The sequence below is a fragment of the Vigna unguiculata genome, unplaced genomic scaffold (genome assembly GCF_004118075.2).
Source record: "Vigna unguiculata cultivar IT97K-499-35 unplaced genomic scaffold, ASM411807v1 contig_633, whole genome shotgun sequence".
Lineage (NCBI taxonomy): Eukaryota > Viridiplantae > Streptophyta > Magnoliopsida > Fabales > Fabaceae > Vigna > Vigna unguiculata.
Window position 1 is genome coordinate 1 of NW_021011355.1, and position 56,559 is coordinate 56,559.

The window sequence follows — 56,559 nt, forward strand, 5'->3', positions numbered from 1 at the left end:
TTTTGTTCCAGCCCTAAAGGTTAGTGGGCTGCTCCTAAGTGGGCCTAAGGGTTGGCCCAGTGTATATAAGCCTTAGGTCTGCCCTAAACCTAGGGTACCCTACACTTTCAGAGGCACCTTGCCCTTGCTTGGAGCTGCAGCCGTCACCCCTTCCGCTAGGGTTGCCCTAAGGTCCGCCTCCCGTTTAGCCGTTCCTAGCTCACGTAAGTGCCCTCGGACTAGTAGTCTCCTTTCCTTGGTATGTTTTCGTGAGCTGTTGTTGGGGTTCCGAACTGACCCATTCTAGCACTGTTTTCCAGCTTCGAGTTCGCTCCTAGACGCCGTTCGTCCTCCACAGTTGGGTGTCGAGGTTCTCTGCTAACTTGATTTCCAGGTACGGGAAGTTAGGGTTCTAGTTTCGAGTCCCTTTTGAACTGTTTATGAGTTATTTGTTGTTTGTACGGTTGGATCTGTCGTTTGTATGTGTGGGAGTGCTTTGCATGTATGGTTTGGCCGGAAAACATGGCGGTACAGCGAAGAACAGTGGCGAGACCTGCTAATCTCGCCCAAGCGAGTCCATCTCGCCTAGGCGAGATGAAACAGGGAGCTCGCCTAAGTTTTTTGCGCGAAAAGTCGCCCGGGCGGCTCGCTCAATTTTTGAGCGAGCAGGCAACTCGCCCAAGCGAGAGGGATCTCGCTTAAGCGAGATCCCGTGTTGCCATGCCCTTGTTTCTTTTGTACTCTCGCCTAGGCGAGGGGGAGGCTCGCCTGAGCGAGCACGTCTCGCCTGAGCGAGACCCCTCAGCCTGAGCGAGATGCTGGGCGAGACCGTGCTGTGTTTTAGATGTTTGATGTTTCCCGAGTGATCCATGTTGGTTGAATATGATTGTATGATGATGAACATGTATGTAATGGAGCATGAAGTATATGTTTGGCATGATTCATGAATTGTGGATGAATGGGTTGGTATGAGGCTTAGCATGTGAAATGAATGGGTATGCGGTTTGAAATTAAAGGAACATGGCATAAATATGAGACTAGGCCCCAGACTCATTGGGGTGGTGACGATCAGAGGTATGGGTTTGAGATGTAATCGAGATGAGGATTAAACTTCAAGGGTTGATATGGAATTGAAAAAGATATAATTAATTATTCCCTTATTGATATTTTATAAATGTTGGTCTGTGTCAGCGTGTAATTCCTTGGGGTCTCTAGGTGAGACCTCCGGGGTCGCGCTTCAGTGGTCGGGACGTAATTCCATGGCCCCTGCTAGTGGGTGTCCATGGTGGTGCCCCATCTGTATAACTAGGTAAGGATTCAAGGTAAGGTTGCATCCTGACGCTCCGAGGAGCCAGTTAGTCTCACTTAGAGCGGACTGACTCTTGTGGTGGGAGTAGCAGGAGGCCTGAAACTCATTAAGGGCTAACCTTGTGGTGGGAGAGATTTTGATTCATCATAACACTTGTATTACAAAGCTCAGGGATCGAGCAGCTCAGGTTCGAGCAGAGGTATCCACACAAGTGCAAGCATCCGCTGAATCCGACCGAGTTATACATATCCGGATGAGTCGAGTCGAGTCGTAGTGTATTGAATGAAGAGTCATAACATGTTTGGTTGCTATGTGGATGAGATGATGAAAATATATTTGATTGCATGTTGAATATGTTGATTGGCTCTAGCTTACCCGTTTTGTTGTAATGTTGTGATGTATGTGGCTGTTTTCTTTCTTGCGATGATCATCAACTTGGTTGATGGGAGCAGATGGGCGAGGTTCACGTGGCCAGCAAGGGAACGATGATCCAACAGCTTAGCCACCTGGGCTAGATCTCGCGCTTCTTTCTTTCATGTTCTCTTTAGGGCTATGGCCCCTGTATTCATGGTTGTCGGATTGTAATCTTTTAGTTAAACAGCTATCCTGCCTTTATCGGCATCGTGGTGTGCCTAGTTTTGTAGGGGTGATATTAAGGACCCCAGGACCGCGTTGTTATGCTTTTATCACGTGACGTTTCCTTTAATTTTACGTATTAAATTAAATGGGACGTTACATTTATGGTATCAGAGCAGTTCGTCCTTAGGATGACCTGAGGTTGTGAGTTTGTCGTTCCTTGCGAGCGTAAGTAGTCATGTCTAGTCGAGTTGTCAGTGAAACCAAAAGTTTAGGAACAGAAAACGCCTTGATAGAGTGATGAGGGTGCACACTCATGACTAGATTAAAGGTTGTTTTCCTTTCTTAATTCTGATGGTTCGGGGAAATAGGGGCAACAGACAAAAAAGGGTTCGTTGTCTGTAAGTGATAGATTGTTGCTTGGTATGATCTAGTTTGTCTTGCTGCGCCTCTGTGCTTTGTGTCTAGTGTTTACGGAAATGAGGGAATTGAGATTTAATGTCTTGGACTAATAAACTGGAGAATATGCTAGAGTTCCCAAAATAACGATTGGTCAGAGGGAGCTTTAAGGAGGGACTCTCCGAAAAATAGATACTACAAGCTTTCTAAAGGGAGTTGAATCAAAAGGGTAATAATACTAAGGGGTATCAGTGCATGCAAGTGCCACATCGTTTGAGGAAATCAAGCCGATTCTACACCCCAACGATAGTGAGGTTCTGAGTTATGAAAATGCATACGGTGTTGGATGGAGTGTCATTGAATATAGTCATATGGTCACATCTAGTGCTTCTTGGAGTGGTGTAAGAGGAACAATTGGCAAATCTGGGGTTGCTAAAAGTGGAGGAATTGCTTAGCGACAAGAAGGGTAAGAGAGGAGGAGACTGGGAAGTGCAAAAGATGGCAAACCTCTAATGAGAGGGTGGGATGGATGAGGGTTACTGGTCAGCCAGGAAAGATGACGTTCCAAAGTAAGGGAAGGAACAAATGATGGATAGGGAGGAAGTGGCATAAGGGATTCATACCAGGATTAATAGTCAGCAGGTAGTGAGGGGTATTTCCAAATTTGTGAGTGGGATGCTTCAAGGGGAAAGTAGTTCCCATGAGTAGGACATCTGACCTTGGGTATAAAGTGAAAGGTTTCACGTACTAGAAGAAAGGGCAAGCCTTTAAAGGATTATTCTCGTATGGAAGGACAACCCAACTGATGTCATAACACAATGACAAGGGAAATGAAAAGAGAAGTTTTGAGTTGTTGACACGATGTCTACGATAATTGATGCTAAAGAGGTTAGCACGAAAGAATCTCATACAGGGATGCACCTTACGGAGAGATGTTTGGACTAAGGACCAATCTTCTTGAGGTCGTGTACTCTTTGATGTCGTCGGTATGGTAAAGGAGTCATGGTTGTCTTTAAGAGAGGACTTAGGTGGAGACGATGGTTTTGCTAAAATTGCGACCAAGTGGAGACCCGCTCGAGGATATGGTGCCTTCGGGATGATCAAAGTATTTAAATCTAAATTCGACCTGAATTATGCGATGTTGGGACGTAGTCTCAAGGGTGAATCAGTTGTTTTCTAAATCTCATCCTGATGAGCTGGGACAACCCACAAGGTGGTGTTCTTGGATTAAAAAGAGATGATTCAATGGTGGCGTGTGAAGTATGGACCAAGCTACATAGTGGGGACAAAGCTTCACGTGAATCAAAGACATCTGACGAGGGAAAGTGGATGATAGACGAAGAGGATCTCAGTGGTAAAGGAGTTATAGACGTGCTATGGGACAACTACCAGAGTTTTGACCTTGGTGTGATAAAGTTTTCCTTTGCATTGGTGCCTGAAGAGGAAACTTGAGACAATAGTCCCTAATGGAATGGTTTCTACAGCGAGTCTGAAATAAATACGGAGGTGCAAGAGATGTCGGAGAAGTAGTGGCTTATACTGAGTATGACCACAAGGATGACAGCAAATTTGGTGAACATCAGAGGAAAGGTAGTGGTGGAATAGATTGTTCAAGGAAAGACGTGAGATAAGGGAGGATTGGCTTTTCGGACCTATGGTTGTATAGAGTGGAAAACATGATGAAGGTAAGGCAATCTCAAACATGTTAGCTGTGTCGACAAGGTTTAACGGCGAGTATCCAAGTGCGAACAAAGTCTTTAAAATGTGCAAGAAAGGGTATTGACAAAGGATGAAGTGCCTAACAGGACGCATAGTTAGGAAGGGTGGATGCAATGTTGCGAAAATGAGATGCTAAGACTATAAAAAGGTGAGTCCAAAGGATTTTACAAGTTGCATAGAAGTTTGAAAGAAGGTTTCTCGGTGATGATTGATTCCTTGTCACGGCAGACATGAAAGGGGCATCATTTCGAGTAAACAAATGAATGGCTTTTGTGGTGATCAGAGTAGCGCAGCGAGATGATGGCAAGTGATACTTATGAGGGGTAGAAGGTGTGTGGAAAGAACTATCTTACTTATGAACAACAAATGTGTCGTTCATATGAGTACCGGTTAAGGATGTTCAGTTACCAGTTAAAGTTGGAATTATGAAGTTGCTCAAAGAACGTTGTGCAAGAGAAGTAGGGGATGGTTTGCGTTATGATTTCAAGTTAGGGTGCCAACTTGGAAGTGAGGAAGTGAGAGTAGGTGTTTAGCCAGAGAAGGGAATTGAAGATCCTTGATTTGATGAAGTAAGACTGAGAGTTGGTTGAGAACCATAAGTGTTTGGGTTGGGAAGAGAATGTGTGAGGGATTTCAGTAGTCTCGTCACCTTATTAGCACTAGTGAACCTCTCAACAAGGTTAAAAAAAAAAAAAAAAAAAAAAAAAAAAACCAAATCGGAATATCTTAGTTTGAGGTGTATCGTGGAGTTGCGTGGTACGAACCAGACTAGAAATTTGAAGTCAATGGAAGTTATGGTTCTGAGGTTTTGTGGAATGTTGCCTATAAGTTAGGGGGGATTAAAGATGAAGGTAGGATGCCGACGCGATCTGGTGAAGAAAGCAGTTGAAGGTTTAAATGAGAAGAAGATGTAGGAGTCTCAATATACAAAAAGTGGTCAAAAGTGTTGAGGGTGTGGCAGTAGGCCAACACTCGAGAGTGATCAAGTCAGTGGAGTGATGCATAAAGGAGTGAACAAGGTGATGTGAAGTGATAACGAGCGTGCCTTGGTTGGAGACTTAAGGTCATCTGAGAAGTTGATAAAAACCTACAAGAGGTAGCGGAGAACACATAGAAAGTGAGTCAGTATGTTAGATACAAGTTTGTGGGGCATGCATGGAGGAGCATTCGGATATTAAGGTTGGAGGATTTGGAGTTCTTCGAGAGTAGTGACTAATTTAATCTACATAGTTGGACACATATCGCTTAGCACAGAGGCAAAGTTTCCAATGGTTATAGGTGTGGGAGTCGTTGGATATGTCGTGTTTGAGTAGTGGTTCCCAGAGGAGATAAGGAGAACATAGCTCCTTCCTATCTCATCGATGAATTTTCGAGGACGAAAATTTTTCTTGTTGGGGAGAATGTAAGGCCCCATTTTCTTTTGTTCCAGCCCTAAAGGTTAGTGGGCTGCTCCTAAGTGGGCCTAAGGGTTGGCCCAGTGTATATAAGCCTTAGGTCTGCCCTAAACCTAGGGTACCCTACACTTTCAGAGGCACCTTGCCCTTGCTTGGAGCTGCAGCCGTCACCCCTTCCGCTAGGGTTGCCCTAAGGTCCGCCTCCCGTTTAGCCGTTCCTAGCTCACGTAAGTGCCCTCGGACTAGTAGTCTCCTTTCCTTGGTATGTTTTCGTGAGCTGTTGTTGGGGTTCCGAACTGACCCATTCTAGCACTGTTTTCCAGCTTCGAGTTCGCTCCTAGACGCCGTTCGTCCTCCACAGTTGGGTGTCGAGGTTCTCTGCTAACTTGATTTCCAGGTACGGGAAGTTAGGGTTCTAGTTTCGAGTCCCTTTTGAACTGTTTATGAGTTATTTGTTGTTTGTACGGTTGGATCTGTCGTTTGTATGTGTGGGAGTGCTTTGCATGTATGGTTTGGCCGGAAAACATGGCGGTACAGCGAAGAACAGTGGCGAGACCTGCTAATCTCGCCCAAGCGAGTCCATCTCGCCTAGGCGAGATGAAACAGGGAGCTCGCCTAAGTTTTTTGCGCGAAAAGTCGCCCGGGCGGCTCGCTCAATTTTTGAGCGAGCAGGCAACTCGCCCAAGCGAGAGGGATCTCGCTTAAGCGAGATCCCGTGTTGCCATGCCCTTGTTTCTTTTGTACTCTCGCCTAGGCGAGGGGGAGGCTCGCCTGAGCGAGCACGTCTCGCCTGAGCGAGACCCCTCAGCCTGAGCGAGATGCTGGGCGAGACCGTGCTGTGTTTTAGATGTTTGATGTTTCCCGAGTGATCCATGTTGGTTGAATATGATTGTATGATGATGAACATGTATGTAATGGAGCATGAAGTATATGTTTGGCATGATTCATGAATTGTGGATGAATGGGTTGGTATGAGGCTTAGCATGTGAAATGAATGGGTATGCGGTTTGAAATTAAAGGAACATGGCATAAATATGAGACTAGGCCCCAGACTCATTGGGGTGGTGACGATCAGAGGTATGGGTTTGAGATGTAATCGAGATGAGGATTAAACTTCAAGGGTTGATATGGAATTGAAAAAGATATAATTAATTATTCCCTTATTGATATTTTATAAATGTTGGTCTGTGTCAGCGTGTAATTCCTTGGGGTCTCTAGGTGAGACCTCCGGGGTCGCGCTTCAGTGGTCGGGACGTAATTCCATGGCCCCTGCTAGTGGGTGTCCATGGTGGTGCCCCATCTGTATAACTAGGTAAGGATTCAAGGTAAGGTTGCATCCTGACGCTCCGAGGAGCCAGTTAGTCTCACTTAGAGCGGACTGACTCTTGTGGTGGGAGTAGCAGGAGGCCTGAAACTCATTAAGGGCTAACCTTGTGGTGGGAGAGATTTTGATTCATCATAACACTTGTATTACAAAGCTCAGGGATCGAGCAGCTCAGGTTCGAGCAGAGGTATCCACACAAGTGCAAGCATCCGCTGAATCCGACCGAGTTATACATATCCGGATGAGTCGAGTCGAGTCGTAGTGTATTGAATGAAGAGTCATAACATGTTTGGTTGCTATGTGGATGAGATGATGAAAATATATTTGATTGCATGTTGAATATGTTGATTGGCTCTAGCTTACCCGTTTTGTTGTAATGTTGTGATGTATGTGGCTGTTTTCTTTCTTGCGATGATCATCAACTTGGTTGATGGGAGCAGATGGGCGAGGTTCACGTGGCCAGCAAGGGAACGATGATCCAACAGCTTAGCCACCTGGGCTAGAACTCGCGCTTCTTTCTTTCATGTTCTCTTTAGGGCTATGGCCCCTGTATTCATGGTTGTCGGATTGTAATCTTTTAGTTAAACAGCTATCCTGCCTTTATCGGCATCGTGGTGTGCCTAGTTTTGTAGGGGTGATATTAAGGACCCCAGGACCGCGTTGTTATGCTTTTATCACGTGACGTTTCCTTTAATTTTACGTATTAAATTAAATGGGACGTTACATTTATGGTATCAGAGCAGTTCGTCCTTAGGATGACCTGAGGTTGTGAAAAAATCAAAGTCCTTCACAAGATCATAATAAACTTACGTTAAAACTAGTGTCTTAAGATTCGGGACAAATCTTCTCGAAGAAGGAGGGTATGATGTGAATTGCATATGGGTCAAATGGGGGATGACTAATGCGTCGTGTTGATGCAGTTTCTTTTATTTAAATAAGGGCCCAAGGCTTTGTAAAATTGGCTGACCAAATTGTGTTTGTGCTTAACCAATTAATGGGCTTTAGTTTTGCTTTATCTTCAAGTTGAAATAAGGGTCCATATGCCAACTTAAGAACCAACCTTTGGAAGATCAAGAGGACCTTTGCTCAAAGTTTGTGGCTGACTTTTGGTAGCCTCAAATTCAGTTACAATCAACCATTAAGTAGCGGATCGTTATTAGCTTATGTGGATCATTAATTAATAGATTAAAGCGGGATGATATTGAAATTTATGTGTCTTTTGTAATTCTGATGGTTAAAGCTCCTAGATAAGTTGAACCATTTTCATCAATGAAGGCAAGCTGAGTTTTATCTCATCTATCTTAGTGAGAGTGATTCTCCTAAGTTCTTGAGCGATTCAAGAATCCATGAGTTTAATCAAAGGTCCCTTATCCCTTTGTGTGTTTCAACTCTTAGGCTTATCTTCCATTCTTGGAAGTGTGATGTCTATCAATTTGCGTTCCATCTTCTTTTGTGTTTCCATTTTCTCATTTTAAATAATTTCTCAAATTTCTTGCTTGTTAGCATTCCAACAATGATAGATCAGTCAAACGAATCGAACCTTGTGGATTCACATCATTTGGTATTCAGAGCCTGGCTATCTAGATTTGGAATAGGAAAGGAAGTTTATTATACAAAGTGTTTAATCGAAGGCCATCCATGTTTAGTTGCATTCGATTACGGAAGCGAAAACAATGTTGTGAGCCAAAGATTGGTGGAGAAACTCCAGTTATCAGCAACCTTTCATCTGGATCAAGCATGGATCAAATTCAGTACACGACAATTTGTGAAAGAAGTATTATGTGATATTGCTCCCATGGACTCTTGTCATCTTCTTTTGGGATGGGCATGGCTTCGTTTTAAAACACTCCATCTTGATGAACGTTCCCTTTATTTGAGGCATGAGGGACATTAAAAGAAGTAGAAATTTAGGATACCAGGACAAGTCAGTAAGGATCATCGTATGCAGAAGGAGAAAACAGAAAAAGAAAGAATAGAAAATGAAGTAATATAAACTGCAGAAGGAAGGGAAAATAAAGAAAAAGAAATGGAACTAGAGAAAGTTTATTCGTCAATGTTTTCTCTTCTACAGTTTGTGATGTCATTTTACAGGAACAAAAGGATAAGCATGTGAATGAAACACACAAACTTCCATGTTTAAAAAGGAAGCTTGTTCATAGTGCTTTATTATGCATTTGGTCCGTCGATAAGAAGCAAATTCGTCAAACACAATGCATGGAATTATTTATTGTTACATATCAAGGTGGGGTACTGTTGTCAAGAAATGTTATTGACGGATTGCAACCACTGGAAAGTAACAAATATCAATTCGAATTTGATCCTGGAAGAACAGAATTAGTTTCAACTTGTGAAAAAATAAAAGTCCTTCACAAGATCATAATAAACTTACGTTAAAACTAATGTCTTAAGATTCAGGACAAATCTTCTCGAAGAAGGAGGGTATGATGTGAATTGCATATGGGTCAAATGGGGGATGACTAATGCGTCGTGTTGATGCAGTTTCTTTTATTTAAATAAGGGCCCAAGGCTTTGTAAAATTGGCTGACCAAATTGTGTTTGTGCTTAACCAATTAATGGGCTTTAGTTTTGCTTTATCTTCAAGTTGAAATAAGGGTCCATATGCCAACTTAAGAACCAACCTTTGGAAGATCAAGAGGACCTTTGCTCAAAGTTTGTGGCTGACTTTTGGTAGCCTCAAATTCAGTTACAATCAACCATTAAGTAGCGGATCGTTATTAGCTTATGTGGATCATTAATTAATAGATTAAAGCGGGATGATATTGAAATTTATGTGTCTTTTGTAATTCTGATGGTTAAAGCTCCTAGATAAGTTGAACCATTTTCATCAATGCAGGCAAGCTGAGTTTTATCTCATCTATCTTAGTGAGAGTGATTCTCCTAAGTTCTTGAGCGATTCAAGAATCCATGAGTTTAATCAAAGGTCCCTTATCCCTTTGTGTGTTTCAACTCTTAGGCTTATCTTCCATTCTTGGAAGTTTGATGTCTATCAATTTGCGTTCCATCTTCTTTTCAAATTTCTTGCTTGTTAGCATTCCAACAATGATAGATCAGTCAAACGAATTGAACCTTGTGGATTCACATCATTTGGTATTCAGAGCCTGGCTATCTAGATTTGGAATAGGAAAGGAAGTTTATTATACAAAGTGTTTAATCGAAGGCCTTCCATGTTTAGTTGCATTCGATTACGGAAGCGAAAATGATGTTGTGAGCCAAAGATTGGTGGAGAAACTCCAGTTACCAGCATCCTTTCATCTGGATCAAATTCAGTACATGGCAATGTGTGAAAGAAGTATTATGTGATATTGCTCCCATGGACTCTTGTCATCTTCTTTTGGGATGGGCATGGCTTCGTTTTAAAACACTCCATCTTGATGAACGTTCCCTTTATTTGAGGCATGAGGGACATTAAAAGAAGTAGAAATTTAGGACACCAAGACAAGTCAGTAAGGATCATCGCATGCTGAAGGAGAAAACAGAAAAAGAAAGAATAGAAAATGAAGTTATATAAACTGCAGAAGGAAGGGAAAATAAAGAAAAAGAAATGGAACTAGAGAAAGTTTATTCGTCAATGTTTTCTCTTCTACAGTTTGTGATGTCATTTTACAGGAACAAAAGGATAAGCATGTGAATGAAACACACCAACTTCCATGTTTAAAAAGGAAGCTTGTTCATAGTGCTTTATTATGCATTTGGTCCGTCGATAAGAAGCAAATTCGTTAGACACAATGCATGGAATTATTTATTGTTACATATCAAGGTGGGGTACTGTTGCCAAGAAATGTTATTGACGGATTGCAACCATTGGAAAGTAACAAATATCAAGTTGAATTTGATCCTGGAGGAAGAGAATTAGTTTCAACTTGTGAAAAAATAAAAGTCCTTCACAAGACCATAATAAACTTACGTTAAAACAAGTGACTTAAGATTCGGGACAAATCTTCTCGAAGAAGGAGGGTATGATGTGAATTGCATATGGGTCAAATGGGGGATGACTAATGCGTCGTGTTGATGCAGTTTCTTTTATTTAAATAAGGGCCCAAGGCTTTGTAAAATTGGCTGACCAAATTGTGTTTGTGCTTAACCAATTAATGGGCTTTAGTTTTGCTTTATCTTCAAGTTGAAATAAGGGTCCATATGCCAACTTAAGAACCAACCTTTGGAAGATCAAGAGGACCTTTGCTCAAAGTTTGTGGCTGACTTTTGGTAGCCTCAAATTCAGTTACAATCAACCATTAAGTAGCGGATCGTTATTAGCTTATGTGGATCATTAATTAATAGATTAAAGCGGGATGATATTGAAATTTATGTGTCTTTTGTAATTCTGATGGTTAAAGCTCCTAGATAAGTTGAACCATTTTCATCAATGAAGGCAAGCTGAGTTTTATCTCATCTATCTTAGTGAGAGTGATTCTCCTAAGTTCTTGAGCGATTCAAGAATCCATGAGTTTAATCAAAGGTCCCTTATCCCTTTGTGTGTTTCAACTCTTAGGCTTATCTTCCATTCTTGGAAGTGTGATGTCTATCAATTTGCGTTCCATCTTCTTTTGTGTTTCCATTTTCTCATTTTAAATAATTTCTCAAATTTCTTGCTTGTTAGCATTCCAACAATGATAGATCAGTCAAACGAATCGAACCTTGTGGATTCACATCATTTGGTATTCAGAGCCTGGCTATCTAGATTTGGAATAGGAAAGGAAGTTTATTATACAAAGTGTTTAATCGAAGGCCATCCATGTTTAGTTGCATTCGATTACGGAAGCGAAAACAATGTTGTGAGCCAAAGATTGGTGGAGAAACTCCAGTTATCAGCAACCTTTCATCTGGATCAAGCATGGATCAAATTCAGTACACGACAATTTGTGAAAGAAGTATTATGTGATATTGCTCCCATGGACTCTTGTCATCTTCTTTTGGGATGGGCATGGCTTCGTTTTAAAACACTCCATCTTGATGAACGTTCCCTTTATTTGAGGCATGAGGGACATTAAAAGAAGTAGAAATTTAGGATACCAGGACAAGTCAGTAAGGATCATCGTATGCAGAAGGAGAAAACAGAAAAAGAAAGAATAGAAAATGAAGTAATATAAACTGCAGAAGGAAGGGAAAATAAAGAAAAAGAAATGGAACTAGAGAAAGTTTATTCGTCAATGTTTTCTCTTCTACAGTTTGTGATGTCATTTTACAGGAACAAAAGGATAAGCATGTGAATGAAACACACAAACTTCCATGTTTAAAAAGGAAGCTTGTTCATAGTGCTTTATTATGCATTTGGTCCGTCGATAAGAAGCAAATTCGTCAAACACAATGCATGGAATTATTTATTGTTACATATCAAGGTGGGGTACTGTTGTCAAGAAATGTTATTGACGGATTGCAACCACTGGAAAGTAACAAATATCAATTCGAATTTGATCCTGGAAGAACAGAATTAGTTTCAACTTGTGAAAAAATAAAAGTCCTTCACAAGATCATAATAAACTTACGTTAAAACTAATGTCTTAAGATTCAGGACAAATCTTCTCGAAGAAGGAGGGTATGATGTGAATTGCATATGGGTCAAATGGGGGATGACTAATGCGTCGTGTTGATGCAGTTTCTTTTATTTAAATAAGGGCCCAAGGCTTTGTAAAATTGGCTGACCAAATTGTGTTTGTGCTTAACCAATTAATGGGCTTTAGTTTTGCTTTATCTTCAAGTTGAAATAAGGGTCCATATGCCAACTTAAGAACCAACCTTTGGAAGATCAAGAGGACCTTTGCTCAAAGTTTGTGGCTGACTTTTGGTAGCCTCAAATTCAGTTACAATCAACCATTAAGTAGCGGATCGTTATTAGCTTATGTGGATCATTAATTAATAGATTAAAGCGGGATGATATTGAAATTTATGTGTCTTTTGTAATTCTGATGGTTAAAGCTCCTAGATAAGTTGAACCATTTTCATCAATGCAGGCAAGCTGAGTTTTATCTCATCTATCTTAGTGAGAGTGATTCTCCTAAGTTCTTGAGCGATTCAAGAATCCATGAGTTTAATCAAAGGTCCCTTATCCCTTTGTGTGTTTCAACTCTTAGGCTTATCTTCCATTCTTGGAAGTTTGATGTCTATCAATTTGCGTTCCATCTTCTTTTCAAATTTCTTGCTTGTTAGCATTCCAACAATGATAGATCAGTCAAACGAATTGAACCTTGTGGATTCACATCATTTGGTATTCAGAGCCTGGCTATCTAGATTTGGAATAGGAAAGGAAGTTTATTATACAAAGTGTTTAATCGAAGGCCTTCCATGTTTAGTTGCATTCGATTACGGAAGCGAAAATGATGTTGTGAGCCAAAGATTGGTGGAGAAACTCCAGTTACCAGCATCCTTTCATCTGGATCAAATTCAGTACATGGCAATGTGTGAAAGAAGTATTATGTGATATTGCTCCCATGGACTCTTGTCATCTTCTTTTGGGATGGGCATGGCTTCGTTTTAAAACACTCCATCTTGATGAACGTTCCCTTTATTTGAGGCATGAGGGACATTAAAAGAAGTAGAAATTTAGGACACCAAGACAAGTCAGTAAGGATCATCGCATGCTGAAGGAGAAAACAGAAAAAGAAAGAATAGAAAATGAAGTTATATAAACTGCAGAAGGAAGGGAAAATAAAGAAAAAGAAATGGAACTAGAGAAAGTTTATTCGTCAATGTTTTCTCTTCTACAGTTTGTGATGTCATTTTACAGGAACAAAAGGATAAGCATGTGAATGAAACACACCAACTTCCATGTTTAAAAAGGAAGCTTGTTCATAGTGCTTTATTATGCATTTGGTCCGTCGATAAGAAGCAAATTCGTTAGACACAATGCATGGAATTATTTATTGTTACATATCAAGGTGGGGTACTGTTGCCAAGAAATGTTATTGACGGATTGCAACCATTGGAAAGTAACAAATATCAAGTTGAATTTGATCCTGGAGGAAGAGAATTAGTTTCAACGTGTGAAAAAATAAAAGTCCTTCACAAGACCATAATAAACTTACGTTAAAACAAGTGACTTAAGATTCGGGACAAATCTTCTCGAAGAAGGAGGGTATGATGTAAATTGCATGGGTCAAATGGACGATGACTAATGCGTCGTGTTGATGCAGTTTCTTTTATTTAAATAAGGGCCCAAGGCTTTGTAAAATTGGCTGACCAAATTGTGTTTGTGCTTAACCAATTAATGGGTTTTAGTTTTGCTTTATCTTCAAGTTGAAATAAGGGTCCATATGCCAACTTAAGAACCAACCTTTGGAAGATCAAGAGGACCTTTGCTCAAAGTTTGTGGCTGACTTTTGGTAGCCTCAAATTCAGTTACAATCAACCATTAAGTAGCGGATCGTTACTAGCTTATGTGGATCATTAATTAATAGATTAAAGCGGGATGATATTGAAATTTATGTGTCTTTCGTAATTCTGATGGTTAAAGCTCCTGGATAAGTTGAACCATTTTCATCAATGAAGGCAAGCTGAGTTTTATTCAGAAAATAAACGAGTTTTATCTCATCTATCTTAGTGAGAGTGATTCTCCTAAGTTCTTGAGCGATTCAAGAATCCATGAGTTTAATCAAAGGTCCGTTATCCCTTTGTGTGTTTCAACTCTTTGGCTTATCTTCCATTCTTGGAAGTGTGATGTCTATCAATTTGCGTTCCATCTTGTTTTGTGTTTCCATTTTCTCATTTTAAATAATTTCTCAAATTTCTTGCTTGTTAGCATTCCAACAATGATAGATCAGTCAAACGAATCGAACCTTGTGGATTCACATCATTTTGTATTCAGAGCCTGGCTATCTAGATTTGGAATAGGAAAGGAAGTTTATTATACAAAGTGTTTAATCGAAGGCCATCCATGTTTAGTTGCATTCGATTACGGAAGCGAAAACAATGTTGTGAGCCAAAGATTGGTGGAGAAACTCCAGGTACCAGCAACCTTTCATCTGGATCAAGCATGGACCAAATTCAGTACATGGCAATGTGTGAAATAAGTATTATGTGATATTGCTCCCATGGACTCTTGTCATCTTCTTTGGGGATGGGCATGGCTTCGTTTTAAAACACCCCATCTTGATGAACGTTCCCTTTATTTGAGGCATGAGGGACATCAAAAGAAGTAGAAATTTAGGACACCAAGACAAGTCAGTAAGGATCATCGTATGCTGAAGGAGAAAACATAAAAAGAAAGAATAGAAAATGAAGTAATATAAACTGCAGAAGGAAGGGAAAATAAAGAAAAAGAAATGGAACTAGAGAAAGTTTATTCGTCAATGTTTTCTCTTCTACAGTTTGTGATATCATTTTACAGGAACAAAAGGATAATCATGTGAATGAAACACACCAACTTCCATGTTTAAAAAGGAAGCTTGTTCATAGTGCTTTATTACGCATTTGGTCCGTCGATAAGAAGCAAATTCGTCAAACACAATCCATGGAATTATTTATTGTTACATATCAAGGTGGGGTACAGTTGCCAAGAAATGTTATTGACGGATTGCAACCACTGGAAAGTAACAAATATCAAGTTGAATTTTATCTTGGAAGAAGAGAATTAGTTTCAACTTGTGAAAAAATAAAAGTCCTTCACAAGATCATAATAAACTTACATTAAAACTAGTGTCTTAAGATTCGGGACAAATCTTGTCGAAGAAGGAGGGTATGATGTGAATTGCATATGGGTCAAATGGAGGATGACTAATGGACCGTGTTGATGCAGTTTCTTTTATTTAAATAAGGGCACAATGCTTTGTAAAATTGCCTGACCAAATTGTGTTTGTGCTTAACCAATTAATGGGCTTTAGTTTTGCTTTATCTTCCAGTTGAAATAAGGGTCCATATGCCAACTTAAGAACCAACCTTTGGAAGATATAGAGGACTTTTGCTCAAAGTTTGTGGATGACTTTTGGTAGCCTTAAATTCAGTTACAATCAACCATTAAGTAGCGGATCGTTATTAGCCTGAGTGGATCATTAATTAATAGCTTTAAGCGGGATGATATTGAAATTTATGTATCTTTTGTAATTGTAATGGTTAAAACTCCTATATAAGTTGAACCATTTTCATCAATGAAGGCAAGCTGAGTTTTATTCAAAAAATAAACGAGTTTTATCTCATCTATCTTATTGAGAGTGATTCTCCTAAGTTCTTGAGTGATTCCAGAATCCATAAGTTTAATCAAAGGTCCTTTATCCCTTTGTGTGTTTTAACTCTTAGGCTTATCTTCCATTCTTGGAAGTGTGATGTCTATCCATTTCCGTTCCATCTTCTTTTATGTTTCCATTTTCTTGTTTTAAATAATTTCTCAAATTTCTTGCTTGTTAGCATTCCAACAATGATAGATCAGTCAAACGAATCGAACCCTGTGGATTCACTTCATTTGGTATTCAGAGCCTGGCTATGTAGATTTGGAATAGGAAAGGAAGTGTATTATACAAAGTGTTTAACCGAACGCCATTCATGTTTAGTTGCATTCGATTACGGAAGTGAAAACAATGTTGTGAGCCATAGATTGGTGGAGAAACTCCAGTTACCAGCAACCTTTCATCTGGATCAAGCATGGATCAAATTCAGTACATGGCAAGGTGTGAAAGAAGTATTATGTGATATTGCTCCCATGGTGATGAAGGATTGACCCCAACCAAGGATGAAGGCACATGCTTAAGAAGACTAAGCATGTTTAGAAAGGAAGTTCACTAATCCTTCATCCCTTTTCATTTGTGTTTATTATTTTTGATTCCCAAAGTTGACTTAGTTGAATCAACTTTAGTTGACTTGTTGACCTTTGACTAGGTTTGACTTATTGACTATAGTTGACTTGACTTAAGCCAACATGCTAATATATGTTTATTTGCTTTGTAGGTTAATTAGGAGTAAGAAAGCAATGCTAGGTGGCGCATGGTGATTGGGGAGCATAAATGATGTGGAAGAGAGAGTAAAGCAAAGGCATAAAGCATAAAGTAAAAGCCATGAAGCAAGTGTACCTATGTACCTTTGGTCTCCTTTGTTTTTAGCACTCTTTAGCCATTTTTTGGAGACATATGAGACACATTCTTTGTCTCCTTTTGTGCTAGAACGAAATTAGCCTTGCACACACCATAGTTAGCTCTTTTGTCTCTCATTTTTGTAACCTTATTTGACCTAGTTTCTAGAAGCTAGGGTTAGGTTTTTGTAGAGACATCCTTAGGTATCTTTTATTTGCTTAGAGGCCCCTAAACTCTTCTATATAAGGGGTGCTCCTAGACATGTAAAAGGGTTGAACATTTTGAAGTAAAAACACTCTTTTGTCTCAACCATTTGTGAGAGTTTCCTCCCTTGGGAGTGAAACTTGTAAGCCTTATCTTGCATAGCAAGTGGCGGCACACATCCACTCATCTTCAAGGTTGCCATGGCTTCTAGCCTAGCCTTGTAGTGGCGTGCTTCTCATATTTTTACCATTTCTTTCCTTTCCATTTTATGTTTTCTTCTTCCTTTAATTGTTCTTGGTTTTATATGGTTTATGTTCTTTCCATTTCCTTTTCATTTTGAATCAATCCATCATCTTCTTCTCTTGAGCTTTGTGAAAGGAACCTTCACATCTAGATAGCTTGCTATCTTAATGTCCAGTGGGGATTTCGCTTAGCTTTCTTAATCAACTCACACCATATTCAATAATCTTAAAAGAAAACAACATAATCCTTCATCATTTGGTATCTAGAGCCTAGGTTATCTTGAATATGGTGTTTTTTCATGTGCTAATCTTGTCTTGTTGTAGCTATCTTTGTATGGTTCAAATCCACTTCCATTGCACACAAAAACAATGCTGGCAGAAACTGTTCACGATTTTAAAAGATTAAACTGCACCTGCTCAGTGATCCAAAAATTACGTTCTTGATGTCAAAAGAAAGCTCTGTTAGTCTAGTTTCTAACAAAAAAAGAACCAATGCATTTGGAGTTCTGTGGAGAGAGTTATGATCAAATGAGTGAGCAAAGGTCAGAGCTGCCGAGAATACAAAAAACAACGTTTTCAGGTTATGTTGTGGCAATTTTTGCTTCGGTTTTGTGATTCTTTTACTCCTAAATCTGGTTGGATAACATGTCTTTTGATGCTTAGTCTTTGAGCCTCAAATCCATGAGTTTAAATGCATGATAGCTACATGTTTGTGTCTTTGTGTATGTCATGTTGAGTCTTTAAATGTGTCTAACTTTTGCTTGAGTCATATGTCATATGCTTCTTTGAGTTTTCTTATTCTTGTTTCTAAGTATTTGAGCTATTGAATGAGATCTATGCCTTTTGTTGTAGCATGCTCCTTGAAATTGATTTTGACCTAATTTTTAAGGAACTAAGTGTTCAAGACACCCTAAAATATCCTTCTCATCATCTTAAGTACCTAGTTTTGAAAAGAAAAATTATTTTCATGACCAAAAACAGTTTGGCCAAGAGCTAATGTGTTGCTTGGTGAATCCATTTGGCCATTTTTACTAGGTGCTATGCTACCAAATTTTATACTTGGATTTTGGGTGATATTGGCAAATTAGTTCCATGTTTTAACTTGGTTATGATCTTTCTTGGTGTATGCATAATTTGAGATATAATCTTGGCTTGTTCAAATGCTTTCCATAGAGTCTTTAAAAGTGTTTTTCATTGCTTTAGTCTTGTTCAAGTTTTGTCTTTAAAAAAAAATTCCTTAGAAGTTAAACTTTCTTGTTTTTGTGCTTTTCTTGCTTGTCACTAGGTGTTCTTTGTTTTGTCTTAGTAGTTTTCTTTTCTTGAAACTCTTGGGATGTTGTGGTCGAATCACTTGTATTGCATTTGAAAGGTTTTGAACAAGTTTTTAAAAGTGTTTGCTTCACTCCTTTGGTGGATTTTGAGTGCTAGCCTTGCCTTGTTACTTTGGGAGAGTGATCTAAACACTTGGGTTACATTTTGGGTTGGATTTGGTCTCGGTTTTCATGTTTTCTAACCTCTAATCCATTTATTTTGTCTCGGATTTGAGTGTTTTTGTTGTAGGAATCATGGCAAGTTCATCAAATGCACCTACACCAAACAAAAACAATACATTGATGAGATTGCTTCGGGATTTGGAGTTGTCTAAGAAGGAGGCCTTTGAACAATTGAGAAAAGAAAAGGAGCAAAGTGACCTAAGAATCCAAGAGCACATTCAAAGGCTTGAAGCTAGGGAGAAAGAAAGAGAGCCTAGGAAAAGAGGGCATTCTAGGCGCAACCCATCACAAGAGAAGCAAACTCCAAAGATTCCTAAGTTCTATGGTGGAAGTGATCCCAAAATCTTCCTTGATTGGGAAGCTAAAGTTGATCAAATTTTCATTGAAAATCATGTAAAGGATCAAACACAAGTTGATCTAGTAGTTTTAGGATTTTTGGAGTACGCCAATACTTGGTGGCATAAAGTTTGTAAGAATTATGACCAAGGGCCACCCGCGGCTTCTTGGATGGACATTAAAACTCTTATGCGCGCTAGATTTGTTCCTCCCTCCTATAGGAAGGAACTTATTATGAAGCTCCAAAGGCTTCACCAAGGTCCTATGAGTGTGAGTGAATACTTTAAAGAATTAGAGTCTCAAATGCGTAGGGTTGAAATAAAAGAGACTAACAAAGAGAAAATAAAAAGATTTGTGAGTGGTCTTAGGAGAGACATACAAGACCAAGTAGAGTTGTATGAGTACTCCACTCTTGAAAATGTTTTCACACTTGCCCTTGGGATTGAAATTCAATTGAAAAGAAAAAGAAGGGCAAGGAAGAGTTACTCACCCAACCACTACTTTAGTCACTCATGGAAGGGAAAGGATAAAAAGAAACATGATAAGTTCCCTTCTAACTCTCATCAAGAACCAACAAGTAAAAGTAAGTCACCAAGTGATCACATTCACCATTCCACTTCTCAAAGATCAAGTTCCATTAAATGTTTTAAATGTTTGGGTTATAATCACATTGCTTTAATTTGCCCAACCAAAAGGACCATGATCTTAAAGAAGAGTAATGATGTTGAAAGTGAACACTCATCTCCCCATTCTCTTTCAAAAGAATCTTCTTCCTCTAGTAAAACTAAAATTTTTGAGAAAGACCCTATGTTATTAAGGCGCATGATAGGTCAAGATCAAAGTGAGCTTGAGCTAACTCAAAGAGAAAACATTTTTCAATCTAGGTGCAAAATTAACAAATGGGTTTGCTCTCTAATTATTGATGGAGGAAGTAGTACCAATGTAGCTAGCACAAGGTTGGTGGAAAAGCTTAGCTTAGAGACCATTCCTCATGCTAAGCCCTACAAGCTTGCTTGGATAAGTAAAGAGGGAGAAATAGATGTCAATAAACAAGTCCTAATTAACTTCTCTATAGGAAGCTACAAAGATGAGGTGCTATGTGATGTTGTTCCCATGGAAGTCACACATATCTTACTAGGTAGGCCATGGCAATTTGATAAACAAACTTTACATGATGGCTATACCAACCAATACATTTTCTTCAAAAATGGGAAAAAGACAACTTTACTAACTCTATCACCTCAAGAAGTTAATAAGGATAGAAATATAATAAGAAAAGATAAAGAAGAAAACGAAAAGGGGCAAGCTTTCACCAAGGTTTTACTTGCCTACAAAAAAATTCTTCCAAAGCAAGATGTGCATCACTCTTCCTTCTCTTCCCAAGCCAAAAAGGAAGGCCCAAAGCATAAGCAAGAGAGGAAGAGTAGTCTAGAAAATAAAGATGGCCTAACCAAAGCTAGGGGTAATACCCTTAGAAAGGATGGAACAAAAGCTCATAAAAGGGAGGCGCAAATCCTCCCCCAAATCAAGTCAAGTTCCATCCACAAAGGCTTCAAGAATTTGTGGTCAAATTCTCTCCAAGAAGGGGAGGATGATGAAGGATTGACCCCAACCAAGGATGAAGGCACATGCTTAAGAAGACTAAGCATGTTTATAAAGGAAGTTCACTAATCCTTCATCCCTTTTCATTTGTGTTTATTATTTTTGATTCCCAAAGTTGACTTAGTTGAATCAACTTTAGTTGACTTGTTGACCTTTGACTAGGTTTGACTTATTGACTATAGTTGACTTGACTTAAGCCAACATGCTAATCTATGTTTATTTGCTTTGTAGGTTAATTAGGAGTAAGAAAGCAATGCTAGGTGGCGCATGGTGATTGGGGAGCATAAATGATGTGGAAGAGAGAGTAAAGCAAAGGCATAAAGCATAAAGTAAAAGCCATGAAGCAAGTGTACCTATGTACCTTTGGTCTCCTTTGTTTTTAGCACTCTTTAGCCATTTTTTGGAGACATATGAGACACATTCTTTGTCTCCTTTTGTGCTAGAACGAAATTAGCCTTGCACACACCATAGTTAGCTCTTTTGTCTCTCATTTTTGTAACCTTATTTGACCTAGTTTCTAGAAGCTAGGGTTAGGTTTTTGTAGAGACATCCTTAGGTATCTTTTATTTGCTTAGAGGCCCCTAAACTCTTCTATATAAGGGGTGCTCCTAGACATGTAAAAGGGTTGAACATTTTGAAGTAAAAACACTCTTGTGTCTCAACCATTTGTGAGAGTTTCCTCCCTTGGGAGTGAAACTTGTAAGCCTTATCTTGCATAGCAAGTGGCGGCACACATCCACTCATCTTCAAGGTTGCCATGGCTTCTAGCCTAGCCTTGTAGTGGCGTGCTTCTCATATTTTTACCAATTCTTTCCTTTCCATTTTATGTTTTCTTCTTCCTTTAATTGTTCTTGGTTTTATATGGTTTATGTTCTTTCCATTTCCTTTTCATTTTGAATCAATCCATCATCTTCTTCTCTTGAGCTTTGTGAAAGGAACCTTCACATCTAGATAGCTTGCTATCTTAATGTCCAGTGGGGATTTCGCTTAGCTTTCTTAATCAACTCACACCATATTCAATAATCTTAAAAGAAAACAACATAATCCTTCATCACATGGACTCTTGTCATCTTCTTTTGGGATGGGCATGGCTTCGTTTTAAAACACTCCATGTTGATGAACGTTCCCTTTATTTAAGGCATGAGGGACATCAAAAGAAGTAGAAATTTATGACACCAAGACAAGTTAGTAAGGATCAACGTAGGCTGAAGGAGAAAACAAAAAAGAAATAATAGAAAAAGAAGTAATATAAACTGCAGAAGGAAGGGAAAATAAAGAAAAAGAAATGGAACTAGAGAGAGTTTATTCGTCAATGTTTTTTCTTCTACAGTTTGTGATGTCATTTTACAGCAACAAAAGGATAAGCATGTGAGTGAAACACACCAACTTCCATGTTTAAAAAGGAAGCTTGTTCATAGTGCTTTATTATGCATTTGGTCCATCGATAAGAAGCAAATTCGTCAAACACAATGCATGGAATTATTTATTGTCACATATGAAGGTGGGGTACTGTTGCCAAGAAATGTTATCGACGGATTGCAACCATTGAAAAGTAACAAATATCAAGTTGAATTTGATCCTGGAAGAAGAGAATTAGTTTCAACTTGTGAAAAAATAAAAGTCCTTCACAAGATCTTAATAAACTTACAATCAAACTAGTGTCTTAAGATTCGTGACAAATTTTGTCGAGAAGGAGGGTATGATGTGAATTGCATATGGGTCAAATGGAGGATGACTAATGCGCCGTGTTGATGCAGTTTCTTTTATTTAAATAAGCACCCAATGCTTTGTAAAATTGGCTAACCAAATTGTGTTTGTGCTTAACCAATTAATGGGCTTTGGTTTTGCTTTATCTTCAAGTTGAAATAAGGGTCCATATGCCAACTTAAGAACCAACCTTTGGAAGATCAAGAGGACCTTTGCTCAAAGTTTGTGGAGGAGTTTTGCTAGCCTTAAATTTAGTTACAATCAACCATTAAGTAGCGGATTGTTTTTAGCATGAGTGGATCATTAATTAGTAGCTCTAAGCGTGTTGATATTGAAATTTATGTGTCTTTTGTAATTCTGATGGTTAAAGCTCCTATATAAGTTGAACCATTTTCACCAATGAAGGCAAGCTGAGTTTTATTCAGAAAATAAACGAGTTTTATCTCATCTATCTTAGTGAGAGTGATTCTCCTAAGTTCTTGAGTGATTTAGGAATCCATGAGTTTAATCAAAGGTCCTTTATCCCTTTGTGTGTTTCAACTCTTAGGCTTATCTTCCATTCTTGGAAGTGTGATGTCTATCAATTTCCGTTCCATGTTCTCGTTTTAAATAATTTCTCAAATTTCTTGCTTGTTAGCATTCCAACAATGATAGATCAGTCAAACGAATCGACCCCTGTGGATTCACATCATTTGGTATTCAGAGCCTGGCTATCTACATTTGGAATAAGAAAGGAAGGTGATTATACAAAGTGTTTAACCGAAGGCCATCCATGTTTAGTTGCATTCGATTATGAAAGCGAAAACAATGTTGTGAGCCAAATATTGATGGAGAAACTCCAGTTACCAACAACCTTTCATCTGGATCAAGCATGGATCAAATTTAGTACATGGCAAGGTGTGAAAGAAGTATTATGTGATATTGCTCCAATGGACTCTTGTCATCTTCTTTTGGGATGGGCATGGCTTCGTTTTAAAACACTCCATGTTGATGAACGTTCCCTTTATTTAAGGCATGAGGGACATCAAAAGAAGTAGAAATTTATGACACCAAGACAAGTCAGTAAGGATCAACGTAGGCTGAAGGAGAAAACAAAAAAAGAAATAATAGAAAAAGAAGTAATATAAACTGCCGAAGGAAGGGAAAATAAAGAAAAAGAAATGGAACTAGAGAGAGTTTATTCGTCAATGTTTTTTCTTCTACAGTTTGTGATGTCATTTTACAGGAACAAAAGGATAAGCATGTGAGTGAAACACACCAACTTCCATGTTTAAAAAGGAAGCTTGTTCATAGTGCTTTATTATGCATTTGGTCCATCGATAAGAAGCAAATTCGTCAAACACAATGCATGGAATTATTTATTGTCACATATGAAGGTGGGGTACTGTTCCCAAGAAATGTTATCGACGGATTGCAACCATTGGAAAGTAACAAACATCAAGTTCAATTTGATCCTCGAAGAACAGAATTTAGTTTCAACTTGTGAAAAAATAAAAGTCCTTGACAAGATCATAATAAACTTACATTAAAACTAGTGTCTTAAGATTCGGGACAAATGTTGTCGAAGAAGGAGGGTATGATGTGAATTGCATATGGGTCAAATGGAGGATGACTAATGCGCCGTGTTGATGCAGTTTCTTTTATTTAAATAAGGGCCCAATGCTTTGTAAAATTGGCTGACCAAATTGTGTTTGTGCTTAACCAATTAATGGGCTTAAGTTTTGCTTTATCTTCAAGTTGAAATAAGTGTCCATATGCCAACTTAAGAACCACCCTTTGGAAGATCAAGAGGAGCTTTGCTCAATGTTTGTGGAGGACATTTGGTAGCCTTAAATTCAGTTACAATCAACCATTAAGTAGCGAATCGTTATTAGCTTGAATGAATCATTAATTAATAGCTTTAAGCGGGTTGATATTGAAATTTATGTGTCTTTTGTAATTCTGATGGTTAAAGCTCCTATATAAGTTGAACCATTTTCATCAGCGAAGGCATGCTGAATTTTGATTCAGAAAAGAAACGAGTTTTATCTCATCTATCTTAGTGAGAGTGATTCTCCCAAGCTCTTGAGTGATTCAAGAATCCATGAGGTTAATGAAAGGTCGTTTATCCCTTTGTGTGTTTCAACTCTTAGGCTTATCTTCCATTCTTGGAAGTGTGATGTCTATCAATTTCTGTTCCATTTTCTCGTTTTAAATAATTTCTCAAATTTCCTGCTTGTTAGCATTCCAACAATGATAGATCAGTCAAACGAATCGAACCCTGTGGATTCACATCATTTGGTATTTAGAGCCTGGCTATCTAGATTTGGAATAGGAAAGGAAGTTTATTATACAAAGTGTTTAACCGAAGGCCATCCATGTTTAGTTGCTTTGGATTACAGAAGCGAAAACATTGTTGTGAGCCAAAGATTGGTGGAGAAACTCAAGTTTCCAGCAACCTTTCATCTGGATCAAGCATAGATCACATTCAGTACATGGCAATGTGTGAAAGAAGTATTATGTGATATTTCTCCCATGGACTCTTGTCATCTTCTTTTGGGATAGGCATGGCTTCATTTTAAAACACTCCATCTTGATGAACGTTCCCTTTATTTGAGGCATGAGGGACACCAAAAGAAGTAGAAATTTATGACACCAAGACAAGTCAGTAAGGATCAACGTAGGTTGAAGGAGAAAACAGAAAAAGAAGTAATATAAACTGCAAAAGGAAGGGAAAAAAAAAAGAAATGGAACTAGGTAAAGTTTATTCCTTAATGTTTTTTCTTCTACAGCTTGTGATGTCATTTTACAGGAACAAAAGGATAAGCATGTGAATGAAACACACCAACTTCCATGTTTAAAAAGGAAGCTTGTTCATAGTGCTTTATTATGCATTTGGTCCGTCGATAAGAAGCAAATTCGTCAAACACAATTGATGGAATTATTTATTGTTACATATCAAGATGGGGTACTATTGCCAAGAAATGTTATCGACAAATTGCAACCATTGGAAAGTAACAAATATCAAGTTGAATTTGATTCTGGAAGAAGAGAATTAGTTTCAACTTGTGAAAAAATAAAAGTCCTTGACAAGATCATAATAAACTTACATTAAAACTAGTGTCTTAAGATTCGGGACAAGTCTTGTCGAAGAAAAAGGGTATGATGTGAATTGCATATGGGTCAAATGGAGGATGACTAATGTGTCGTGTTGATGCAGTTTCTTTTATTTAAATAAGGGCCCAATGCTTTGTAAAATTGGCTGGCCAAATTGTGTTTGTGCTTAACCAATTAATGGGCTTTAGTTTTGCTTTATCTTCAAGTTGAAATAAGGGTCCATATGCCAACTTAAGAACCAACCTTTGGAAGATCAAGAGGACCTTTGCTCAATGTTTGTGGATGACTTTTGCTAGCCTTAAATTTAGTTACAATCAACCATTAAGTAGCGGATTGTTTTTAGCTTGAGTGGATCATTAATTAATAGCTCTAAGCGTGTTGATATTGAAATTTATGTGTATTTTGTAATTCTGATGGTTAAAGCTCCTATAGAAGTTGAACCATTTTCACCAATGAAGGCAAGCTGAGTTTTATTCAGAAAATAAACGAGTTTTATCTCATCTATCTTAGTGAGAGTGATTCTCCTAAGTTCTTGAGTGATTCAAGAATCCATGAGTTTAATCAAAGGTCCTTTATCCCTTTGTGTGTTTCAACTCTTAGGCTTATCTTCCATTCTTGGAAGTGTGATGTCTATCAATTTCCGTTCCATCTTCTCGTTTTAAATAATTTCTCAAATTTCTTGCTTGTTAGCATTCCAACAATGATAGATCAGTCAAACGAATCGAACCCTGTGGATTCACATCATTTGGTATTCAAAGTCTGGTTATCTAGATCTGGAATAGGAAAGGAAGTTGATTATACAAAGTGTTTAACCGAAGGCCATCCATGTTTAGTTGCATTCGATTACGAAAGCGAAAACAATGTTGTGAGCCAAATATTGATGGAGAAACTCCAGTTACCAGCAACCTTTCATCTGGATCAAGCATGTATCAAATTCAGTACATGGCAAGGTGTGAAAGAAGTATTATGTGATATTGCTCCCATGGACTCTTGTCATCTTCTTTTGGGATGGGCATGGCTTCGTTTTAAAACACTCCATGTTGATGAACGTTCCCTTTATTTAAGGCATGAGGGACATCAAAAGAAGTAGAAATTTATGACACCAAGACAAGTCAGTAAGGATCAACGTAGGCTGAAGGAGAAAACAAAAAAAGAAATAATAGAAAAAGAAGTAATATAAACTGCAGAAGGAAGGGAAAATAAAGAAAAAGAAATGGAACTAGAGAGAGTTTATTTGTCAATGTTTTTTCTTCTACAGTTTGTGATGTCATTTTACAGGAACAAAAGGATAAGCCTGTGAGTGAAACACACCAACTTCCATGTTTAAAAAGGAAGCTTGTTCATAGTGCTTTATTATGCATGTGGTCCATCGATAAGAAGCAAATTCGTCAAACACAATGCATGGAATTATTTATTGTCACATATGAAGGTGGGGTACTGTTGCCAAGAAATGTTATCGACGGAATGCAACCATTGAAAAGTAACAAATATCAAGTTGAATTTGATCCTGGAAGAAGAGAATTAGTTTCAACTTGTGAAAAAATAAAAGTCCTTCACAAGATCTTAATAAACTTACAATCAAACTAGTGTCTTAAGATTCGTGACAAATTTTGTCGAGAAGGAGGGTATGATGTGAATTGCATATGGGTCAAATGGAGGATGACTAATGCGCCGTGTTGATGCAGTTTCTTTTATTTAAATAAGCACCCAATGCTTTGTAAAATTGGCTAACCAAATTGTGTTTGTGCTTAACCAATTAATGGGCTTTGGTTTTGCTTTATCTTCAAGTTGAAATAAGGGTCCATATGCCAACTTAAGAACCAACCTTTGGAAGATCAAGAGGACTTTTGCTCAAAGTTTGTGGAGGAGTTTTGCTAGCCTTAAATTTAGTTACAATCAACCATTAAGTAGCGGATTGTTTTTAGCATGAGTGGATCATTAATTAATAGCTCTAAGCGTGTTGATATTGAAATTTATGTGTCTTTTGTAATTCTGATGGTTAAAGCTCCTATATAAGTTGAACCATTTTCACCAATGAAGGCAAGCTGAGTTTTATTCAGAAAATAAACGAGTTTTATCTCATCTATCTTAGTGAGAGTGATTCTCCTAAGTTCTTGAGTGATTCAAGAATCCATGAATTTAATCAAAGGTCCTTTATCCCTTTGTGTGTTTCAACTCTTAGGCTTATCTTCCATTCTTGGAAGTGTGATGTCTATCAATTTCCGTTCCATCTTCTCGTTTTAAATAATTTCTCAAATTTCTTGCTTGTTAGCATTCCAACAATGATAGATCAGTCAAACGAATCGAACCCTGTGGATTCACATCATTTGGTATTCAGAGCCTGGCTATCTACATTTGGAATCGGAAAGGAAGTTGATTATACAAAGTGTTTAACCGAAGGCCATCCATGTTTAGTTGCATTCGATTACGAAAGCGAAAACAATGTTGTGAGCCAAATATTGATGGAGAAACTCCAGTTACCAGCAACCTTTCATCTGGATCAAGCATGTATCAAATTCAGTACATGGCAAGGTGTGAAAGAAGTATTATGTGATATTGCTCCCATGGACTCTTGTCATCTTCTTTTGGGATGGGCATGGCTTCGTTTTAAAACACTCCATGTTGATGAACGTTGCCTTTATTTAAGGCATGAGGGACATCAAAAGAAGTAGAAATTTATGACACCAAGACAAGTCAATAAGGATCAACGTAGGCTGAAGGAGAAAACAAAAAAGAAATAATAGAAAAAGAAGTAATATAAACTGCAGAAGGAAGGGAAAATAAAGAAAAAGAAATGGAACTAGAAAGAGTTTATTTGTCAATGTTTTTTCTTCTACAGTTTGTGATGTCATTTTACAGGAACAAAAGGATAAGCATGTGAGTGAAACACACCAACTTCCATGTTTAAAAAGGAAGCTTGTTCATAGTGCTTTATTATGCATTTGGTCCATCGATAAGAATCAAATTCGTCAAACACAATGCATGGAATTATTTATTGTCACATATGAAGGTGGGGTACTGTTGCCAAGAAATGTTATCGACGGATTGCAACCATTGAAAAGTAACAAATATCAAGTTGAATTTGATCCTGGAAGAAGAGAATTAGTTTCAACTTGTGAAAAAATAAAAGTCCTTCACAAGATCTTAATAAACTTACAATCAAACTAGTGTCTTAAGATTCGTGACAAATTTTGTCGAGAAGGAGGGTATGATGTGAATTGCATATGGGTTAAATGGAGGATGACTAATGCGCCGTGTTGATGCAGTTTCTTTTATTTAAATAAGCACCCAATGCTTTGTAAAATTGGCTGACCAAATTGTGTTTGTGCTTAACCAATTAATGGGCTTTAGTTTTGCCTTATCTTCAAGGTGAAATAAGGGTCCATATGCCAACTTAAGAACCAACCTTTGGAAGATCAAGAGGACCTTTGCTCAAAGTTTGTGGAGGAGTTTTGCTAGCCTTAAATTTAGTTACAATCAACCATTAAGTAGCGGATTGTTTTTAGCATGAGTGGATCATTAATTAATAGCTCTAAGCGTGTTGATATTGAAATTTATGTGTCTTTTGTAATTCTGATGGTTAAAGCTCCTATATAAGTTGAACCATTTTCACCAATGAAGGCAAGCTGAGTTTTATTCAGAAAATAAACGAGTTTTATCTCATCTATCTTAGTGAGAGTGATTCTCCTAAGTTCTTGAGTGATTTAGGAATCCATGAGTTTAATCAAAGGTCCTTTATCCCTTTGTGTGTTTCAACTGTTAGGCTTATCTTCCATTCTTGGAAGTGTGATGTCTATCAATTTCCGTTCCATGTTCTCGTTTTAAATAATTTCTCAAATTTCTTGCTTGTTAGCATTCCAACAATGATAGATCAGTCAAACGAATCGACCCCTGTGGATTCACATCATTTGGTATTCAGAACCTGGCTATCTACCTTTGGAATAGGAAAGGAAGGTGATTATACAAAGTGTTTAACCGAAGGCCATCCATGTTTAGTTGCATTCGATTATGAAAGCGAAAACAATGTTGTGAGCCAAATATTGATGGAGAAACTCCAGTTACCAACAACCTTTCATCTGGATCAAGCATGGATCAAATTTAGTACATGGCAATGTGTGAAAGAAGTATTATGTGATATTGCTCCCATGAAGTCTTGTCATCTTCTTTTGGGATGGGCATGGCTTCGTTTTAAAACATTCCATGTTGATGAACGTTCCCTTTATTTAAGGCATGAGGGACATCAAAAGAAGTAGAAATTTATGACACCAAGACAAGTCAGTAAGGATCAACGTAGGCTGAAGGAGAAAACAAAAAAAGAAATAATAGAAAAAGAAGTAATATAAACTACAGAAGGAAGGGAAAATAAAGAAAAAGAAATGGAACTAGAGAGAGTTTATTCGTCAATGTTTTTTCTTCTACAGTTTGTGATGTCATTTTACAGGAACAAAAGGATAAGCATGTGAGTGAAACACACCAACTTCCGTGTTTAAAAAGGAAGCTTGTTCATAGTGCTTTATTATGCATTTGGTCCATCGATAAGAAGCAAATTCGTCAAACACAATGCATGGAATTATTTATTGTCACATATGAAGGTGGGGTACTGTTGCCAAGAAATGTTATCGACGGATTGCAACCATTGGAAAGTAACAAATATCAAGTTGAATTTGATCCTGGAAGAAGAGAATTAGTTTCAACTTGTGAAAAAATAAAAGTCCTTCACAAGATCTTAATAAACTTACAATCAAACTAGTGTCTTAAGATTCGTGACAAATTTTGTCGAGAAGGAGGGTATGATGTGAATTGCATATGGGTCAAATGGAGGATGACTAATGCGCCGTGTTGATGCAGTTTCTTTTATTTAAATAAGCACCCAATTCTTTGGAAAATTGGCTGACCAAATTGTGTTTGTGCTTAACCAATTAATGGGCTTTAGTTTTGCTTTATCTTCAAGGTGAAATAAGGGTCCATATGCCAACTTAAGAACCAACCTTTGGAAGATCAAGAGGACCTTTGCTCAAAGTTTGTGGAGGAGTTTTGGTAGCCTTAAATTCAGTTACAATCAACCATTAAGTAGCGGATTGTTTTTAGCTTGAGTGGATCATTAATTAATAGCTCTAAGCGTGTTGATATTGAAATTTATGTGTCTTTTGTAATTCTGATGGTTAAAGCTCCTATATAAGTTGGACCATTTTCACCAATGAAGGCAAGCTGAATTTTATTCAGAAAATAAACGAGTTTTATCTCATCTATCTTAGTGAGAGTGATTCTCCTAAGTTCTTGAGTGATTCAAGAATCCATGATTTTAATCAAAGGTCCTTTATCCCTTTGTGTGTTTCAACTCTTAGGCTTATCTTCCATTCTTGGAAGTGTGATGTCTATCAATTTCCGTTCCATCTTCTCGTTTAAAATAATTTCTCAAATTTCTTGCTTGTTAGCATTCCAACAATGATAGAGCAGTCAAACGAATCGAACCCTATGGATTCACATCATTTGGTATTCAGAGCCTGGCTATCTACATTTGGAATAGGAAAGGAAGTTGATTATACAAAGTGTTTAACCGAAGGCCATCCATGTTTAGTTGCATTCGATAACGGAAGCGAAAACAATGTTGTGAGCCAAATATTGATGGAGAAACTCCAGTTACTAGCAACCTTTCATCTGGATCAAGCATGGATCAAATTCAGTACATGGCAATGTGTGAAAGAAGTATTATGTGATATTGCTCCCATGGAGTCTTGTCATCTTCTTTTGGGATGGGCATGGCTTCGTTTTAAAACACTCCATGTTGATGAACGTAGGCTGAAGGAGAAAACAGAAAAAGAAAGAATAGAAAAAGAAGTAATATAAACTACAGAAGGAAGGGAAAATAAAGAAAAACAAATGGAACTAGAGAGTTTATTCGTCAATGTTTTTTCTTCTACAGTTTGTGATGTCATTTTACAGGAACAAAATGATAAGCATGTGAATGAAACACACCAACTTCCATGTTTAAAAAGGAAGCTTGTTCATAGTGCTTTATTATGCATTTGGTCCGTTGATAAGAAGCAAATTCATCAAACACAATGCATGGAATTATTTATTGTTACATATCAAGGTGGGGTACTGTTGCCAAGAAATGTTATCGACGGATTGCAACCATTGGAAAGTAACAAATATCAAGTTGAGTTTGATCCTCGAAGAACAGAATTAGTTTCAACTTGTGAAAAAATAAAAGTCCTTCAAAAGATCTGATATGAATCTCATTGCACAAGGGCTGACTTAGGATTTGTTTTTTCTTTTAGGGTTAGAACCAGTTATGACCACGAGATGTTTTGTGGGCAGAATGAGATATTCTTTTGAAAATTGGGTGTAGAAGAAAGTAATAAGGGGTGAATCTAAAAGTGGAAGGAAAGAATCGCTCTTTCCAAAGGAGGCGCACACAAAGGATGGCAAAATCCTTTGATACAGCCAAGGGTTCTTGAATCACTCAAGAACTAGGAGAATCACTCTCACAATTAGATAGAAAATTGAATTTCTGAACAAAACTTAACTTGATTTCATTGATAAGAAATGGTTCAGCTTATATAGAGGCTTTAACCATTAGGGTTACAAAAAGACCATTAATTGTCATTATATCCCACTAGTGCTAATAATAAACCAATCAAGCTAATAATTGTCCACTACCTAATGGCTAATTATAACTGAAATTGGGGCAGCCAAAAAGTCATCCAAAATTATTCAGCAAGGTCTTCTTAGTCTTCCAAGGCTGGTTCTTAAGATGTCAAATGGCCCTTTATTTAAATAAAAGAAACTGCATTAATCTGGCGCGTTAGTCCTCTTCCATTTGGGCCGCGATGCAATTTACAACTTTTGTCTTTTCTCCTTCAAACTTGGGCTTGTACTCAAATAATATTGACAACACTTGTTGTAGAGCTTCTTTTGCTTTCTTTGCTCTAGACCTTGTCATAGGTCCTCCAAGTTCTTCAAGTGGATCCTTGTCTTTGCTCATTGTCACACCTTTATCATTCTCTCCCTCTTGAGAAGGATTTGTCCTCAAATCAGATTCTCCCTCTACATCAAAAAGGGATAAGTCAGACACATTGAATGTGGAACTAACATTATACTCACCAGGCAGTTCAATTTTGTAAGCATTGTCATTTATTCTTTCAAGCACTTGGAATGGACCATTTCCCCTTGGTTGAAGCTTTGATTTTCTTTGTTCTGGAAACCTTTCCTTTCTCATGTGCACCCAAACCCAATCTCCAGGTTGGAAGACAACCTTCTTTCTACCTTTGTTAGCTTGCCTTGCATAGCTTTCGTTTTTCTTTTCAATTTGACCCCTTACTTGCTCATGTAACTTCTTCACATAGTCAACTTTAGCCTGTGCTTCTTTATGCTTAAACATGGAAATGTTAGGCATAGGTAGCAAATCAAGAGGAGTTAAAGGGTTAAATCCATATATAATCTCAAAAGGTGAATAATTAGTTGTGCTATGGACAGTCCTATTATAAGCAAACTCAACATGAGGCAAACATGCTTCCCAAGACTTAAGATTTTTCTTTATAACAGTCCTAAGTAATGTGCCTAAAGTTCTATTGACTACCTCAGTTTGACCATCAGTTTGTGGGTGACAAGTAGTAGAAAATAACAATTTAGTACCAATCTTACCCCACAAGGTCCTCCAAAAGTGACTAAGGAATTTTGTATCCCTATCACTCACAATGCTCCTTGGTAGTCCATGAAGTCTTACTATTTCCTTGAAAAACAAGTCAGCCACATGACAAGCATCATCCACCTTCTTGCAAGGTATAAAGTGTGCCATTTTAGAAAATCTGTCAACAACACAAAGACAGAATCCTTTCCATTCTTTGTTTTAGGCAGCCCCATAACAAAGTCCATTGAAATATCAGTCCAAGAATATTCAGGAACAGGTAAAGGAGTATATAATCCATGAGGCTTCACCTTAGATTTAGCCTTTTTGCACACAATGCAGTGTGATCACAAAACTTATGTACATCACGTTTCATATGAGGCCAAAAGAAGTGCTCTTGCAAAATTTCCAAAGTCTTTTGAACCCCAAAATGACCCATCAAACCTCCTTCATGTGATTCAGTCACAAGCAACTCTCTAATGGAACACTTAGGCACACACAATGCAGCATATATTTCAGCAAAATTTGCATCATCCTTGTACATGTCTTTCAAAGATTCAAGACCAAACAGTTTAGTTTCAAGCATAGAAAGCAATGCATGCCTCCTAGAAAGTGCATCAGCCACTATATTTCCTTTCCCCTTTTTATACTTGATTACATACGGAAATTGCTCCAATAACTCTACCCATTTAGCATGCCTCTTATTAAGCTTACCTTGTCCTTTCAAGTATTTCAAGGACTCATGATCACTGTGAATGAGAAATTCTTTGGGTAACAAATAGTGTTACCAAGTCTTTAAAGCTCTAACCAAAGCATACAATTCCTTATTATAAGGGCAGCCCCACTTAACTTTTCACTAAAATAAGCAATGGGATGTCCATCTTGCAGCAAAACAGCCCCAATACCCACATTTGATGCATCACACTCAATTTCAAAAGATTTTGCAAAATTAGGCATGGCAAGAATAAGTGCATTAGTTAGCTTATGCTTGAGGGAAGCAAAGGCCTCCTCTTGTTTCTCTCCCCATTTAAAACCCACATTCTTTTTAACAATTTCATTTAGAGGTGCAGCCAGGGTACTAAAATCCTTAACAAATCTCCTGTAAAAACTTGCTAAACCATGAAAACCCCTCACCTCACTGACAGTCTTAGGTGTAGGCCATTCTTGGATGGCCTTGACCTTTTCTGCATCAACTTGTACACCTTTAGCACTCACAACCAAACCCAAAAACACCACATGATCAGAATAAAAGATGCATTTTTCCAAATTGGCATACAATTTTTCTTTTCTAAGAACAACCAAAACAGATTGCAAATGCTCAACATGCAACTCAAGACTGGTGCTATAGATCAAAATATCATCAAAGTACACCACAACAAATTTACCAATAAACTCTCTTAAAACATGGTTCATTAACCGCATAAAAGTACTAGGTGCATTTGTCAAACCAAAGGGCATAACCAACCACTCATACAATCCATATTTAGTTTTAAAAGCAGTTTTCTATTCATCACCTTCTCTAATCCTAATCTGATTATAGCCACTTTTAAGATCAATTTTAGAAAACACACATGCACCATAAAGTTCATCAAGAAGATCATCTAACCTTGGAATTGGATGCCTATACTTGATGGTGATGTTGTTTATTGCTCTATAATCAGAACACATCCTCCATGAGCCATCCTTTTTGGGCACCAAAATCACAGGTACAGCACATGGACTCATGCTATCCCTCACCCAACCTTTACTCATGAGTTCAGTAACTTGTTTTTCAATCTCTTTGGTCTCTTGTGGGTTGCTCCTATAAGCTGGCCTATTGGGCAAAGCAGCTCCCGGAATGAGATCAATGTGATGCTCAATTCCTCTCAAAGGTGGCAAACCATCAGGGACACTTGCTGGAAACACATCTTTATAATCCTACAAAAGGGACTCAATACTAGAGGGCAATTCAAATTTGCCAAATTGGTCAGAATTTGAAATTTGATTTTGATAAAACAATAAGTAGAGGGGCTGTCTTGCGCAAAGCACCCTCCTTACCTCTCTTTCTCTTGCTAAATAAACTTGCTTACCCTCAAATGTTTCATTTTCTCTCATTTTCCTGTCAAATGTTTCACTCTTTTTCTTTTTCCTTTCAAGTGTTTCACTCTTTCTCTCATTTGCTAACTTTTCTCTCATTTTTATTTGATTCTCACACACCTCTTTAGGAGACAAGGGTTTGAGGACCACTTTTTTATCTTGATACATGAAAGAGATTTTGTTAGTGAAACCATCATGAATGGCTTTAATGTCATACTGCCACGGTCTTCCCAAAAGAATATGGCTAGCCTCCATGGGAACCACATCACATAAGATCTTATCTTCATATTTCCCAATGGAGAAAGAGACTTCAACTTGCTGTTTCACTTGGACTTCTTCTCCTTCACTAAGCCATTGAAGTTTGTATGGCCTAGGATGTGGTTTAGTGTCCATGTTCATTTTTGACACTAATCTTGAACTCACCACATTGGTACAACATCCTCCATCAATGATTACCAAACATACATTACAATTAACTGAACATCTTGTATGAAAAATATTCTCCCTTTGAGATGCATCCTCGGCCTTGACTTGACTTCCCAACATCCTTCTAATCATGTATAACTCTTCTACATTAGGTTTCAATTCGCCATCACTCTCTTCTACCTCTCCATCATCATCATCAGAATCGCTTGTGTACTCCCCATTATCCTTAAGAAGAACAGTATTCTTTGTAGGACACTCATAGGCATAATGTCCCATGCCCAAACATTTAAAACATTTCACTTCTCTAGTCCTCTTTGGTGGATGTTCAGGTTTCTTTTGAACAATTTTTCCTTCATTAGAAAGCACTGAATTGCTAGAGGAGGCAACACCTTCTTTCTTTACTATATCTTTCCAGTTTGAAGAATTGAAATTGGTAGAACTCTTTCTTGTTGTACTCTTTCTTTTAATTTGTTGTTCTACCTGTATGGCTTTATGCAATAGATCCTCCATCTCCACAAACTCCTGCAACTCAACAACATCTCTAATATCATGATTTAATCCATTAAGGAAACGTGCCATAGTTACCTCAGGATCTTCTTCAATTTTGGCTTGGATGATAAGAATCTCCATCTCCTTATAATACTCATCTACTCCCTTGCTTCCTTGAGAAAGTCTTTGTAGTTTCAATTTTAAGTCCCTATGGAAGCTAGAAGGTACATACCGCTTCCTCATGACCCTTTTCATCTCACCCCAAGTGTCCACCAAAGGCTCCTCATCTCTAATCCTCTGTCTTTGCAACTTGTTCCACCAAATTAAAGCATAATCAGAAAATTCAGTTGTTGCAAGCCTTACCTTTTGCTCCTCACTATAATTATTGCAAGAAAATACATGCTCAATTTTGAGCTCCCACTCTAAGTAAGCTTCAGGATCACTCCTCCCCTTGAAAGGTGGCACATTCAACCTTACTCCTTCTATTCTCCCTTCATTCCTTTGTGGCCCTCCTCCTCCTCCTCTTGGTGGGGTTCTATTCTCTAGTTGGTCCAACCTATCATGAAACTCATCTTGTTGTTGCTTCATCAACCTCTCCAAATGTTGAGATAATGCAGCAATTTGCATATGAATATCATTCCTTTCTGCCATGATTAACAAACAGATCAAGGTAACAAGAACAAAATATATATATGGTGTTTGAAAATTTTCTCACCCACTCAAGTGTTTGCACTCACAGATTGGCTTTTACTAAAAATAAAACACTCTTGCCTTTTACCACTCAAATTCTCCTTGGTTTCTTAGGCAATTCAAGAGATTATGGCCATAACAAAGAACAATTCTCCAATATGTGCAGCGAAACGCTTGTAAGTAGACAAAGAAAGGTTAATAAAGAAAAAGAAGAAAAAAAAAGGCCAAGAAAAGTAGGTAAAAAGAAGGAAATCAGCAACAATCCTTCAATAACACCAATATATTACCTTATAAAAATTGTTACGAGGCATGAATCATTCGGCCCAATTTTTTTTTTCACAGTTTCAATACAATTACGAATTGCTGTAACTATTTTCTTTTTTTTTTAATTTTTAGAAGGGCCTAACTTTTGCAATGATTCATCACACACATAAATAATACAAGTAATAAGGTAATGAATTGGTAAAATAAGAAAGAAGGAAGGATGTTACCAATTTGACGTTCAAACCCTTAAACCGAAGCTCTGAATACCAAATGATATGAATCTCATTGCACAAGGGCTAACTTAGGATTTTTTTTTCTTTTAGGGTTATAACCAGTTATGACCACGAGATGTTTTGTGGGCAGAATGAGATATTCTTTTGAAAATTGGGTGAAGAAGAAAGTAAATCTAAAAGTGGAAGGAAAGAATCGCTCTTTCCAAAGGAGGCGCACACAAAGGATGGCAAAATCCTTTGATACAGCCAAGGGTTCTTAAATCACTCAAGAACTAGGAGAATCACTCTCACTATTAGATAGAAAATTGAATTTCTGAACAAAACTTAACTTGATTTCATTGATAAGAAATGGTTCAGCTTATATAGAGGCTTTAACCATTAGGGTTACAAAAAGACCATTAATTGTCATTATATCCCACTAGTGCTAATAATAAACCAATCAAGCTAATAATTGTCCACTACCTAATGGCTAATTATAACTGAAACTGGGGCAGCCAAAAAGTCATCCAAAATTATTCAGCAAGGTCTTCTTAGTCTTCCAAGGCTGGTTTTTAAGATGTCAAATGGTCCTTTATTTAAATAAAAGAAACTGCATTAATCTGGCGCGTTAGTCCTCTTCCATTTGGGCCGCGATGCAATTTACAACTTTTGTCTTTTCTCCTTCAAACTTGGGCTTGTACTCAAATAATATTGACAACACTTGTTGTAGAGCTTCTTTTGCTTTCTTTGCTCTAGACCTTGTCATAGGTCCTCCAAGTTCTTCAAGTGGATCCCCGTCGATAAGAAGCAAATTCGTCAAACACACTGCATGGAATTATTTATTGTTACATATCAAGGTGGGCTACTGTTGCCAAGAAATGTTATCGATGGATTGCAACCACTGGAAAGTAACAAATATCAAGCTGAATTTTATCTTGGAAGAAGAGAATTAGTTTCAACTTGTGAAAAAATAAAAGTCCTTCACAAGATTGTGAAAAAATAAATCTAGTGTCTTAAGATTCGGGACAAATCTTGTCGAAGAAGGAGGGTATGATGTGAATTGCATATGGGTCAAATGGAGGATGACTAATGCGCCGTGTTGATGCAGTTTCTTTTATTTAAATAAGGGCCCAATGCTTTGTAAAATTGCCTGACCAAATTGTGTTTGTGCTTAACCAATTAATGGGCTTTAGTTTTGCTTTATCTTCCAGTTGAAATAAGGGTCCATATGCTAACTTAAGAACCAACCTTTGGAAGATAAAGAGGGCTTTTGCTCAAAGTTTGTGGATGACTTCTGGTAGCCTTAAATTTAGTTACAATCAACCATTAAGTAGCGGATCGTTATTAGCTTGAGTGGATCATTAATTAATAGCTTTAAGCAGGATGATATTGAAATTTATGTGTCTTTTGTAATTGTATTGGTTAAAGCTCCTATATAAGTTGAACCATTTTCATCAATGAAGGCAAGTTGAGTTTTATTCAAAAAATAAACGAGTTTTATCTCATCTATCTTATTGAGAGTGATTCTCCTAAGTTCTTGAGTGATTCAAGAATCCATGAGTTTAATCAAAGGTCCTTTATCCCTTTGTGTGTTTTAACTCTTAGGCTTATCTTCCATTCTTGGAAGTGTGATGTCTATCAATTTCCGTTCCATCTTCTTTTATGTTCCCATTTTATCGTTTTAAATAATTTCTCAAATTTCTTCCTTGTTAGCATTCCAACAATGATAGATCAGTCAAATGAATCGAACCCTGTGGATTCACATCATTTGGTATTCAGAGCCTGACTATCTAGATTTGGAATAGGAAAGGAAGTTTATTATACAAAGTGTTTAACCGAAGGCCATCCATATTTAGTTGCATTCGATTACGGAAGCGAAAACAATGTTGTGAGCCAAAAATTGATGGAGAAACTCCAGTTACCAGCAACCTTTCATCTAGATCAAGCATGGATCAAATTCAGTACATGGCAATGTGTGAAAGAAGTATTATGTGATACTGCTCCCATGGACTCTTGTCATCTTCTTTTGGGTTGGGCATGACTCCGTTTTAAAACACTCCATCTTGATGAACGTTCCCTTTATTTGAGGCATGAGGAACATCAAAAGAAGTAGAAATTTATGACATCAAGACAAGTCAGTAAGGATCAACGTAGGCTGAAAGGGAAAACAGGAAAAGAAAGAATAGAAAAAGAAGTAATATAAACTTCAGAAGGAAGGGAAAATAAAGAAAAAGAAATGGAACTAGAGAAAGTTTATTCGTCAATGTTTTTTCTTCTACAGTTTGTGATGTCATTTTACAGGAACAAAAGGATAAGCATGTGCGTGAAACACACCAACTTCCATGTTTAAAAAGGAAGCTTGTTCATAGTGCTTTATTATGCATTTTGTCCGTCGATAAGAAGCAAATTCATCAAACACAATGCATGGAATTATTTATTGTTACATATCAAGGTGGAGTACTGTTGCCAAGAAATGTTATCGACGGATTGCAACCATTGGAAAGTAACAAATATCAAGTTGAATTTGATCCTGGAAGAAGAGAATTAGTTTCAACTTGTGAAAATATAAAAGTCCTTCACAAGATCATAATAAACTTACATTAAAATTAGTGTCTTAAGATTCGGGACAAATATTCTAGAAGATGGAGGGTATGATGTGAATTGCATATGGGTCAAATGGAGGATGACTAATGTGCCGTGTTGATGCAATTTCTTTTATTTAAATAAGGGCCCAATGCTTTGTAAAATTGGCTGACCAAATTGTGTTTGTGCTGAACAAATTAATGGGCTTTAGTTTTGCTTTATCTTCAAGTTGAAGTAAGGGTCCATATGCCAACTTAAGAACCAACCTTTGGAAGATCAAGAGGACCTTTACTCGAAGTTTGTGGATAACTTTTGGTAGCCTTAAATTCAGTTACAATCAATCATTAAGTAGCGGATCGTTATTAGCTTGAGTGGATCATTAATTAATAGCTTTAAGCGGGTTGGTATTGAAATTTATGTGTCTTTTGTAATTCTGATGCTTAAAGCTCCTATATAAGTTGAACCATTTTCATCAATGAAAGCAAGCTGAGTTTTATTCAGAAAATAAACGAGTTTTATCACATCTATCTTAGTGAGAGTGGTTCTCCTAAGTTCTTGAGTGATTCAAGAATCCATGAGTTTAATCGAAGGTCCTTTATTCCTTTGTGTGTTTCAACTCTTAGGCTTATCTTCAATTCTTGGAAGTGCGGTGTCTATCAATTTCCATTCCATCTTCTTTTATGTTTCCATTTTCTCGTTTTAAATAATTTCTGAAATTTTTTTCTTGTTAGCATTCCAACAATGATAGATCAGTCAAACCAATCGAAGGCCATCCATGTTTAGTTTCATTCGATTACGGAAGCGAAAACAATGTTGTGAGCCAAAGATTGGTGGAGAAACCCCAACTACCAGCAACCTTTCATCTGCATCAAGCATGGATCAAATTTAGTACATGGCAATGCGTGAAAGAAGTATCATGTGATATTGCTCCCATGGACTCGTGTCATCTTCTTTTGGGGTGGGCATGGCTTCGTTTTAAAACACTCCATCTTGATGAACGTTCCCTTTATTTGAGGCATGAGGGACATCAAAAGAAGTAGAAATTTATGACACCAAGACAGGTCAGTAAGGATCAACCTAGGCGGAAGGTGAAAACAGAAAAAGAAAGAATAGAAAATGAAGTAATATAAACTGCAGAAGGAAGGGAAAATAAAGAAAAAGAAATGGAACTAGAGAAAGTTTATTCGTCAATGTTTTTTCTTCTACAGTTTGTGATGTCATTTTATAGGAACAAAAGGATAAGCATGTGAATGAAACACACCAACTTCTATGTTTAAAAAGGAAGCTTGTTCATAGTGCTTTATTTTGCATTTGGTCATTCGATAAGAAGCAAATTCGTCAAACATAATCCATGGAATTATTTATTGTTACATATCAAGGTGGGGTACTGTTGCCAAGAAATGTATCGACGGATTGCAACCATTGGAAATAACAAATATCAAGTGAATTTGATCCTGTTGTATTACGTGAAATAAACTTACAAATTAAAACTAGTGTCTTAAGATTCGGGACAAATCTTCTCGAAGAAGGAGGGTATGATGTCAATTGCATATGGGTCAAATGGAGGATGACTAATGCGTCGTGTTGATGCAGTTTCTTTTATTTAAATAAGGGCCCCATGCTTTGTAAAATTGACTGACCAAATTGTGTTTGTGCATAACCAATTAATGGGCTTTAGTTTTGCTATATCTTCAAGTTGAAATAAGGGTCCATATGCCAACTTAAGAACCAACCTTTTGAAGGTCAAGAGGACCTTTGCCCAAAGTTTGTGGATGACTTTTGGTAGCCTTAAATTCAGTTACAATCAACCATTAAGTAGCGGATCGTTATTAGCTTGAGTGGATCATTAATTAGTACCTTTAAGCGGGATGATATTGAAATTTATGTGTCTTTTGTAATTCTGATGGTTAAAGCTCCTACATAAGTTGAACCATTTTCATCAATGAAGGCAAGCTGAGTTTTATTCAAAAAATAAACGAGTTTTATCTTATCTATCTTAGTGAGAGTGGTTCTCCTAAGTTCATGTGTGATTCAGGAATCCATGACTTTAATCAAAGGTCCTTTATCCCTTTGTGTGTTTCAACTCTTAGGCTTATCTTCCATTCTTGGAAGTGTGATGTCTATCAATTTCCGTTCCATCTTCTTTTATGTTTCCATTTTCACGTTTTAAAGATTTCTCAAATTTCTCGCTTGTTAGCATTCCAACAATGATAGATCAGTCAAACGAATCGAAGCCAGTGGATTCACATCATTCGGTATTCAGAGCCTGGCTATCTAGATTGGGAATAGAAAAGGAAGTTTATTATACAAAGTGTTTAATCGAAGGCCATCCATATTTAGTTGCATTCGATTACGGAAGTGAAAACAATGTTGTGAGCCAAAGATTGGTAGAGAAACTCTAGTTACCAGCAACCTTTCATCTGGATGAAGCATGGATCAAATTCAGTACATGGCAATGTGTGAAAGAAGTATTATGTGATATTCCTCCCATGGACTCTTGTCATTTTCTTTTGGGATGGGCATGGCTTCGTTTTAAAACACTCCATCTTGATGAACGTTCCCTTTATTTGAGGCATGATGGACATCAAAAGAAGTAGAAATTTATGACACCAAGACAAGTTAGTAAGGATTAACGTAGGCTGAAGGAGAAAACAGAAAAAGAAAGAATAGAAAATCAAGTAATATAAACTGCAGAAGGAAGGGAAAATAAAGAAAAAGAAATGGAACTAGAGAAAGTTTATTCGTCAATGTTTTTTCTTCTAAAGTTTGTGATGTCATTTTACAGGAACAAAAGGATAAACATGTGAACGAAACACACCAACTTCCATGTTTAAAAAGGAAGCTTGTTCATAGTGCTTTTTTATGCATTTGGTCCGTCGATAAGAAGCAAATTCGTCAAACACAATGCATGGAATTATTTGTTGTTACATATCAAGGTGGGGTACTATTGCCAAGAAATTTTATCGACCGATTGCAACCAATGGAAAGTAACAAATATCAAGTTAAATTTGATCCTGGAAGAAGATAATTAGTTTCAACTTGTGAAAAAATAAAAGTCCTTCACAAGATCATAATAAACTTACATTAAAACTAGTGTCTTAAGATTCGGGACAAATCTTGTCGAAGAAAGAGGGTATGATGTGAATTGCATACCGGACAAATGGAGGACGACTAATGCGCCGTGTTGATGCAGTTTCTTTTATTTAAATAAGGACCCAATGCTTTGTAAAATTGGCTGACCAAATTGTGTTTGTGCTTAACCAATTAATGGGCTTTAGTTTTGCTTTATCTTCAAGTTGAAATAAGGGTCCATATGCCAACTTAAGAACCAACCTTTGGAAGATCAAGAGGACCTTTGCTCAAAGTTTGTGGATGACTTTTGGTAGCCTTAAATTCAGTTACAATCAAGCATTAAGTAGCGGATCGTTATTAGATTGAGTGGATCATTAATTAATAGCTTTAAGCGTGTTGTAATTGAAATTTATGTGTCTTTTGTAATTCTGATGGTTAAAGCTCCTAGATAAGTTAACCATTTTCATGAATGAAGGCAAGCTGAGTTTTATGGAGAAAATAAACGAGTTTTATCTCATCTATCTTAGTGAGAGTGATTCTCCTAAGTTCTTGAGTGATTCAAGAATCCATGAGTTTAACCAAAGGTCCTTTATCCCTTTGTGGGTTTCAACTCTTAGGCTTATCATCCATTCTTGGATGTGTGATGTCTATCAATTTCCATTCCATCTTCCTTTATGTTTCCAAGTTCTCGTTTAAAATAATTTCTCAAATTTCTTGCTTGTTAGCATTCCAACAATGATAGATCAGTCAAACGAATCGAACCCTGTGGATTCACATCATTTGGTATTCAAAGTCTGGTTATCTAGATCTGGAATAGGAAATGAAGTTTATTATACAAAGTGTTTAATCGAAGGCCATCCATGTTTAGTTGCATTCGATTACGAAAGCGAAAACAATGTTGTGAGCCATAGATTGGAGGGGAAACTCCAATTACCAGCAACCTTTCATCTGGATCAAGCATGGATCAAATTCAGCACATGGCAATGTGTGAAAGAAGTATTATGTGATATTGTTCCCATTGACTCTTGTCATTTTCTTTTGGGATGGGCATGGCTTCGTTTTAAAACACTCCATCTTGATGAACGTTCCCTTTATTTGAGGCATGATGGACATCAAAAGAAGTAGAAATTTATGACACCAAGACAAGTCAGTAAGGATTAACGTAGGCTGAAGGAGAAAACAGAAAAAGAAAGAATAGAAAAAGAAGTAATATAAATTGCAGAAGGAAGGGAAAATAAAGAAAAAGAAATGGAACTAGAGAAAGTTTATTCGTCAATATTTTTTCTTCTACAGTTTGTGATGTCATTTTACAGGAACAAAAGGATAAGCATGTGAATGAAACACACCAACTTCCATGTTTAAAAAGGAAGCTTGTTCATAGTGATTTATTATGCATTTGGTCCGTCGATAAGAAGCAAATTCGTCAAACACAATGCATGGAATTATTTATTGTTACATATCAAGGTGGGGTACTGTTGCCAAGAAATTTTATCGAAGGATTGCAACCATTGGAAAGTAACAAATATCAAGTTGAGTTTGATCCTGGAAGAAGAGAAGTAGTTTCAACTTGTGAAAAAATAAAAGTCCTTCACAAGATCACAATAAACATACATTAAAACTAGTGTCTTAAGGTTCGGGACAAATCTTGTCGAAGAAGAAGGGTATGATGTGAATTGCATATGGGTCAAATGGAGGATGACTAATACGCCGTGTTGATGCACATTCTTTTATTTAAATATGGGCCCAATGCTTTGTAAAATTGGCTGACCAAATTGTGTTTGTGCTTAGCCAATTAATGGGCTTTAGTTTTGCTTTATCTTCAAGTTGAAATAAGGGTCCATATGCCAACTTAAGAACCAACCTTTGGAAGATCAAGAGGACCTTTGCTCAAAGTTTGTGGATGACTTTTGGTAGCCTTAAATTCAGTTACAGTCAAGCATTAAGTAGCGGATCGTTATTAGCTTGAGTGGATCATTAATTAATAGCTTTAAGCGGGTTGTAATTGAAATTTATGTGTTATTTGTAATTCTGATGGTTAAAGCTCCTATATAAGTTGAACCATTTTCATCAATGAAGGCAAGCTGAGTTTTATTGAGAAAATAAACGAGTTTTATCTCATCTATCTTAGTGGGAGTGATTCTCCTAAGTTCTTGAGTGATTCAAGAAACCATGAGTTTAATCAAAGGTCGTTTATCCCTTTGTGTGTTTCAACTCTTAGGCTTATCTTCCATTCTTGGAAGTGTGATGTCTATCAATTTTCGTTCCATCTTCTTTTATGTTTCCATTTTCTCATTTTAAATAATTTCTCAAATTTCTTGCTTGTTAGCATTCCAACAATGATAGATCAGTCAAACAAATTGAACCCTGTGGATTCACATCATTTGGTATTCAGAGCCTGGCTATCTAGATTTGGAATAGGAAAGGAAGTTTATTATACAAAGTATTTAACCGAAGGACATCCATGTTTAGTTGCATTCGATTACGGAAGTGAAAACAATGTTGTGCGCCATAGATTGGAGGAGAAACTCCAATTACCGGCAACCTTTCATCTGGATGAAGCATGGATCAAATTCAGTACATTGCAATGTGTGAAAGAAGTATTATGTGATATTGTTCCCATTGTCATCTTCCTTTGGAATGGGAATGGCTTCGTTTTAAAACACTCCATCTTGATGAACCTTCCCTTTATTTGAGGCATGAGGGACATCAAATGAAGTATAAATTTATGACACCAAGACAAGTCAGTAAGGATCAACGTAGGCTAAAGAAGAAAACAGAAAAAGAAAGAATAGAAAAAGAAGTAATATAAACTGCAGAAGGAAGGGAAAATAAAGAAAAAGAAATGGAACTAAAGAAAGTTTATTCGTCAAAGTTTTTCCTTCTACAGTTTGTGATGTCATTTTACAAGAAAAAAAGGATAAGCATGTGAACGAGACACACTAACTTCCAGTTTTGAAAAGGAAGCTTGTTCATAGTGCTTTCTTATGCATTTGGTCCGTCGATAAGAAACAAATTCGTGAAACACAATATATGGAATTATTTATTTTTACATATCAAGGTGGGGTACTGTTGCCAAGAAATGTTATCGACAGATTGCAACCGTTGGAAAGTAACAAATATCAAGTTGAATTTGATCATGGCGGAAGAGAATTAGTTTCAACTTGTGAAAAAATAAGAGTCTTTCACAAGATCATAATAAACTTACATTAAAACTAGTGTCTGAAAATTCGGGACAAGTCTTCTCGAAGAAGGAGGGTATGATGCGAATTGCATATGGGTCAAATGGAGGATGACTAATGCGCCGTGTTGGTGCATATTCTTTTATTTAAATAAGGGCTCAATGCTTTGTAAAATTGGAAATCCAAATTGTGTTTGTGCTTAACCAATTAATGGGCTTTAGTTTTGCTTTATCTTGAAGTGGAAATAAGGGTCCATATGCCAACTTAAGAACCAACCTTTGGAAGATCAATAGGACCTTTGCTCAAAGTTTGTGGATGACTTTTGGTAGCCTTAAATTCAGTTAAAATCAAGCATTAAGTAGCGGATCGTTATTAGCTTGAGTGGATCATTAATTAATAGCTTTAGCCGGTTGTAATTGAAATTTATGTGTCTTTTGTAATTCTGATGGTTAAAGCTCCTATATAAGTTGAACCACTTTCATCAATGAAGGCAAGGTGAGTTTTATTGAGAAAATAAACGAGTTTTATCTCATCTATCTTAGTGAGAGTGATTCTCCTAAGTTCTTGAGTGATTCAAGAATCCATGAGTTTAATCGAAGGTCCTTTATCCCTCTGTGTGTTTGAACTTTTAGGCTTATATTCCATTCTTGGAAGTGTGATGTTTATCAATTTCCGTTCCATCTTCTTTTATGTTTCCATTTTCTCGTTTTAAATAATTTCTCAAATTTCTTGCTCGTTATCATTCGAACAATGATAGATCAGTGAAACGAATCGAACCGTGCGGATTCACATCATTTGGTATTCAGAGCCTGGCTATCTAGATTTGGAATAGGAAAGGAAGTTTATTATACAAAGTGTTTAACCGAAGGACATCCATGTTTACTTGCATTCGATTACGAAAGCGAAAACAATGTTGTGAGCCATAGATTGGTTGAGAAACTCCAATTACCAGCAACCTTTCATCTGGATCAAGCATGGATCAAATTCAGTACATAGCAATGTGTGAAAGAAGTATTATGTGATATTGCTCCAATGGACTCTTGTCATCATCTTTTGGGATGGGCATGGCTTCGTTTTAAAACACTCCATCTTGATGAACGTTCCCTTTATTTGAGGCATAAGGGACATCAAATGAAGTATAAATTTATGACACCAAGACAAGTCAGTAAGGATCAACGTAGGCTGAAGGAGAAAACAGAAAAAGAAAGAATAGAAAAAGAAGTAATATAAACTGCAGAAGGAAGGGAGAATGAAGAAAAAGAAATGGAACTAGAGAAAGTTGATTCGTCAATGTTTTTCCTTCTATAGTTTGTGATGTCATTTTACAGGAACAAAAGGATAAGCATGTGAATGAAACACACCAACTTCCATGTTTAAAAATGAATCGTGTTCATAGTGATTTATTATGCATTTGGTCCGTCGATAAGAAGCAAATTCGTCAAACACAATGCATGGAATTATTTATTGTTACATATCAAGGTGGGGTACTGTTGCAAGGAAATTTTATCGACGGATTGCAACCATTGGAAAGTAACAAATATCAAGTTGAATTTGATCCTGGAAGAAGAGACGTAGTTTCAACTTGTGAAAAAATAAAAGTCCTTCACGAGATCATAGTAAACTTACGTTGAAACTAGTGTCTTAAGATTCGGGACAAATCTTCTCGAAAAAGGAGGGTATGATGCGAATTGCATATGGGTCAAATGGAGGATGACTAATGCGCCGTGTTGATGTAGTTTCTTTTATTTAAATAAGGGCCTAATGCTTTGTAAAATTGGCTGACCAAATTGTGTTTGTGCTTAACCAATTAATGGGCTTTAGTTTTGCTTTATCTTGAAGTGGAAATAAGGGTCCATATGCCAACTTAAGAACCAACCTTTGAAAGATCAAGAGGACCTTTGCTCAAAGTTTGTGGATGACTTTTGGTAGCCTTAAATTCAGTTAAAATCAAGCATTAAGTAGCGGATCGTTATTAGCTTGAGTGGATCATTAATTAATAGCTTTAGCCGGGTTGTAATTGAAATTTATGTGTCTTTTGTAATTCTGATGGTTAAAGCTCCTATATAAGTTGAACCACTTTCATCAATGAAGGCAAGGTGAGTTTTATTGAGAAAATAAACGAGTTTTATCTCATCTATCTTAGTGAGAGTGATTCTCCTAAGTTCTTGAGTGATTCAGGAATCCATGAGTTTAATCAAAGGTGCCTTATCCCTTTGTGTGTTTCAACTTTTAGGCTTATCTTCCATTCTTGGAAGTGTGATGTCTATCAATTTGCGTTCCATCTTCTTTTGTGTTTCCATTTTCTCATTTTAAATAATTTCTTAAATTTCTTGCTTGTTAGCATTCCAACAATGGTAGATCAGAAAAAGGAATCGAACCTTGTGGATTCACATCATTTGGTATTCAGAGCCTGGCTATCTAGATTTGGAATAGGAAAGGAAGTTTATTATACAAAGTGTTTAATCGAAGGCCATCCGTGTTTACTTGCATTGGATTACGGAAGCGAAAACAATGTTGTGAGGCAAAGATTGGTGGAGAAACTCCAGTTACCAGCAACCTTTCATCTGGATCAAGCATGGATCAAATTCAGTACATGGCAATGTGTGAAAGAAGTATTATGTGATATTGCTCCCATGGACTCTTGTCATCTTCTTTTGGGATGGGCATGGCTTCGTTTTAAAACACTCCATCTTGATGAACGTTCCCTTTATTTGAGGCATGAGGGACATCAATTGAAGTAGAAATTTAGGACACCAAGACAAGTCAGTAAGGATCATCGTATGCTGAAGGAGAAAACAGAGAAAGAAAGAATAGAAAATGAAGTAATATAAACTGCAGAAGGAAGGGAAAATAAAGAAAAACAAATGGAACTAGAGAAAGTTTATTCGTCAATGTTTTCTCTTCTACAGTTTGTGATGTCATTTTACAGGAACAAAAGGATAAGCATGTGAATGAAACACACCAACTTCCATGTTTAAAAAGGAAGCTTGTTCATAGTGCTTTACTATGCATTTGGTCCGTCGATAAGAAGCAAATTCGTCAAACACAATGCATGGAATTATTTATTGTTAAATATCAAGGTGGGGTACTGTTGCCAAGAAATGTTATTGACGGATTGCAACCATTGGAAAGTAACAAATATCAAGTTGAATTTGATCCTGGAAGAAGAGAATTAGTTTCAACTTGTGAAAAAATAAAAGTCCTTCACAAGATCATAATAAACTTACGTTAAAACTAGTGTCTTAAGATTCGGGACAAATCTTCTCAAAGAAGGAGGGTATGATGTGAATTGCATATGGGTCAAATGGAGGATGACTAATGCGTCGTGTTGATGCAGTTTCTTTTGTTGAAATAAGGGCCCAAGGCTTTGTAAAATTGGCTGACCAAATTGTGTTTGTGCTTAACAAATTAATGGGCTTTAGTTTTGCTTTATCTTCAAGTTGAAATAAGGGTCCACATGCCAACTTACGAACCAACCTTTGGAAGATCAAGAGGACCTTTGCTCAAAGTTTGTGGCTGACTTTTGGTAGCCTCAAATTCAGTTACAATCAACCATTAAGTAGCGGATCGTTATTTGCTTATGTGGATCATTAATTAATAGATTAAAGCGGGATGATATTGAAATTTATGTGTCTATTGTAATTCTGATGGTTAAAGCTCCTAGATAAGTTGAACCATTTTCATCAATGAAGGCAAGCTGAGTTTTATTCAGAAAATAAACGAGTTTTATCTCATCTATCTTAGTGAGAGTGATTCTCCTAAGTTCGTGAGTGATTCAAGAATCCATGAGGTTAATCAAAGGTCCCTTATCCCTTTGTGTGTTTCAACTCTTAGGCTTATCTTCCATTCTTGGAAGTGTGATGTCTATCAATTTGCGTTCCATCTGCTTTTGTGTTTCCATTTTCTCATTTTAAATAATTTCTCAAATTTCTTGCTTGTTAGCATTCCAACAATGATAGATCAGTCAAAGGAATCGAACCTTGTGGATTCACATCATTTGGTATTCAGAGCCTGGCTATCTAGATTTGGAATAGGAAAGGAAGTTTATTATACAAAGTGTTTAATCGAAGGCCATCCGTGTTTTCTTGCATTCGATTACGGAAGCGAAAACAATGTTGTGAGGCGAAGATTGGTGGAGAAACTCCAGTTACCAGCAACCTTTCACCTGGATCAAGCATGGATCAAATTCAATACATGGCAATGTGTGAAAGAAGTATTATGTGATATTGCTCCCATGGACTCTTGTCATCTTCTTTTGGGATGGGCATGGCTTCGTTTTAAAACACTCCATCTTCATGAACGTTCCCTTTATTTGAGGCATGAGGGACATCAAAAGAAGTAGAAATTTAGGACACCAAGACAAGTCAGTAAGGATCATCGTATGCTGAAGGAGAAAACATAAATAGAAAGAATAGAAAATAAAGTAATATAAACTGCAGAAGGAAGGGAAAATAAAGAAAAAGAAATGGAACTAGAGAAAGTTTATTCGTCAATGTTTTCTCTTCTACAGTTTGTGATGTCATTTTACAGGAACAAAAGGATAAGCATGTGAATGAAACACACCAACTTCCATGTTTAAAAAGGAAGCTTGTTCATAGTGCTTTATTATGCATTTGGTCCGTCGATAAGAAGCAAATTCGTCAAACACAATGCATGGAATTATTTATTGTTACATATCAAGGTGGGGTACTGTTGCCAAGAAATGTTATTGACGGATTGCAACCATTGGAAAGTAACAAATATGAAGTTGAATTTGATCCTGGAAGAAGAGAATTAGTTTCAACTTGTGAAAAAATAAAAGTCCTTCACAAGATCATAATAAACTTACGTTAAAACTAGTGTCTTAAGATTCGGGACAAATCTTCTCGAAGAAGGAGGGTATGATGTGAATTGCATATGGGTCAAATGGAGGATGACTAATGCGTCGTGTTGATGCAGTTTCTTTTATTTAAATAAGGGCCCAAGGCTTTGTAAAATTGGCTGACCAAATTGTGTTTGTGCTTAACCAAATAATGAGCTTTAGTTTTGCTTTATCTTCAAGTTGAAATAAGGGTCCATATGCCAACTTAAGAACCAACCTTTGGAAGATCAAGAGGACCTTTGCTCAAAGTTTGTGGCTGACTTTTGGTAGCCTCAAATTCAGTTACAATCAAGCATTAAGTAGTGGATCGTTATTAGCTTATGTGGATCATTAATTAATAGATTAAAGCGGGATGATATTGAAATTTATGTGTCTTTTGTAATTCTGATTGTTAAAGCTCCTAGATAAGTTGAACCATTTTCATCAATGAAGGCAAGCTGAGTTTTATTCAGAAAATAAACGAGTTTTATCTCATCTATCTTAGTGAGAGTGATTCTCCTAAGTTCGTGAGTGATTCAAGAATCCATGAGGTTAATCAAAGGAATCAAACCTTATGGATTCACATCATTTGGTATTCAGAGCCTGGCTATCTAGATTTGGAAAAGGAAAGGAAGTTTATTATACAATGTGTTTAATCGAAGGCCATCCGTGTTTCGTTGCATTCGATTACGGAAGCGAAAACAATGTTGTGAGGCAAAGATTGGTGGAGAAACTCCAGTTACCAGCAACCTTTCATCTGGATCAAGCATGCATCAAATTCAGTAAATGGCAATGTGTGAAAGAAGTATTATGTGATATTGTTGCCACGGACTCTTGTCATCTTCTTTTGGGATGGGCATGGCTTTGTTTTAAAACACTCCATCTTGATGAACGTTTCCTATATTTGAGGCATCAGGGACATCAAAAGAAGTAGAAATTTAGGACACCAAGACAAGTCAGTAAGGATCATCGTATGCTGAAGGAGAAAACAGAAAAAGAAAGAATAGAAAATGAAGTAATATAAACTGCAGAAGGAAGGGAAAATAAAGAAAAATAAATTGAACTAGAGAAAGTTTATTCGTCAATGTTTTCTCTTCTACAATTTGTGATGTCATTTTACAAGAACAACAGGATAAGCATGTGAATGAAACACACAAACTTCCATGTTTAAAAGGAAGCTTGTTCATAGTGCTTTATTATGCATTTGGTCCGTCGATAAGAAGCAAATTTGTCACACACAATGCATGGAATTATTTATTGTTACATATCTAGGTGGGGTACTGTTGCCAAGAAATGTTATTGACGGATTGCAACCATTGGAAAGTAACAAATATCAAGTTGAATTTGATCCTGGAAGAAGAGAATTAGTTTCAACTTGTGAAAAAATAAAAGTCCTTCACAAGATCATAATAAACTTACGTTAAAACTAGTGTCTTAAGATTCGGGACAAATCTTCTCGAAGAAGGAGGGTATGATGTGAATTGCATATGGGTCAAATGGAGGATGACTAATGCGTGGTGTTGATGCAGTTTCTTTTATTTAAATAAGGGCCCAAGGCTTTGTAAAATTGGCTGACCAAATTGTGTTTGTGCTTAACCAATTAATGGGCTTTAGTTTTGCTTTATCTTCAAGTTGAAATAAGGGTCCATATGCCAACTTAAGAACCAACCTTTGGAAGATCAAGAGGACCTTTGCTCAAAGTTTGTGGCTGACTTTTGGTAGCCTCAAATTCAGTTACAATCAACCATTAAGTAGCGGATTGTTATTAGCTTATGTGGATCATTAATTAATAGATTAAAGCGGGATGATATTGAAATTTATGTGTCTTTTGTAATTCTGATGGTTAAAGCTCCTAGATAAGTTGAACCATTTTCATCAATGAAGGCAAGCTGAGTTCTATTCAGAAAATAAACGAGTTTTATCTCATCTATCTTAGTGAGAGTGATTCTCCTAAGTTCGTGAGTCATTCAAGAATCCATGAGGTTAATCAAAGGAATCGAACCTTGTGGATTCACATCATTTGGTATTCAGAGCCTGGCTATCTAGATTTGGAATAGGAAAGGAAGTTTATTATACAAAGTGTTTAATCGAAGGCCATCCGTGTTTAGTTGCATTCGATTACGGAAGCGAAAACAATGTTGTGAGCCAAAGATTTGTGGAGAAACTCCAATTACCAGCAACCTTTCATCTGGATCAAGCATGGATCAAATTCAGGACATGGCAATGTGTGAAAGAAGTATTATGTGATATTGCTCCCATGGACTCTTGTCATCTTCTTTTGGGATGGGCATGGCTTCGTTTTAAAACACTCCATCTTGATGAACGTTCCCTTTATTTGAGGCATGAGGGACATCAAAAGAAGTAGAAATTTAGGACACCAAGACAAGTCAGTAAGGATCATCGTATGCTGAAGGAGAAAACAGAAAAAGAAAGAATAGAAAATGAAGTAATATAAACTGCAGAAGGAAGGGAAAATAAAGAAAAAGAAATGGAACTAGAGAAAGTTTATTCGTCAATGTTTTCTCTTCTACAGTTTGTGATGTCATTTTACAGGAACAAAAGGATAAGCATGTGAATGAAACACACCAACTTCCATGTTTAAAAAGGAAGCTTGTTCATAGTGCTTTATTATGCATTTGGTCCGTCGATAAGAAGCAAATTCGTCAAACACAATGCATGGAATTATTTATTGTTACATATCAAGGTGGGGTACTGTTGCCAAGAAATGTTATTGACGGATTGCAACCATTGGAAAGTAATAAATATCAAGTTGAATTTGATCCTGGAAGAAGAGAATTAGTTTCAACTTGTGAAAAAATAAAAGTCCTTCACAAGATCATAATAAACTTACGTTAAAACTAGTGTCTTAAGATTCAGGACAAATCTTCTGGAAGAAGGAAGGTATGATGTGAATTGCATATGGGTCAAATGGAGGATGACTAATGCGTCATGTTGATGCAGTTTCTTTTATTTAAGTAAGGGCCCAAGGCTTTGTAAAATTGGCTGACCAAATTGTGTTTGTGCTTAACCAATTAATGGGCTTTAGTTTTGCTTTATCTTCAAGTTGAAATAAGGGTCCATATGCAACCTTAAGAACCAACCTTTGGAAGATCAAGAGGACCTTTGCTCAAAGTTTGTGGCTGACTTTTGGTAGCCTCAAATTCAGTTACAATCAACGATTAAGTAGCGGATCGTTATTAGCTTATGTGGATCATTAATTAATACACTAAAGCGGGATGATATTGAAATTTATGTGTCTTTTGTAATTCTGATGGTTAAAGCTCCTAGATAAGTTGAACCATTTTCATCAATGAAGGCAAGCTGAGTTTTATTCAGAAAATAAACGAGTTTTATCTCATCTATCTAAGTGAGAGTAATTCTCCTAAATTCTTGAGTGATTCAAGAATCCATGAGTTTAATCAAGGTCCCTTATCCCTTTGTGTGTGTCAACTCTTAGGCTTATCTTCCATTCTTGGAAGTGTGATGTCTATCAATTTGCATTCCATCTTATTTTATGTTTCCATTTTATCATTTTAAATAATTTCTCAAATTTCTTGCTTGTTAGCATTGCAACAATGATAGATCAGTCAAAGGAATCGAACCTTGTGGATTCACATCATTTGGTATTCAGAGCCTGGCTATCTAGATTTGGAATAGGAAAGGAAGTTTATTATACAAAGTGTTTAATCGAAGGCCATCCGTGTTTAGTTGCATTCGATTACGGAAGCGAAAACAATGTTGTGAGCCAAAGATTTGTGGAGAAACTCCAGTTACCAGCAACCTTTCATCTGGATCAAGCATGGATCAAATTCAGTACATGGCAATGTGTGAAAGAAGTATTATGTGATATTGCTCCATGGACTCTTGTCATCTTCTTTGGGATGGGCATGGCTTCGTTTTAAAACACTCCATCTTGATGAATGTTCCCTTTATTTGAGGCATGAGGGACATCAAAAGAAGTAGAAATTTAGGACACCAAGACAAGTCAGTAAGGATCATCGTATGCTGAAGGAGAAAACAGAAAAAGAAAGAATAGAAATGAAGTAATATAAACTGCAGAAGGAAGGGAAAATAAAGAAAAAGAAATGGAACTAGAGAAAGTTTATTCGTCAATGTTTTCTCTTCTACAGTTTGTGATGTCATTTTACAGGAACAAAAGGATAAGCATGTGAATGAAACACACCAACTTCCATGTTTAAAAAGGAAGCTTGTTCATAGTGCTTTATTATGCATTTGGTCCGTCGATAAGAAGCAAATTCGTCAAACACAATGCATGGAATTATTTATTGTTACATATCAAGGTGGGGTACTGTTGCCAAGAATGTTATTGACGGATTGCAACCATTGGAAAGTAACAAATATGAAGTTGAATTTGATCCTGGAAGAAGAGAATTAGTTTCAACTTGTGAAAAAATAAAAGTCCTTCACAAGATAGTAATAAACTTACATTAAAACTAGTGTCTTAAGATTCGGGACAAATCTTCTCGAAGAAGGAGGGTATGATGTGAATTGCATATGGGTCAAATGGAGGATGACTAATGCGTCGTGTTGATGCAGTTTCTTTTATTTAAGTAAGGGCCCAAGGCTTTGTAAAATTGGCTGACCAAATTGTGTTTTGTGCTTAACCAATTAATGGGCTTTAGTTTTGCTTTATCTTCAAGTTGAAATAGGGTCCATATGCCAACTTAAGAACCAACCTTTGGAGATCAAAGGACCTTTGCTCAAGTTTGTGGCTGACTTTTGGTAGCCTCAATTCAGTTACAATCAACCATTAAGTAGCGGATCGTTAGTAGCTTATGTGGATCATTAATTAATCATTAAAGCGGGATGATATTGAAATTTATGTGTCTTTTGTAATTCTGATGGTTAAAGCTCCTAGATCAGTTGAACCATTTTTCATCAATGAAGGCAGGCTGAGTTTTATTCAGAAAATAAACGAGTTTTATCTCATCTATCTTAGTGAGAGTGATTCTCCTAAGTTCTTGAGTGATTCAAGAATCCATGAGTTTAATCAAAGGTCCTTTATCCCTTTGTGTGTTTCAACTCTTAGGCTTATCTTCCATTCTTGGAAGTGTGATGTCTATCAATTTCGTTCCATCTTCTTTTATGTTTCCATTTTCTCGTTTTAAATAATTTCTCAAATTCTCTTGCTTGTTAGCATTCCAACAATGATAGATCAGTCAAACGAATCGAACCCTGTGGATTCACATCATTTGGTATTCAGAGCCTGGCTATCTAGATTTGGAATAGGAAAGGAAGTTTATTATACAAAGTGTTTAACCGAAGGCCATCCATGTTTAGTTGCATTCGATTACGGAAGCGAAAACAATGTTGTGAGCCAAAGATTGGTGGAGAAACTCCAGTTACCAGCAACCTTTCATCTGATCAAGCATGGATCAAATTCAGTACATGGCAATGTGTGAAAGAAGTATTATGTGATATTTCCCATGGACTCTTGTCATCTTCTTTTGGGATGGGCATGGCTTCGTTTTAAAACACTCATCTTGATGAACGTTCCCTTTATTTGAGGCATGAGGGACATCAAAAGAAGTAGAATTTATGACACCAAGACAAGTCAGTAAGGATCAACGTAGGCTGAAGGAGAAAGAAAAAGAAAAATAGAAAAAGAAGTAATATAAAACTGCAGAAGGAAGGGAAATAAAGAAAAAGAAATGGAACTAAGAGAAAGTTTAATCGTCAATGTT

The 56,559-nt window shown here is 37.1% G+C and overlaps 1 pseudogene; it reads right to left on the minus strand.

Annotated features, from left to right (window-relative positions):
- Nucleotides 1-32,056: 32,056 nt before the first annotated feature.
- On the minus strand, nucleotides 32,057-36,665 carry LOC114172514 (annotated as a pseudogene).
- Between the last annotated feature and the right edge of the window lie 19,894 nt (nucleotides 36,666-56,559).